The sequence below is a fragment of the Quercus suber genome, unplaced genomic scaffold, assembly GCF_002906115.3.
Source record: "Quercus suber isolate HL8 unplaced genomic scaffold, Cork oak 2.0 scaffold_695, whole genome shotgun sequence".
Lineage (NCBI taxonomy): Eukaryota > Viridiplantae > Streptophyta > Magnoliopsida > Fagales > Fagaceae > Quercus > Quercus suber.
The window spans coordinates 32,320-104,408 of record NW_027070136.1 but is presented as its reverse complement, the minus strand read 5'-3'; the positions used below and the strand labels follow the sequence as shown (position 1 = coordinate 104,408).

The 72,089-nt window shown below is 35.8% G+C and overlaps 4 protein-coding genes and 3 long non-coding RNA genes across 16 annotated transcripts; 2 read left to right on the top strand and 5 right to left on the bottom strand.

Annotated features, from left to right (window-relative positions):
* Positions 1-32,299: 32,299 nt before the first annotated feature.
* On the bottom strand, positions 32,300-36,729 carry LOC112019870 (uncharacterized). Of its 9 annotated transcripts, none has more exons than XR_010626087.1 (4): positions 36,603-36,729; positions 36,317-36,427; positions 35,811-35,935; positions 32,300-32,809 (listed from the first exon to the last, which is right to left on the bottom strand). It is a non-coding gene; the product is annotated as an uncharacterized LOC112019870 (long non-coding RNA). The 9 variants fall into 9 exon arrangements; XR_002883717.2 differs by having other exon boundaries at positions 36,325-36,427; XR_010626089.1 differs by having other exon boundaries at positions 36,317-36,464; positions 36,564-36,728.
* A 3,340-nt stretch (positions 36,730-40,069) lies between these two features.
* LOC112019864 (putative ribonuclease H protein At1g65750) lies at positions 40,070-42,232 on the top strand. The gene has a single exon (XM_065766253.1). It carries the CDS (start codon positions 40,070-40,072, stop codon positions 42,230-42,232), a length of 2,163 nt encoding a protein of 720 aa, XP_065622325.1.
* Positions 42,233-42,988: 756 nt separating this feature from the next.
* LOC136064480 (uncharacterized) lies at positions 42,989-43,483 on the bottom strand. Its single transcript, XM_065766255.1, has one exon. It carries the CDS (start codon positions 43,370-43,372, stop codon positions 43,106-43,108), a length of 267 nt encoding a protein of 88 aa, XP_065622327.1. The 5' UTR covers positions 43,373-43,483; the 3' UTR covers positions 42,989-43,105.
* Positions 43,484-51,234: 7,751 nt separating this feature from the next.
* Positions 51,235-52,143, top strand: LOC136064479 (uncharacterized). Of its 2 annotated transcripts, none has more exons than XR_010626093.1 (3): positions 51,235-51,400; positions 51,536-51,646; positions 52,026-52,143. It is a non-coding gene; the product is annotated as an uncharacterized LOC136064479 (long non-coding RNA). The 2 variants fall into 2 exon arrangements; XR_010626094.1 differs by having other exon boundaries at positions 51,536-51,638; positions 52,026-52,131.
* A 1,543-nt stretch (positions 52,144-53,686) lies between these two features.
* On the bottom strand, positions 53,687-56,809 carry LOC136064477 (pleiotropic drug resistance protein 1-like). Its single transcript, XM_065766252.1, has 10 exons — positions 56,214-56,809; positions 55,981-56,101; positions 55,795-55,883; positions 55,620-55,704; positions 55,348-55,507; positions 55,160-55,236; positions 54,559-54,612; positions 54,376-54,466; positions 54,066-54,291; positions 53,687-53,948 (listed from the first exon to the last, which is right to left on the bottom strand). Exons 1-10 carry the CDS (start codon positions 56,537-56,539, stop codon positions 53,687-53,689), a joined length of 1,491 nt encoding a protein of 496 aa, XP_065622324.1. The 5' UTR covers positions 56,540-56,809.
* A 904-nt stretch (positions 56,810-57,713) lies between these two features.
* LOC136064478 (uncharacterized) lies at positions 57,714-58,427 on the bottom strand. Its single transcript, XR_010626092.1, has 2 exons — positions 58,262-58,427; positions 57,714-58,146 (listed from the first exon to the last, which is right to left on the bottom strand). It is a non-coding gene; the product is annotated as an uncharacterized LOC136064478 (long non-coding RNA).
* Positions 58,428-58,449: 22 nt separating this feature from the next.
* Positions 58,450-60,215, bottom strand: LOC136064476 (pleiotropic drug resistance protein 1-like; the record flags this gene model as incomplete). Its single annotated transcript, XM_065766251.1, has 7 exons — positions 58,450-58,542; positions 58,635-58,688; positions 59,236-59,312; positions 59,424-59,583; positions 59,696-59,780; positions 59,871-59,959; positions 60,057-60,215. Coding segments are annotated over 7 exons (717 nt in total), but the record flags the coding sequence as incomplete, so codon positions are not given.
* Positions 60,216-72,089: the final 11,874 nt, after the last annotated feature.

Genomic DNA, 72,089 nt, shown 5'->3' with positions numbered 1-72,089 from the left:
ATGTTTAATAAGAGAAAAGTAAATTTATTTTGGAAATGAGGTGAGTTGTTGAATAAAGTGAGAATATTAATGTATTCTAAATAATGTTATGGATGGGTGGGGGCCGCTCAAACCATGGTTCGTCCAAGGACATCATTATTGGATTCTTAAGTGCTATATTAAGTCTATTCAAGATCACGTAAACTTGTGGGTTCCAGTTAGCTCAACTGGTAAAGTCTCTGATGGTTGTATAAGAGATCTGGGGTTCAATCCCCGCCTACACCAAAAACTGATTGGTGTCTTGGTCTGATGATAAAGAGCAATCATCAGGAGCGGACGCCATAGGTTGAAAATCTCTCCAAAAAAAAGAAAAAAAAAGATCACATAAACTTTGAATTTTTTTAAAAAAATTATGATAAAAGAATTTCAATTAATGTAATCCATTTCATAATGATTGTTCTTTATAATCACAATTTTATAAACCTAAAGTTTGATGGGTATAGTATAAATAGAAAAAATATTTAATATTTCGAGATCAATTCTTCCACCTCTTACATGAATGGAATCCACCCTTCATGTAAGAGGGTATATCGTTCCAAGAGAATTGAATAATTACTTATTTATATAAACAAATTTATTTACTCCAAAACTTAGTTGAATAAAATCATAATTGTTTTTTTGAAAACTAAGAGATTCTAAAAAAAAAAAATGTATATTCTTATTTACTAGCTTATATGACCTTTGAATTTCGTTAGTTTATTTTTGTTATTAACTTATTTATTTAATGTTATTTCTTGCCTCAACTTTAAACCAATAAGCTTAGCAGAAAATGCCAAATTTATTGTTTAATTTTCGTTTGTTATTCCAACTTTCTAGAACACGAGGAATGGGGCGGGATTGACCAAATTATGAAGGGTAGAAATACAAATTTATTATTTAAAATTTTCTAGAACATTGTTTTTGCTAACTTTGTTATTCCTGCTAATTTCTATAACATATAAAGATGCATGAGGCTGCACCTTATATTGGGGTAGACAATTCCACAACTTGTAGTTGGTCTATGGCTAACAGGGAGGTGACCGTTTCCTGGTTGTCTATATACAAGACTGTTGGGACTTTTGTTCTCTTAATAATATCTATTTTTGAGAACTAAATTATTGACTTTGACGTAAATAGTGAAAGTCAATTTGAGTTGCTTTTCAACTCAAAACAGTGCTCTGCTCCTGAAAAGTAATGGGAGTTACCATATTCCAGCATTGCATCTCTGCTGCATAGCTCAGTAGTTTTGCTTTTCTTTTTCTTTTTTTATTTTTTATGGAAGAAGAAGGTAATGAACTAAGCAGTGATATCATCACATAAGAAATAGAAAGTACCCAGTTGATTAATTTGCCAATTTTGACTTAAGGCTTAGGCTAAGGAAATGTAGTATTTAAAAATAATAAAGATGAGACCCTTATTATTTATTTTTTTTAATTTTTAAATCATAGTATCAATTAAAATTTAATTAATGGGTCATTAAGTAATATTTATTTATTAAAAGAATAAATGGTTTCCGTATTTTTTTACGATTCTCAGCTGGGCTGCTTCTAGATGAAAAGAATAGTTGAATTTTATGGTCAAGGTTCAACATCCTTGACAAGCAAACAGGAGGGGGAAAATACCAAAGAGAATGTTGGATTTTTTCTTTTTCTGAATAAGAAAGTTGAGATTTGTAATTTGGAAAATGAATAAATGATAGATACTAATTTTTCTCCGTATCCAACGCCGTCCAGTCCAAAATTAATATCTACCAAATTAAAAGAAAGTCGTTGGTATATTCACAAAATTGAGTTGGCTCACTGTTTCGTGGTAATGGGCGTGGGGCACATATAGGAAAAATCAAGAAGTCGTGATTCATGATAGTAAAAGCCCTTTTGTTTCAATTATCAATGGATAAGTCAAAAGAGACAAGCTGATCTTTTTTTATTTTTTTTGAGAATCAAAAAAGGCAAGCTGATCTAATTGCCTCTACTAAGGGCGTACAGGCGCGCATATTTGTAGGTAATATCTAAACCTGAAAATTTTGGGTAATATTGAAACCCAATACGATTATCTTCTATGCATGAAAAATCGGGAATTACTTGAAATATTTTGATGGGATAGGGTTGGATGTTCATTATTCAAAGAAGCCATCCCTACTTGTGGCAAACTCATGTGTCATAATTGAACAGTTCCTGCAATTTATGATTTTTTTTTTTTTTTGGTTGAGAAAATTGCAATTTACAACTTGAAAAATGCTAGAGTAACATATTATTTTACAATATTTTTAACAAATTATTGACATGGTGAGTGGTCCCTTAAAGAAACAAACTGGAAAGTAAGGGAAAAAGTTTTCCTGAAAAGCTAAAGTAAAAAAATAAAAATGATAAAAAATATAGAGAAGTGTTATATTTAAAATATTTTTATAACAAATTATATGTGTAAGATGTAATTGGTTTTAATTTGAGCCGACCACTAAAATTAGTTTTTTTTTTTTTTTTAACCAATAACAACTTATAACAACTTGTCATCTAAGATTTGTTAAGAAAATATTATGGACATAAATATCCCTTATTTTTTTACCTATTACATTATTCATGGCATTTGTCTTTCTTGTTCATATCTCATAAATGACTTGTCCCATAAATGAACAGTGAAATGCCATTTAAATTATATTGTCTTTTAGATAAACTAGATATTCTTTCCTCTTGGCCTAAAACATTGTGCGTAATTACCCTTTAAAATCATTGTATGGGTAATGGGTCACCTAAACCATTTCCTTTTCTCTCTTCTGTAGGCAATAAAGCCGGTATAATGCTTCATATTGTTTAATCTTTCTGTGTTGTTGGATTTATGACTTGATGTTGAGTTGCTGAGGCATAATGTCATTATCCAACGATTTACATCAATTGTTATTGTGATGGTTTTTTTTCATGGTTGGAAAGCTTCAAATGTTTGGACTCATCCTTTTCTCTCTTCTATCAGCAATAAAGCTGGTATAATGCTTCATATTGTTTAATCTTTCTGTGTGGTTGGATTTATGACTTGATTTTGGAGTAATATTGTATAATAAAAGTTGATAAAAGCATATTAATTCATTCTATATTATTGATTTTTATTATGTGATGTAATAAAAAGCTTTATTACAAAATCTCTATTTGTTTTTTTTTTTTTTCTTCAATGCTTTGTTATTGCGGAATGGTGATGCTTGTTATCATCATTAGTTTCTCCATCTTCAACGTTTGAAGTTTAGTCCGTCCACATTTGTTCAATTTTTGAGCTTTTAACATTTTTTTTTTTCCTTTTGTTGCATCATTTATGTTAATCACTAATGAATTGGCACCAGGAGATTCTTGATTGAATCTTACAAAGTTTGGACTTTGTCGCTAAGATTTTTTGTATGTATTTGCATTTATATTAAATTTCAATGATGTGACAGTTTTTTGTAAATTTTTTTTATTTTTTATTTTTGTTATTTTTGGAATAGTGCAGCAAAAAGAATTAATATAGCATATTGGATTGTGTATATATATTTTTTCTTCCATACCTTTTTGTCATTTGTAGGTGCATAAAAGATCCTAGTAACTATGTAATTGTCAAAACCATCCTTTAGAATGAATTCATTCAAATGAAGTAGGAAAATCTTTTTTTTTTTCCTAATTTTTCTTTTTCAAATCACGTGGGATTCCTTCTCCAATATCAATAGTTTTACAATAATTTAAATAAGTTGTACCTCAATTTATTTTTCAGCAAGATTTCTTGTAGATTTATTTAGGATTTTCTCAGCATCTCGATCAAATATTACAAAATTTGTTTTGTCAATTGCGTCAAAAACTTCAATTTGAATCCTGTATCTGAAGTAGTTTACAATTGTGTGCGTATATATATATATATATATATAGTAGTTAGAGTGAAATAAATATATTATAAAAATTTGGAGAGTATGTAGTTAATATGAGTGCCTCTAACTTTGGGATAAAAAGATTTGTTTTTGTTTCACATTTTACACACCAAAATGATTCTGCTTGTGGTTTGACATTCCTCTCACAAAGTACACAAAAAATGTAATACCAACCCATTATTGTACCAATGTTACTTATTATTGCATTACCCTAGCAGTTCAGATCTTGCAATAAACTTTGAAATTAATGTGTATTATTTTTTTAATATAAATAATATGACGTATTATTATTATTTTTTTTTTATGTAAATGATGAGTATAATTTGAAATGATTAACAAACCTATTTCATAGGATCTTATTCAATGCATTTTATCTTTACTGATAAAGCCGAAACTTGACCTCGTCAATATGCTCCTCGTCAATACCAATGGACAATCTCTGGTACCTACTGTTAAAAAAAGAAAGGTAAAGGAGGTTTTCACTGGCATGACGCTAGCTGAGAATGCTCCGATGCTAAAGTCAGCTTATCAATTCTTGAAAGAAGTTTCTAACAATTCTCTCTAATTTTTCATGTGTCTTTACCTAAGTTCCATTTCTCTTTTTATAGTTTGCTTTGGGACGGTGCAGTTATGTCTGTTAATGCTACTTTGGGCGTTTTTCTCCTGAGAGGAATGTGGCATTAATTGACAATGATGATTCCATTTAAGGTGTAACAGGTGACGTTGAGCCATTACTGCTCCTGTAACTGGTCTGGCGCAGTCATTGCTTGTTAGCTGTCCTGGTTGCATTTATTTGCACCTTCAATGAGTGATAGCCCGACTCGCCTCAAAGGACAACGTATGACGCTGGGATTTTACATTTACTCTCGTCCCTAACTTGGGTGTGGATAAGATCGTCTTTTACCTAGACAATCTTATCTTGATACTCGTCACTTGCCCCTCATTCCTAGGTCATCAAGAAGTTGGACGATCTCAGAAATATAACTGGTCGTGACATTTTATATCTCCTCGATTCTTGAAACCCGACTCTTGTTTTAAATGTGAAATGACTACTTTTCCGGAAGCGAACACGTGTCGTTCTTCAATTCGTGGTACGCGTGAAATTTCCTTGATTCTAGCACACCTTAATTCTTAGTTTTCCTTTTAGATAGAAAAATTGTTCCTCTCGCTCCGCCTTATTTGGTCTGAACTTTAACGCGCCTAAGATATCTTCATTCTTCATATTTTCCTGGTAAGGGTTCTTTTCTCTATGCTTTGATGGTTGGTTTTGATTTCTTTAGTCAAGAGTGCCCCTCGGTCTCATTTTTCTTTGCTCGGTTGGGACTTTTCTTAGAATATTCCTCAGGTCGACATCTTCAAGTAGGCTTGTTTGTTCCCCGTTCCTCTACCTTTAGGCCTGTTTTACTTTTTCTTTATCCTTTAATCCACCAATCTCTGATAAAACACCATTCGAAGATGGCCGCCATCTAGTAGGGTAGATGATGTTCGGTCTAGCAAATTGGAGACTAGGTTGTCTTCCAATGCAAACTCTTTGAGTAGAGTAGTGGACATTGCTGCTTCAAAATTGCTCTCATCTTCTTCTTCACACCCCTTGCATGCTCTTTCCGAATCTTGTTCCTTGAAAGAGAGTCATCTAAAGGGTTTTAGGAAGAGGTTTCAATTTCCCAAAGGGACCTTCGTTAGACTACCTCGCCTAGGTGAGAAAGCTTGCAACTTTGCTCATGGAGAGGTGTGTTTTTACTAGGCTAACTTTCTGTGTGGCCTTCGCTTCCCTGTTCACTTGTTTATTTTGCATCTCCTAAGTGAACTTCATATCGCTCCTGGTCAGCTCATCCCTAATGCTTGGAGGACGATAATAAGTTGCATGTCCATTTAGCTGTTTGCTTGTGACGGAGAGATGATCACTTTAAATGAGTTTCTTTTTTTGTACTGTTTGAAGGCTTCCACCCGCTATGGGTATTTTGAACTCCTACCCTAGGATAGGAAATCTAGGACTGTTAGGGGTTTTCCCTTGTCTTTTCGTGATTGGAAATCATGATATTTTTTCATTTCTGGAACAAGTTGGGAAACCTTGTCTGACGATTTCTGGGGGAAGTCCCAAGATTATTACGAAAATGGGAAGTTCCGGCGCTTGGTGCGTATTTCCATTATCCTTTTTTGTCTTTCTTCCATATCTTGATTACTTGTCTAATGAAGTTCTTCCTTTGATTCTTCACAGCTCTTAATCGTCCTGACTTGGAAGATAAATACCACCACAGGGTTCATGCTACCCTTGCCTATGCTTGTGAAATAAAGGATTTCGACGACCTCGTCGATCCTTGTCACTTGTATGATTGTTGCTTAGGCCTCGAACCTTCAAAGTACGTTTTAGAGAAAATTCGTCGAGAAGAGAAAAGTAAGATTGTCTATCCCTTACTTCGTCTTTCTTAATTCCATCTATTGTCTAATTGGGAATTACCTTTCCCTTTTTTTTTTTCTTTTTTTTTCTTTTTTTTTTTAATAAAGATGACCACTAGATACAGCAAAGACAAATATGCCCACATTAAAGACTTGAAAAATGAACCTCTAGCCAACTTGACTTCTGATTTGAAGAAAAGGAAGCTAAGTGACGAGAAAGTTGATGCCGCTGCTCATCCACTTGTTCATGTCCCGCCTCCTTCTCCAACCCCGTCTTTGGAAGTGACTGTTGTTACCCCTCTACTTACTTGTGCAAAAGGTAAAAGCAATGTTGGGATGAGTGTATGGGACGACCCTGCTACAACTTTGGGTCGTGCACATAATGTGATTACTAACGACGAACTGAAGGGTTTGTCGTCCATTCCCTCCCATGAGCTCGCCAGTTGACATATCCATAAGTTGGTGTAGGTATGTAATTCTGTCCTTCCAGCATCTCTTTTTGGATTTGCATATGTGTGGGTGTGCATCATTTCTTCCCTTATCTACTTGTTTCAATTAGGTCCTTGGGGAGTCATTATGTATCACTACTGATTATTTAAGCATGGAAGGGAAGGTCGTAGTGGCTACGTCGAAAGTAAAATCCATTGAGGTTGAATGCCCCCAGTTGAAGAAAGATCTAATTGCTGTCATGAACGAGAGGAATGATGCAAACCAAAAAATAAAGGAGCTTACTGAGGCCTTACGCGTAGAAAAGGCTCTGGTCGTTCAAAAGGACGAGGAGACTCAGGCTACTCTTCTAAAGACTGACGAAGAGAGAGACAAGATCATCCAGAAGTTTAAGCAGTCAGAGGAATTTTCAGACCTTCAGTTCATGCAATACTTTAAAGGGTTCAAGCTTCTATGCCAGTGGACCATGAAGCACCACAGCTTGGTCGTAGATTTTTTTGGTTTAGATTTTGAGAAGATTGATATCGAGATTCTTGAAGACGAAGCAAGGGAGTTGGAAGAGATTGAGTCCGATGCCATGGAGAAAGACCCCGCTGCGAACAAGGCTGCTGACAGAAAAGAAGTTGACGAATCTACTGCCTCTCCTTCATGATTCCTCTCTCTCTTTTTTCTTCTTCTTTTTTTTTTTTTAATAATTTTTTTAACAAACAATGGTTGCCTCCTTGTTTTGAGGCTTTTATCTTGAACAACTTGTTGCTTTTCTCATGCTATGACTTTGTTGCTTATCTTTGCGAATTTAATTTTTTCATTTAGCTTATGAGTTGTGCTTGGCTGAATCTTTTGACCTCATGATTTGACATTTTTTAAAGCATTGTCCCTCATGTTGATGGAGTCCTATGTGAGTTGGGGTTGAAACATTCACCCAACTTATCGTTTTTGCCACTTAACTTGGATTCTGACCACGTCATTTATATTGACAAGGTTTTCATCTTCATGATTTAAACTTGACGTTTTTATCACGTAAATTGAAGTTTTAATCTCGTCATTTATATTGACGAATCTTTTATCCTTGTGATTTAAACTTATCGTTTTTATCATGTAAATTGGACTATAACCTTGTCATTTATATTGATGAAGCTTTTATCCTTGTGATTTAAACTTATAGTTTTTATCACGTAGATTGGACTTTAACTTCATCATATATATTGATGAATCTTTTATCCTTGTGATTTAAACTTATAATTTTTATCACGTAAATTGAACTTTAACCTTGCCATTTATATTGACTAAGCTTTTATCCTTGTGATTTAAACTTAGCATTTTTATCACGTAAATTGGACTTTTAACTTTGTCATTTGCATTGACGAAGCCTATATCCTCGTTTGTGATTTAAACTTAGCATTTTTGTCACATAAATTGGACTTCTAACCTCGTCATTTATATTGACGAAGCCTTTATCCTTGTTTGTGATTTAAACTTAACATTTTTATAACTTGATCATGATTTAGACTCATCAAGGTTTCTATCATGACCTTTGCGCTTTGGGCTTTTCTTTTCAAATAAAGTAGAATTTTTCCTTGGAGTGTCTGTCATGAAAAGAAATAGCTTCTGCTGACACTTCGTTTGTTTTATTCATCCTTGTTTATAAAGGGGGGTTACAAGGGTAATACTTCATGGAAACAAAAAAGGCGCTGAAAATAAAGTATTGAAAAAACGGATAAATGCATAAAAACAATGAAATTGGTGTCTCACTTATCTGTGAATGAATAAATGAGATGTTCCAAACCCTGGAACTTATTAGGGCTAAGAATCTGCTCCCTTATTGTTAATAATTTTTAAATTGCTCTACATTCCATGGATGAGGCAAAGGTTTCCCATTTGTGTCCTCTAAATAGTAGCTTCCTCTCCTTGAATAACAAATGACCTTGTATGGGACTTCCCAATTGGGGCCCAGTTTCCACAGAACCATATCTCCAAGATTAAAGCACTTCAACTTGACCCTCTGGTGATAGTACTTCATCATCCTCTCCTGATACAAGGCCATTCTCTGGGCTATGTTGTCTCTAACCTCGGGTAAATAATCCAGAGCTAGCTTGAGGCCCTCGTTATCACTTTGCTTGTCATAACGTGCCCTTCGAAGGCTTGACACTCCAACTTCCACAAGAACTATTGCCTTGGTTCCAAACACCATCTTAAAGGGCGTCTCTCCTGAGAGCTCGTCAGGCCATGTCCGCCCCCTCAAGTCGGATTTTGATTAATTTGAGCAAAGTCCAATTTATGACTTCTGTTTGGCCATTGGCCTGTGGATGACCAAGTGAAGGATAGTGGTTCCTTATTTCCAATTCCTTGCAGAAATCCCTAAACTTTTGGCTGTCAAACTATCATCCGTTGTTGGAGATGATGACTCGTGGAATTCCAAATCGAAAAACAAGATTTTTCCACACAAACTATTGTATCTTGGCCTCTGTTATAACTGCCAAAGGCTTTGCTTCCACCCACTTCGTGAAATAATTAATAGCAATGACTAGGAATTTTACCCACGTGGAGAATGGCCATGGTGAGATGATATTAGTCAAGTGCTCCGTTGGGACATGCTACACTTTTCCAATTGTTTGCACTTATTGCACCTCTGGACGACCTAAGCTGCATCTTTCTACATAGTTGGCCAGAAATATCTTGCACGAACAACTTCTCCAACGAGTGATTGTGGTCTAGAGTGATTTCTGCATACCCTTTCGTGGGTTTCCTTTAGCACATACTTATCATCTTCTGGATCGAGGCACTTCTAGTAAGGTTATGAGAATCCCTTCTTGTAAAGCTCATCATTCAAGATTGTAAATCTGGATGACTTTTGACTCTCCTGGCTTCCGCAGGATCTATAGGGAGGTTACCATCCTTGATGTATGTGATTATTGGATCTATCCAGCTTTCTCCTGACTGGACGTAACTCACGCCAAACCCCTCAATGCTTGGGAGGTATTACACCTCCATGTACAATCCAGGTCATCACTTATTGGTCTCCAATGATGCTAGCTTAGCAACCTCGTCTGCTTTGGAATTTTCCTCCTGGGGTACCAAAGTAATCTTGACATTATCAAAGTTAGAAATTAACTGATTGGTCAATGCTAAGTACCTCTTCATCCTATCCTCTTTGGCCTCGTATTCATTGTTCATCTGTCCTGTCACGAACTTTGAATCAAATTTCAGTTTCAAGTTTCTCATACCCAGGGCTTTTACAACCCTCAAGCTTGTCAAGACTGTTTCATACTATGCTTCATTATTTGTTGTTGGGAACTGAAACTTGACCCCATATCCGAGGACGTCTTTCTTAGGGGATAAGAGAATCACTCTTACTCGGGCTATGCCTAATGCTAATGACCTATTTGTATGCACCATCCAGTAATCTACTTCTAGATCTAGATTAGCCATAGTGAATTCGGCGACAAAATCCGCCAACGCCTAGGCCTTGATCACCATTCTGGGCCAATAATCAACGTTGAATTGACTTAATTCCACTGGCCACTGGACCATTCTTCCTGCTGCGTCTGGTCTACCCATCGCCTTTCGCAATGGTTGGTTCGTCATGACTAATATCATGTGTGCCTGAAAGTAGGGATGAAGCTTCCTTGATGTGATGACTAGTGCAAAGGCTAACTTTTCTATTCTTGGGTATCGTGCTTTTGCGCCCTAGAAAGCCTGACTTGTGTAATAAACTAGCTTTTGGACCCTAAGCTCTTCACAGATCAATGCCAAGCTCATAGCTGTTTGGGAAACAGCTAAATATAGGAATAAATCCTCTCTTACAATAGAGGGACACAAGAGGGGTGGTCTGGACAGGTAGTCCTTGAGGGCCTGGAAGGATTCTTTGCATTCCTCTGTCCATTGGTAAGCCTGCTTCAATGTTTTGAAAAATGGGAGGCATTTATCAGTGGCTTTTAAGATGAACCTGTTTAAAGCTGCAACTCGTGCCGTCAGCCTCTGTACTTCCTTCACATTTCTTAGGGAAGTCATGTCTAGTATAGCTTTTACTTTCTCCAGATTAGCCTCTATACCTCGTTGTGAAACCATAAATCCCAAGAACTTGCCTGATGAGACCCTGAATACACATTTCGTCAGGTTCAACTTCATCTAGTACTCACTCAATGTATTAAAAGTCTCTTTGAGGTTGTCCAGGTGTAATTCTGCTTTCCTGTTCTTCATAAGCATGTCATCCACATAGACTTCCATGTTCCATCCAATCTGCTTGCTAAACATCTGATTCATCAGCCTCTGATAAGTCGCCCTTGCATTCTTTAGGCCAAATGGCATAACCATGTAGCAATATAACCCCTGGCTAGTAACAAAGGCCATTTTCTCTTGGTCTTCCTCATTCATATGGATTTGGTTGTGGCATGAAAATGCATCCATGAAGGTCAACAGCTTATGGCCTACTGTTAAGTCCATTAGCTGGTCAATCCTGGGAAGTGGAAAGCTATCCTTTAGGCAGGCACGATTGAGGTCTGTAAAGTCAACACACATGCGCCATTTCCCATTGGACTTCTTCACCATGATGACATTGGCTAGCCATTCAGGGCAGTATACTTCCCTGATGAACCTAGCTGTCAAAAGCTTCTCCACCTCTTCCATAATAGCTATGTTCCTCTCAGGAGCAAAAACTCGTCGCTTCTATTGGACGGGCTTCCTAGTAGGATCAACATTCAACTTGTGCTCTATCACTTTGTTGCCTATGCCTGGCATGTCTTCGTAAGTCCAGGCGAAAATATCTAGATTTTGCTTCAGGAACTCCATAATCTTGCTCTTTAGGTCTGAGTCAAGTCCTACTTCCACCTTTGTTACTTTGGTAGCGTTTCCTTCTACTAGGCTCACATCTTCCAGCTCTTGAGTAGGTTTCCTTGGTTCTTCTTCCACCACCTAAGCATGGTTCTCTCTTGAAGCTAATACTGCTTGGTAATAGTCTCTAGCCAAAAGTTGATCCCCGCATATTTGCCTTATCTTGTATGGGGTTGGAAACTTCACTTTTAGGCAATAAGTCGAGGTTACAGCCTTGAGTTGATTCAACGTAGGTCGTTCTAGGATGACATCATAGGACGATGGACAATCAACAATCAGGAAATTGACCTGGTTTGTTACTTGGGCTGAAAACAATTCCTCTTAGATAAATTTTATCTCCACTGAAACTAACCAGTGGGGAATTGAAAGGTCTAAGCTTCCTTGGATCCAACCTCAACTATTGGTAGGCTGTCATGTACATTATGTTTGCAGAGCTCCTGTTATCAACCAATACTCTCCTTGTTTTGAAACCTTCAATCTTCAACATAATGACGAGTGGATCATCGTGAGGTTGCTTAATCCCATCTGCATCTCATTCAAAAAATGTTATACTGTCTGTCTCTGATCGTCGACACTTTGGAGACGGATGTTTGATATGAACACTGTTGATTTTCCTATACTAAGTCTTCTTCAAAGACTTGTACGACCCTCCTAACACAGGTCCTACTGTTATTGTTTGGATTTCTCCCAAGTCTTGTTTTGGATGATCTCGTCCGTCATCCATGACATGATCATGGGGTTTGTCATCAGCCCTTGTTCGGGAATGGTGGTCCCTCTTGATGAACTTTTGGAGTCTTCCACATTGAATCAGTTCTTATATCTGTCCCTTCAGATCACGGCATTCATTAGTATAATGGTCGTGATCCTTATGAAAACGGCAATACTTCTTCGAGTCACGCTTCCTAGAGGACGTGCTTAACGGCATGGGCCATTTTAGCCCCAGTTCATCCTTAATATGCATCAGGATTTTGTCTGTAGGCATCACTAATGGGGTGAAGTTCATCTTCTTCTTCAGAGTGTCAGAACTGCTCTTGCTTGTCTTAGTCTCTGACTATAAATCCTTACGATCCTTCTCTCACCATGAGAGTCTCCTAGTTCTTCCTTCTTCTGTTTTCTTGTTAGCTCCTTCGTAGTAAGGGCATCCTCTCCATTCATATACTTTTGGGCTTTGAACAAGAGGTCCGTTATAGAGGTTGGCAGTGTCTTTCCCAATGAAAAGATAAGATCTGGGTTATTAAACCCTCCTTGGAAGGTCGTCATTATCACTTGGTTGTTGACTTCATCAATCTCTAACACAGCCTTGTTGAAACGTTTTATATAATTCCTTAGGCTTTCCCCTTCCTACTGCCTTACGGTTAACAAGTAAGAGGTTGGCCTCTTGTGACATTGTCCTCCAATGAAATGGTGAACAAACAAGTTGCTGAGCTATTCAAAATTTACTATGGAAGATGCTGGCAACCTTCTGAGGGTGGTAGGGAAAGATCTGCAAATAACTTTGTCCGGGGTCTATTAGAGGTTCATGATAGTCTTGAAGGCCCCTATATGGTCAAGAAGGTCCTTCATGCCATCATAGAACTCCAGTTGTAGCAAACGAAACTTTGGAGACAAAGGGCACTCCAAAACACTGGCTGTGAAAGGTGAATCTGTTCATTTATGCATGCAATCAAGGTTCATTGCATTCTTTACTTCGTCAAGTTCCCTTCTTAAGCTCTTCATCATGTGATCATTGTCATGCATGGACTACCCTATGTATTCAGTTGCATCTTTTCCCTTACTGTTTTTAGGGCTACTAGCCTCCTTGTCATGTCTGCTATGACTACGTCGATGATGCGAGGTGTTGCTACCTTCAAGATGGGCTCGACGTTTCAACTTTTCATTCTGCTTCATTAGCTTTTATACGTTCGCTGTTAGAGCTTGAATCTGTTGAACCATCACCACAGGATCTGGGGGTGGTGCCCATGCAAAGTCCATCAAGTGAAAGGAGCTTCATCAGTAGAAGCACGATGGTCGGAGAAAAGATCAACTCGTCGTTCCTATAGACGGTGCAGTTATGTCTGTTAATGCTACTCTGAGCGTTTTTCTCCTGAGAGGAATGCGGCATTAATTGACAATGATGATTCCATTTAAGGTGTAATGGGTGACCGTTGAGCCATTACTGATCTTTTAACTAGTCCGGCGTAGTCATTGCTTGTTAGCTGTCCTGATTGCATTTATTTGCGCCTTCAATGAGTGATGGCCCAGCTCGCCTCAATGAACGATGTATGACGCTGAGATTTTACACTTACTCTCATCCCCGACTTGAGTGTGGATAAGGTCGTCTTTTACCTAGACGATCTTATCTTGATACTCGTCATTTACTATTGTCTTCATATTATTTAAAAATAAATCCTCTTATGAAAATTGTTTTGCATGTATTTTTGGAATTTCTTGTATAGGATCATGTTTTTTACCATTCCTATCATTGAATTTTTTTAAAGAAAATATTAAGTTAATGGCATTTTGTGAGACAGTATATGCTATTTATTAGACTTTCTGTTATTATAAATTTTAGAAATATACACTTGTCAATTATTTGAACAACCTCAATGATCTCAAGATTTATATATATATATATATATTTGTTGCACTGGTTGATGATAGGGAATTTGTCTGCATAAATTGCATAGAACATTATTGATAGACAAAAGTATATTGAATTGAAATTGGGGGAAAATGGAGATATGATTTCACGAGAATGAGATTTTCTGGAAGTATCATCTATACGTAGAGAAAGAAGAAGAAAGTTTGTAAGAGGGTAAGAGTTTTTGCTTTAATTTTCAAATGGGAATGGTCAAACTTTGTTCATAACATATAAAGTAATAACTGGGATTGAGTTTTTCATAAGGTTTGGTTTACTTTTAAAAGGTAATCCATTTTGTAGTAAATAGCTTTTGGTCTAATTTGTCTAATTGTCAAGAACAACTCATATTTGGTATAATAGTAAAAAGAAATTGTTATGATCTATTGAGCAACAGTAAAAAATACCTAATAAAAAAAAGGTAAAAAATGTTAAATTTATATGATAGTAAAAATAAGTTACCATGATCTATTGGGTAAAAGTAAAAAAAAAAAAACTAAATGAAAAGAGGTAAAAAAGGGCAAATGCAATATTAGAGTGCCACGTGGCAGAACCTTATGCACTCTCACACGAGGTCTCTGCTTTTATATATACTAATCGCTAACTTGTGCGATGCACGGAAAGCTATTAATAACTTCCATAATATGAAAAAAAAAAAAAAAAATCAATATCATGGTATAAATTATATACCAAACCAATAAAATCTATCACTTACAAAGTAATAAAATCTATCACATACAATGAGATATCATGATAATCAAGAGCTTGAGACCATATTTAGAAAATATATAATTGATATAAGTACACTCCAATACAATTGATTATACAAATATAGTTAATTCCAACTCATTCAATTAAGTATCTTTCATAAATTACATTAATCATTCTTGATGTCCAAGATGTATCTAAATTCTAACATTGCCAGTAAACAAAGATGCTAGACCTCAATGGGATTGAAAAGGCAACATAATGCCAATTTACACAATTTCTAAATTCATTATTTCCACTATTGAGAGAGAGAGAGAGAGAGAGAGAGAGAGAGAGAGAGAGAGAGAGAGAGTGCATCTCTTAAGAAGAATCTACCCTGTACATTTTTTGATATGCAATTGACAAATAACAAAATCGAAGTACCACATTTGGGAGATTAAAGGTAAAGTAAAATGAGAAAATGAACCTACCTAAAGTTTTTTGCTCTCCCTCTTGATGTTGACTTTTCCAACATCTTCCAAAATCAAAATTATGTACTCCTCAAAGCCTTGTAAGGCATAAAAATTAACATTTGACCAAATTTACTTGTATTCACTTAAAATTGTGAAAGATGCTAAAAATTTGGTTGATATCAACCTTTTAACCAAAAATCAACATTTTAATGATCGCACATCAATCAGTAATTTTGCCATTGTTACCTGCAACATATATCTATTTATTTGTGACAAATATGGTGCAATTTTGGCCATCAAATTTTACTCAAAAGCCAAGATTAGACAATCTTCATCCTGCATTACTCTAAGAAATCTATAGAATTGCCCTAAAATAAAAAAGAACATGCCACAGCCATGGATAGGAGGCAAAAAAAAAAAAAAAAAAAAGTACATGTTCACAAAGATTTCAAAGTAAAATAAAAAAGAACATGCCACAGCCATGGATAGGAGGCAAAAAAAAAAAAAAAAAAAAGTACATGTTCACAAAGATTTCAAAGTAAAAAATATACATTATGTAAACAGAACTTTTTCCACTACTTCTACACCTTCTAAAACACCAAAATAACCAAACCTCCTAAAATGAAGTCATTTAATGCAATCTTTTTAAAATTAAATCATTAAAATAACAGCAAATGACTAACAACAAGATCCTTTTGAAACCAATTCTAAATAGTTCAAGGCTTCCAAAATTTGAGACTTTCAAGTTTCTTCTAGATTAGATAACTCTAACTTGGGCTGATTATGCTCTTTTGGTAGTATTGCCTAGCAGATCTACTATTCCAACATTTCAATGGTTCCAAATCAACCCTTCAATATTCTATCATCAACATGGAATTCAGCCAATAGCTTCAAAAAGAATTTGATTTGCAAAGTAGGCCACTTACCATTATTTGGGTCTCTTTCAAAGACATAAATCAGTTAAGAGCATTTATAAATATAATAAGTCTAGAGGATAATTCAGTGATATAACAATAAGGGAAGTGGCAGCATAAATAAAATCTAAATGCATCTTATAGGGAGTAACAATTAGCATAGGGGAAGTGGAATTTGGATCAAACATATCTTTGTAGCTCTCCATGCCATTTTAAATCACAAATCATATCATTGAAAAAAATTATAACACTACAAGAAGAAACTATACAATGTATAAAAAGAATTGAAATGGAACAGAATTGACATTGTACAAAATTGCAACAGAAATTGCTATGATAAGCCTAAAGACTGAGCTAACCTTCATTTTTTTTATAAGTAAGTTACACATACATTGGCTGGATCTTGAACCCAATACCTCACCATCCACTTAGCCCTTACAAGGAGATGATGTGTGATTTGCTAAAGCTCACTGGTGCACTGAGAACTAACAAACATGCAGGTTTAGAACACAAAGAGCCTCCACAAAGCTGATCAAGCTTGCTCTCCAGAATTCTTCACAGGTTTGATACCTAATAAATTAAATCAAAACCAACCAACCAAAATATAGAAAACTAAATCCAATGACATGCAAAATTAAAAATATTTTTGTAAGCATTCATATATTTTGATGAAGATTAAGTCTTTCAAACATGGAAGACTCATAGCTTGTCTACAATTATATGGATAAAAACAAATAGAACCCAAAATATATTTAAAACCTTATTCAGAAGCTTTGAATTAAAAAAACACAAATTAGTAAACCAAAGTGCTAAACTGGAACCAAAAACCACAGTTTCACTCCTACTAACAAATAAATAAAAAGAATAGGATAGGGAGGAAATCCTAAATTAAATTAAAAACATCACTAACCTTTCCTCAAAACACCAAGAGACAAAGCCTAGGTAGAATTTGATCTTCTATAGTGTTCCTCTAGGAAAAACAAAAAAGAACAAAGAGGAAACATATTAGCGATTGAAATCTATAATTGCAACAAACCCTAATTAGGAACCCCAAAATCCCAAAACTAATAAAAACCCCAAATCAATCCTTTAGCCTCAAAGTCATCTTGATTTCGTCCTAATTCAAGAAGAAACTATGGAAACAAAAACCACAAATTAATTATAAGCAAATAGATTAGGACAACAACAACAAAAAAGGAAGAAGATAAGGAAGATTGAAGGTTCAAGGTGATCTTACCAAGGAGTTCTTGAGAAATTGAACCGGGAGATTTTAGGGCAACACTCACTTTTAGGTATCGAATTAGAGAGAATGTCTTTACACATATTGTGGCCTGGCCTGGGTGTGCAAACTGTAACGGTGAGAGTCAGTGGTTGTTAGTTCTTGAAGAGGTTTAGGGTTTTATCGGGTTTGATTGAAGAACAAATCAGAGGATGCAAAAAGGGTAGAGAAGAGAGATGAGGGAGAGAAATAGAGAACAAAGAGGAATGGTGTTCAGAGTTGGGTTTTGGGGAAGGAGAACAAAATTTTTGGGTATCGGGTTTGATTTTGCCGTGGAAAATAGAAATATATTTTTTTAGCTGAATAAGGCTGATGATTTTAAAATAATGATGATGTGGACTGGAAAATAGAAATAGTTTTTTAATTTTTTTTAAAATAATGATGACATGGAAAATTATGAGAGCTTCAAAGGCTTCGGTTATATATATATATATATATATATACTAGCTTTTACCCATGCAAATGCATGAGAATTTCATAAGTACATGTATTTTTGGGTTCTTAGAAAAAAAATACATCTATTTTCAACAAAATAGAAATAAAAATAATGTAAATTTTTGTACATAGAAATAATTAGAATCCGAGAAAGCAAATATATTCAAATAATTTTAGGTAAATATTTGGAGAAACATTTTGTTTCAAAAGTCGTACTTAAATAAATTTAATTAAATAAGTATGTAGCTAATGCAATTGAATTTATAAATTAACATTATCAATAATTTTCAAATCTATCAACGGCAAAAGTTCCTTGATGGATCAAGATTTTGGCTAGAATCTATCAGCCAGACAGAAAGTTTCTCAATGGATCGAGATGCTATCAAGAAGCTATCGAGACAAAGTCCAGAAAGCTTGATGGATCGAATATGCGATAATATCTGTAGAGAAAAGAAGTCCAAGGGGCTCGATAGACAGGAATCTGTCGAGGATCTGTCGAGAAGCTATTGAGCTTGAAAAAAGAAGGTTTTACAAGAAAGGAAAAAACACATTGAGATGAATGCAACAAGCAAGCTACTCAAACATAGATCCAATCAACATGTTAAGCTCTTAAAAACATCTCTCAACATAAATGCAAAGCATTCAAAGATCCAAAACACATACATACACACACTAAACAAGTTTAACCAATTTTATATTTCAAAAACAAGTTAAGACAGTTTAGTGAGCATATATTAACACATGTATTTCTTATGATGGCCAAATCACATTGTACCTGTACATGTATCAAAACTAGTAAAGAATTTGCGTGTTGTATGTGAAACATAGCAAGAGTGCATAAGTGACTCATATTATGACAATTTGAGATATGAGAAAATCAAATACACTCACACACAATCATAACTGCTTGATGGGGACTATCACCTTCGAGGTACATCCTATAACTCCCACATCTCTTAAAAACACGCTTTCAACCATATTTAAAAGCATTTTCATTCTTTTTGCTTTTATATTCTTTGCATATTTGTTTTTGAGCATATCATGCATGAGCATATAAGGGAGAGAAAAGAAATACGCAATTATGTTAAGCCACAAACATCACAATTTTGCTATGCCGAAGCACATAGATGTTATACATGATTGGTGGGCTTTAGTGGTGAGATGGTTATTTATGCCTTTCTCTTAGGATTTTTTTAGTCCTTCTCGTCAAAAAGAGTGACATGAGTGTTAAGTATAAAAGATTACTTAATCGTACTCATCACAAACATGATCCACAAAGCTCACTTGCTTAGTTGCTATGCCAAAGTACACAGATGTTATACAAGATTGGCAGGTTTTAGTGGTGAGATGGTTATTTATGCCTTTCTCTTAGAATTTTTTTAGTCCTTCTCGTCAAAAAGAGTGATATGAGTGTTAAGTATAAAAGATTACTTAATCATACTCATTACAAACATAAGCCACAAATCTCACTTGCTTAGTTGCTATGCCAAAGTACACAGATGTTATACATGATTGGCAGGCTTTAGTGGTGAGATGGTTATTTATGTCTTTCTCTTAGGATTTTTTTAGTCCTTCTCGTCAAAAAGAGTGATATGAGTGTTAAGTATAAAAGATTACTTAATCCTACTCATCACAAACATGAGCCACAAAGCTCACTTGCTTAGCTATGTATTAAGATGCTCATCTAAGCTACAAAAGATACAAAGTTTAGAAAATTTTGTTTCAGTGGCCATCCAAGGTACACAAGTACCAATATACACATAACACACACTGTTTTCGTATTTTTCTGATTTTGTCAAAAAAAATTTAATGAAAAAAAAATAAAGCAAAACTGAAAACAAGCAAATAAAAACATGTTAAACAAAGCAAAACATAAAACTAGACTAACTCCAAAACAAGAAAGCAATACACACAAGTAATGCAAAAACCATAAGGGGAGAGAGAGAAAAAAATAACTGAGTCACTTTGAGCTTTTTTCCTTCCACACCTTGGAAGAACCTTTTCTTTGAGTGAACCTTTGATCCGGTGGTGAGGGAGAAGAATTGAAACTATTCAAGTTCGAAAGGAACATGAGGGCCTTAAGAAGATCTCCAAGAGGAGCAAAAGAGGATGGAAACTGGTTATGGTTTCCGAACGAGATCATACTGTTGCTTTGTTGAGTGACTAATCACTTGTAGCAATTTGGAGAAGTATGCCCTGAAGCTCCAAAGTGATGACAGAGATGCGGCTTCTTCGGTTGAGACTGTTTGTTATTAACCTTCTCAGTCCTAGGGTTTCTAGTCTCTTTCTTTTCAAGGTTAGGGGGTGCACTTAAAATAGATTTGCCCTTATCTACGTTCTCACTAGCTATATCAATTTTACATTCATTGTTCTCAGAATTAACATTATTAGCAGGTGAGACAATCATAGTAGTACTTGAAGAGGCAATATTAGGAAAAGAGAAATCATACCCTAAACCGGTTCTATCAGAAGCAGATTTCTGAAAGTTTAGTATCTCATCAAGCTTTGCACTGGAAGTCCTCTCAAATTGAGCTCTAACCTGTAACAGTTCTGCTTCAAGCTTCTTTGTCTTTTCAGCAAGGAAGTTGTTCTCGAACTGCAAAGCTCCAATGGTTTAATTTGCTTCATTAACCTTTGTAGAAAGCTCCTCTTTATCTAGCTCCACATCACTTACCTTCTTGGTGGCCAGCCTATAAAGTTTCTCATGCTTCTCGGAAACCTTGTACAACTTAGCATAGGCTGTATGGATGTCATCTTGTTCATCAATTTTCCCAAAATTATAGTCCACCAAGTCCTCTTCATCATCTACTATTTCTGAAACCCTATTAGTAGGATCAACTGTGGCAGTGAAGGCATTCAAAATTCCTTTGTCATCACTATCATTTGACTCATCCTCAGGCTCGGTGTCACTCAAGGTAGCAACAAGGGCCTTGCTTTTTCCAATAGTCTTAAGATATGTTGGACATTCTTGTTTCATATGTCTAAAACCTTGACATCCAAAACACTTTGGTCTGGAGGGAATAGTGTACTGACTGCCTTCCTTGGCATCATTCTTTCCTCTATCTTGGCTTTTGAATTGAGAAGAGCTAGATTGCTTTCGGTCCCGGTCGAATCCTTTTGCATTGGCATTCTTCATAAACTTCTTGAATTGCCTGGTGATGTAGGATTTTATCTTGGAATCTTTATCAACAAAGGACTCATCGGTCTCATTGCTTTTGGCCTTCAGTGCCATGCTCTTACTTTTGCTCGATTTCCCGATTCTAGTCAAACCCAATTCATAGGTCTGCAAGTTGCTAGCTAGTTCTATCAAAGGGATTTTGTTAATGTCCTTTGATTCTTCAATAGCAGTGATATTGTCATGGAATCTCTCTGGTAGAGATTTGAGCACCTTTCTTACAACCTTGGGTTCGGGAATAGTTTCCCCAATTTTAAAGGTAGAGTTAACTATGTCTTTTAGCTTGGCATAGAACTTGTCAAACAACTCATCCTTCTCCATCTTAATCGCTTCAAAGCTCGTGGTAAGCCTTTGAAGCTTTAAATCCTTCACAGCCTTAGTCCTTTCATAGGTTGTTTAGAGGATAATCCTTGCTTCCTTAGCAGTTTCGGTAGAGAATATCTTCTTGAACTCCTCACTGGTGACCGCACTAAATAAAGCATTCAATGCTCTGCTGTTGAAGTTTGCCGCTTTGATCTTGAAATCATCCCAATCAGCCGGTGCTTCCTTTGGCTTAGTCTAGCAAATCTCTACAGCTTGCCACACCTTCTCATCTAAAGACTGTGAGAAAACTCTCATGCATACTTTCCAGTATGCATAGTTAGTGCCATCAAATAAAGGATGTATAATAAGAGACTATCCTCTATCCACGACAAATATGGGTCAATGGATCATACAACAAATATTAGTCCTAATCAGAGTGTGCCCACTCTAATACCACTTGATAGACCAAGAATGTATTGACCCCTTTGGTAACTTAATCAGTTAATTTAGCCAAGTAAAATTAATTAGATTCAATAATATGCAATAAGCGTGGTAGCACATGATAGAAATTTAGACCCCTTAAAACACAATTAGATTAACCCAGTTAATTAGCCAAGTGATTACTTAGTCAAAATTAAACAAATCTAAGTTAACACAAATATATCATATCATGCAAAGCAGTGGAAATATAAAGAACACAATGATATGATGACCCAAGAAACCACACGGTAAAAACCTAGGGAGGATTTGACCTAGCTATCCTCAAGGTAAACATGAATCCACTATACGAAAGAATCAAAGTTCATACAAAAGGACTTACAAGCTCCCCGCTTGACTTCTAATGCTACCCACTAGTAGAACTTACTGACACGACCACATGCAAGCTCCAAATCCACGGACTCCTTCTTTCGTGGATTCTCCAATCAAGATGCAAGCACCCCCGCTTGTTTTTCTTTAAACTCCAATAGTAGCAACCTTGTTGATCATCAAGATGTAGATAATATCTCTACCTTGAAAACCCTAAGTTTATGTGAAAGAAAGCTCCTCTAAATCTCACAAGATATTCACATAAACCGCAAATATGAGCAACAAAGGCTTAGAGAGGTTTGGGTACAAAACCCTATATACAAAAGAGGCACTCTCTTCTCCTCTCTAAAAGCTCACAAAAACGTGGCTTAGGGTTTCCTTTATATAGTGGGAGAAGTAGATCTGAAACCCTAATCCTTAATGGGCTTGGGCTGAGTTGGAAATTCTGCAGAAAAAACATTCTGCCCGAGATTCGATCGATCGAGTCTAATTTTCGATCAATCGAGCCAGGCCGAAAGTCACTAATACTTCTACAGCCACTCGATTCCAACTTTACATAAAACGCCCACACTTTAAGCAAGTCTAAACAAGACTAACAACCTGTTTTGATCATGGTTTGCCAACAATACACATTAGAGTTTTAAATTCATAAATTCCTAAGTCTTTAGAACCTAACAAACTCCCCCCTTTGGCAATCCGTGACAAAACACAAATTAAAGTTCAAAGTTTACAAGTAAAAGCCCTTTACAAAAATACTGCTCATAACATAAATTCAATCCTAACTACTATCCATCAGTTGCAAGTGTAGACAGCAGCTCAATTGAATCAACCTGTATATTTCCTAAAACACTAAACAAAACGCATAAACGTATGTGCGGAAAATACAAGTAAACAAAAATAAATTCTTGATTTCACATAACACAAAATAAAGACATATACCAATGAAGAACTCATAATTATAAATCAATAAGAAGTGAAACAAGAAACATAGAAATCAAAATAAATTCTAACTCTCCCCCTAAGTTAGATACATCAAAAAGTTTTTATATTCTCCCCCTAAACAAAACAAACAAGTCATCTATGTCTCCCCCTTTTTGTCACGTATTGACAAAGACTACCTAATCAGAAGGTAAACAAAAAATATACGCAACAGAGTAAGAGAAAATAGAGACAACTCCCCTTAAGAAGAGCAACAACTCCCCCTAAGAACCACAAAAGTTAAAAAAATTTCTCCCCCTATAAAAATAGGAAAAACAAAACAAGTTTTGGGAAAAACAGTTTTGGGGAAAAATAAAAGGGGGTAGGGATAAATAAAAAGACACAAACCAAGTTTTTAAAAAAAACTAAGTTGAGGATACACATGAAGAAAAAAATATTCTCTCTTTCAATAAAATGCAAACATGGCACTATGTGACCCATAAACAGTTGCATGAGTAGAGAAAAATATTTGCACATTGATTATCCATCATATCTCTTAAGAAAAATATTTTCTACAATTCACACATAAGAAATAGCATATACTAGAATGTACAAAACTCAAAAATTAATCAATCAATTTTTAAATCAAGTTGAGTACCCAATTTAGCAAAGTGTATGTATGCTATGTGTGAAAAAAATGAGAGATATGATTGCAAAACTGCAAGATGGATAGAAAAACAATGCAATGTATGTGAATCCTAAACACAAATGATGCATGAAAAAATTTTTGGTCAAAAACATAGAAACTGAAAATTTTTTAGTTTCGATCGATCGAGAATTGATCGAACATCAATCGAGTCAGGCAGACTCAAACCTAAAATTTTAATCGCAATTTCGATTGATCGAAAAACAGGTTCGATTGATTGAAAGTCTGAAAAAATCAGATTTTTGAAAAACAGAGCATTTTAATGCAGAAACTCCTCAAAGCATATTGTTTTATAAAAAATGCATGAGTATGAGACGAAAAGTTTTTGAAAAACACTTGAATTTAACCCAGATCTTCCAAAGTCAAGATTTTCAATCAATTTGTCCTCAAAGCACAAATATTAAACACATTTTGCATTAAAATCAAGGAACTTTTAATCTTGGATGGCCACAATAAGATCACACACAATAAAATGTACCAAGTTTAGTAAAGAGTAACTTGTGTAGTGTGTGCAACTAGCAAAAGTTTGAGATACATGTGAGGTGATATGTGAATAGCAATCAATCACAAAGTCTACAAAATCCATCACATAAAATTCAAAAAAGACTATCACCTAAAGAGTTACATCATATAACTCCCACATCTCCTAGAACATAAGCTTGCAATCATGTAAGTTTCTTGAATTTGCCTCATAATATACATACCAGTTTTAATTATGTGATTTGGCATCAAGCCTAATGGTACACACCAATTTTAAGCATTTAGCAATTAAACCGAGGCTACACCTTATGTTCCTTTTGTGCATGTGCTACACTTTCTCGAGCACAAAATCTTAAGATATCCACTAAGGTGGTCATGATTGGCTAGTAAACAGTGGTGAGATGGTTATTTATGCCTTTCTCAAAAGGATCAAGTCCGACAGTCAAATAATATGTGACTTCAAGATTAAGACAAAATGATAAACACCATAAACATCTTTCCCACACAACATGCACTACAAAACTTCAACTAGTAAAGTGCAATAAATAAGCCCATCAAAGCTAAAAAAGGTATATAAACTTGTTATGTAAAGATAATATGGCCAATCCTTGATTATAAATCCAAGATGTGAAATACAAAACACAAAAATCTTTTTGGTTTTAAAAATTATATGACCAAAAACAAAAAAGCACATATTATGCTAAATGAACAATACAAATGCAATGCATGACAATACTTAACTAAGCCATAGAGGGTACACAAATAAGAAATATCAATTTCTTAATTAACCCTTGAGTACATGTACAAACTAGTACATACTCACACAAAATCAAAACTAGCTTAACACAAACTATTCAAGTTTCTCCACAATGCCAAGCATGTTCTAAATCAAGAGAGAGATATTATAACTCATGTAATCCTTAAGAAAAATAAAACAAGACACAAAATAAAATATTTTTGCCTTTTTGAAAATTTTCAGTGTTTTTGGATTTTTCTTTAAAACAAAACAATCAAAGAAAATAAAACAACCAAAAACTAAAACAAAACATGTCCACAATTAATTGAAAGAATTAAATCAAGGACAGGTTAGCAACACTCACCTTGGAGAATCTTTTCTCACCCATTTAGCACGAGTATTCAACTTTGTAGGTGAAAATCCAGGTAAAGCAGAGTGTATTTGAAGAATTACACCAATCTTCTGAGAAAGACTGAAATCCTGCAAATTCCTTTCACAAGCCAGTAAGGTTAAACTTTTCAAAAGCATATGAAACAATTATTTTGGACTTATGGTAGAAGAAATATCATCACATATCCTAGATTGAAACACAGAATACTTAAATTTCAATTTATAACAATTAGGGCGAATGTGACCACGAACACCACAAAAGTGACAAACAGAAACAAATTTAGGAACATCAGTATTCCTAACAGCAAACCTATTCTCAGATTTTGGTTTTTGCCTCAACCAAGAACAATTTGGTCTAATATGACCAACAACACCACAAAGGTGACAAGTAGGCACAAAAACAGATTTATTATGCTCTCTAACAGTAGGTTTAGACTTAGGTGTAGAAACTTCAGCGTCTACATCAAAACTTTTACCTTTGTCTAACCTAGCAAAATAAGCATTTTCTTTATTATTCCTCTTAAAAGGAGAGATATAAACTTTCTCAGTTTTAGGCTTAAGAGAAACAGAAACACTTCTGTTATCAACAGCATGTTTAGTACTAGTCAAATTTTTAAGTTTAGTTTGAGACTCAACTAACACTTGTTCCAAGCTTTTCATCTTCTCATCTTGAGAGGAAATTTGATTTCTCAAAAATTCATTCTTTTTATTAAACTCATCTAATCTCACAATCAAATTCTCTTTTTCAAGATTAGCCAATTTTAACTCTTACTTGAATTTCTTAGAAATTTTCAAAGATTTAGATAATTCCTTACAAAGAGTTTCAAAAGTATCAAAAAAATCAACAGAAACAATAGTGTCTTTTTTATTCAAAGCATCACAGGCATCAATAAAATCAGCAGAAACATGATCAGAAAGACACTTCAAACTATCCATGACAATAGGGGTCAAGGATCAGTTCAGAGATCAAAAGATCAATAACAGAAGAGTTATCCGCTCTGATACCACTTGATAGAAATTTAGACCCCTTAAAACACAATTAGATTAACCTAGTTAATTAGCCAAGAGATTACTTAGTCAAAATTATACAAATCTAGGTTAACACAAATATATCATATCATGCAAAGCAGCGAAAATATAAAGAACACAATGATATGATGACCCAGGAAACCACACAGTAAAAACTTGGGGAGGATTTGACCTAGCTATCCTCAAGGTAAACCTAAATCTACTATATGAAAGAATCGAAGTTCATACAAAAGGACTTACAAGCTCCCCGCTTGACTTCCTAATGCTACCCACCAGTAGAACTTACTGACATGACCACGTGCAAGCTTCGAATTCACGGACTCTTTCTTTCTTGGATTCTCCAATCAAGATACAAGCACCCCCGCTTGTTTTTCTTTAAGCTCCAATAGCAGAAACCTTGTTGATCATCAAGATGTAAATAATATCTCTACCTTGAAAACCCTAAGTTTATGTGAAGGAAAGCTCCTCTAGATCTCACAAGAGATTCACATAAACCGCAAATATGAGCAACAAAGGCTTAGGGAGGTTTGGGTACAAAACCCTAGATACAAAAGAGGCACTCTCTTCTCTCTCTCTAAAAGCTCTCAAAAACGTGGCTTAGGGTTTCTTTTATATAATGGGAGAAGTAGATCTGAAACCCTAATCCTTAATGGGCTTGGGCTGAGTTGTAAATTTTGCAGAAAAAACATTCTGCCTGAGATTTGATCGATCGAGTCTAATTTTCGATCGATCAAGCCAGGCCGAAAGTCGCTAATACTTCTGTAGCCACTCGATTCCAACTTTACATAAAACGCCCATACTTTGAGGAAGTCTAAACAAGACTAACAACCTGTTTTGATCATGATTTGCCAACAATACACATTAGAGTTCTAAATACATAAATTCCTAAATTTTTAGAACCTAACAGCACAAACAAATCACCAACTAAGTTAAATGCAGCGAAAAATAAATTTGACATGGGTGATTTGTTTATGAATGGGGAAAGCCATTGAAGTAAAACCCCACCGGGTGAATTCAAGGTCACCACTCCTGAGAATCCACTACTATCAAAACAAGTAGTTACAAGTGAAAGGAATCCCAGTACCTAATACCAACCTACAGTTGAACTCTTACCCAATATCCAATTGGACTTACAAAGTAGTGACAATCTCTCTTTTCAATGCACAGCTCCTAGTACGTAACTAACCAATTGATGCACGGATATAAGTACAAGACTAACACACCAACTTGAAGAAGATATTGGTTGCAAATTTCTTCATTTCATCCAATGATGAAGATCAAGAAGCTCCTTGGTTACAAAACCCTTGGCGCAAAGACGCAGCAGCTTCTATAGGAATATGATGAATTAAGGCTAATTTTGTCTCCAGTCACAATTTGCATGCACAAACAATTTGCATTGAGTTGCATCACTTTGCATCACCTTTGACGGCCCTTAAAATAATCTTTATATATGTCTAGGGTTGTGAGAAAAGAAACCCTAACAAATACACATGGATATGTGTGAAACCAAATCTAGAAATCTGAACTTCGTAATTCTTGATAGATACAGCTTCTATTGAGCTGCTATCAAGCATCAGCATTAAACCTCAATGGATATGGATCTGTTGAGCTTTAAATAAAAGCACTTCTTTACTTGTTTCTTGGATAAATTTGCATGACTTCAATATTAAACTTGAACTCTTATTCCTTGAAGTACTAAACTCATCCTAGATCTACCTAATTACAAGTAAAGTGCGTTTTGTCAAAGGATTACCCAATTTACATAACCTATGTCTCTAATAATATCCATATATGTCCTAACACTATGCCTTCTTCAGGATTCAGATTTGGTAACGATTGTTTAGTCTCAGCGGATTCTGATTTAGTAGCGATCGTTTAATCCTATGCCTTTTTCGAGATTCAAATTTGGCAACGATCATTTAGTCTTATCAGGATTCAGATTCGACAGCGACCATTTAATTGTATGCGTTCTTCAAGATTTAGATTCGGCAGTGACCGTTTAGTCTCATCAGGATTCAAATTCAGCAGCAACTGTTTTATCTTATGCCTTCTTCGAGATTCAGATTCGGTAGTGGCCATTTAATCCTATGCCTTCTTCAAGATTTAGATTTGACAATGACCATTTAGTCTCATCGGGATTCAAATTTGGCAGCGACTATTTAATCCTATGCCTTCTTCAAGATTTAGATTCGATAGCGACTGTTTAGTCTCACTGGGATTCAGATTCGACAGTGACTATTTAATCCTATGCCTTCTTCAAGATTCAGATTCGGCAGTGATAGATTAGTCGCATCGAGATTTGAATTCGGCAGCAACTATTTAGTCTCGTCAAGATTCAGATTTGACAGCGATCATTTAATCCTATGCCTTCTTCGAGATTCAGATTCGGTAGTGACCGATTACTCTCATCAGGATTTAGATTCAGCAACGACTATTTGGTCTCATCAGGATTCAGATTTAGCAATGATCATTTAATCCTATGAGTTCTTTGAGATTCAAATTCGGCAACGACCGTTTAATCCTATGTATTCCAAAACTACTCTTACCCAAAATTGCATTGTTCTCACGTTTTCATTCTCCTGAAATTTTCCATTTTATCATGCATAGTTTCTCATGTCTACGTAGCTTTTCTCATTTATATTTTATTGAAAAAGGGTGATGCATGGGTGAAAATGCATTTTTCTAAAACATGGATGTATGAACGCGAATACTTATATGCGTATGTAAATTTACATTGTGCATGTATTTATGTACGTAAGTATATATGCGCATACATTATTGAAAACATATTTGCACTTTTGAAAAAGGGTATTTTGACATATGCATGTATTTTTTGAAAGAGAAAGGGGGGAGGGGCATGGCCTTCCTTTTTTTTTTTTTTTTAAATGGGATGCAAAAATTTTGAAAAATAGGATGAATATGATGGTTTTTGAAAAATGCTTATTATTTGTATATGGAAGAATGTATGCATTTTTGGAGAAAAGGTTTTTTTTAGTAAAAAAATTATTTGTGCTTTTAAGAAAACAAGTGCACATACATTCGTATATACATATGTATATCAATATAGAAGACAGACAGAAGGAAGATGATAGTAAGAAGGAAGATAAGCACTCACGGACAAGACAGAAAGAAGAAAGAAAGGAAGGAATCAGCAAAGCCCTATAATTGAAAGAAGAATAGAATAAAGACAAGAAAGGAAGAAGAATAAAGAGAATCTACAGCAAAGAAGATGAAAGAAAAAGCTACATAGAACAAAATGTCCCTATCATGAAAAGTGAATAGTATCCTTCACCGATTTATTAACCAGGGTTAACTTTCCAATTAGAGTTATTTGTCAAGACAGGCAATGGTTCACTACTTCTATAAATAAACAGACTCTTGAAGAAGGAAGGCAGGCTCAAGTTTAGGCTCAAATTTCAGGCTTAAGTTTTAGGCAAGAGTTTAGGTTGAGAGCTTAGGCAATAACGGAACTTTCTCTCTTTCCCTTCTGTAACCAAGAAAGCTTCTCATTTTGTAATCTTTCCTCTACAGAAATCTTGTATCTCCCTCTCCCATTTTAGACTTGTATCTCCCACTATAGATTTGTAACCTTTCCTCTCTCCTTACAGAATCTTATAACTTCCATTACAGACTGTGTATCATGAGTTGTTAATCTTGTACCTATAAAGAAGGATGGTGTTCATCCAGTCGTTTCAATAAAGATTTCAAGACAGATTTCCATCAAGTAAGAATTTATTGTTTAAATTGTCTTCTGAATCTATGCTTGCATTTTATATTGAGATATCTATATTTGCTATATTCTTATAATAGTTCTTTAACTATTGTTCTCCATCACCGTATCTATAGCTTGCCATAGTCATATAATTTCTACTTGTTCATTACTATTCACTATATTGTCTTTATTGTGTTTTGTTTCTACATCATCATTACTATTATTCCATCCTACGTATCTATCATCGTATTTCCTCCTATTAGCTATTTAGTCCTTTAGCTCAATTACTTTTGCACTTCTCCTGACCTTCATCCTACTCCCTTTACCATTAGTTCCATTGTTTTTATATGATTTTATATATTGTCATATATATATATATATATTTACTTCTGTATGTCATAATTCCTATTATGTTCTATAGCTATTATTACTACGTGCTTTCCATCCTGGGTGGTATTGGTATCAGAGCCATGTCTAGTGAATGTATTGGTCCAACTAGCCCGATTTAGTGTAAAGCCCATCTAAGAGCAATCTATTTTCACATTCCTTCTATTTAATTTCAACACCGTGTTCAAATTTACAAGTCTAACTTAGCCCAAATGAAGGATACCCATGGGAAGAAGCATTCTATTGCCAAAGACCAAGTGAAGGATACCCATGAGAAGGTAGTTGCTACTGATGCTGGACTCCAGGTCTTATATTCCATGGTATGTGAGTTGGAAAGAAACTAGAGGATTTCAAATGAGGACTAAGTCTGTACATAGAAGAGCTGGAGAAGAATAAGGATGAGAGAGAGAGAGAGAGAGAGAGAGAGGTTGAGTTGACTAATGCTTATTCTTCGAATGTGGATAAGTCATAGCTTAGGGTGGAAAATTGTAATATTCTTTTTATTTTACATAAACTAGTGTTTAACCCGCGCAATGCACGGGATCATTTTATGATTTAGGGTCAGCTTTAGAACACTCACCATAAAAATCCTTTGATAGGTTTGGCTTTTGTCTTTCATATAAGACATGCAATATAATTTCCTATATTTATGTTGTTGTCATTAAAAAACTTGACTTTGCATGTCATCAATACATATTGCAATATAAAAGAAATTTTTTAAAGAAGCGTAAAGGTTGTTATAATTTTTTTAAGTTGTATAAGTACAATTGATACCTTTGTCTCTAAGTTCTATTCCAAGTCTTCTATTTCACTGAAATGTTACTTTTAAAAATTTTCACAATAGCTTAAGTGACTATTACAATGAATGACCCTCTATATGTTTTGTAGAAATCATAATTTGTCTTATTTGCCTTTATGCTTTTATAAAAACATGTGGAAAGAAAAAGGTATTTAGAATGGATGAGGCTCTAGAAACTGAATTTCATTTATTGTATATATACCAGCTTAACAATTATAATTATCTAAAATCCAGAAAAGCTTGTTGTGTTTAAACAAATAAACCGTAAAAACACTTTTGAACTTTGTTTAACACCAAACACAATTTCAACTATTTAATTCAATATTCCCATTCATATTAGAGTGGAATAATGAAGTTACAAAATAGAGCATATATGCTTGGACAATGAAAATAAAACTGAACATTATCTTGATGAAGGAATTAAAGAGAAAAACACAACCATAAAATTCCATATCCAATCATTTTGACAGGAAGCCAACTTATTTAGAACTACCACCTAAAAATTAAAGAATTAAGATACCTACTTTCGCATTATAGGATATCTTAAGAATTTCAATATCGTTAAGTCCTAAATTTGCTCACAATTGTAAAATGATGTAAAAAATATTTTACATGGTAGTGACAGGCATTGTGGAGGAACAAAACCTATCGTAAACAAAGATGACCCACAATCGAAACATGTGTGATCATAGCTAGAAAAAATAAGCACCAAAATAATTCTCATCATAGTAAACTTTCTTTATAATGTTGATTTTCAATTGGAAATCTTATAAATTATATGTTAGCAATACTATTAACCACTCTTCAATTGGCATATCTAATCCACATATAAGGAAAAATGTACCATAGAGAAAACATTGAAATTAGAGACTGTATAAAATTGGACAAACAATAGTTAACATTGCTATAACAATTCAATAGGGTTCAGTCAGTGTTCATGCTCTGCTTCATTTAAACATCTACAATAATAATAATCTCTAAGAAAATGCATCAATTAATCTTTTTTTAACTACAATAAAACAAATATGTACAATCTGCAAATCTCAACAATAATAGAGGATTTAAAAGTTCTCTTTGACCAAATAGAATAACATCCCAAAACAATAACTAAATATATCCTTATACGTCACTCTTGTAGATGACATCCATCCCATATAGCATCTTCCCAAACGACTATCTTATAGGAGTCTATTTTCTCTGATTTGACTCAGCGGTTTGCTTTCATACGGTGAGAGTCATTAGTTCAAATCCAATAATATGTAAAACCGGCTGAAACCCCTGTTTTTGCTAGCATGACAGCAAGTACAGACTGGCAGCAAGGAGTCAACTAAATGACCAAATCATTGGTAAGTCCTTTGTGTACTACGGATCCCTAAGCAAAGAATACCCACTACACCACAACCATACACACCCCATAAAATTTAGTTCAGAATTCAAAAAGTTACATGTTAGAGATTATAGTATAGTTCTGAAAAGCGATAAAAACAGAGTCCTCTGTTATCTCTGAGTAGCATTTTTGGCTTCTGAACTTCATTTACATTTACATATATTAATTTATATGTTTTATCCACGTATTTTATTTTTTGGCATCAACCAAGTGGGGCCTCAGTTTCTGAACTGAACCCAGATCATAAACTACACTACAAATCATATCAAAAACAAAATAAAAACTCTACCCTTTTACAATCAAACATCCCTCTTCACCCATGTATCAATAGATCAAGGAAATCTCAATCAAAGCATAGAGGCATTAATGTACTTATTCTACTGATAAAATAAATTTATGTACACAAAATTCCAAAAGCTTACAAACACAATAAAATCAGAATGGCCTATTCACTATTAGATGAATGGTAAGTGAGAGTTAAGAACTCTTGCACTTATATACACAATATTCTGTAAATAACTTCTTTAAAATACTAATGAATGAAATCATGAAACTCCATTAACTCATTCTATAACCCACTGGTAGATACTTTTTAAGTAGAAAATTAATAAGACATATAGATCATGATAGCATATTTCAATATCATAACTACAAAATCAAACGGTACCAAAATATTTTGACCAAAGAATCCAAAGAAATAAAAAAAAGCAATACAAATTCTGTTAGGTTCAAACAGTAATGTAATAATTGGTAAGAAGTAAATCACAGCCACAACAGCTAAGCCAAACAGTTCATCATTTTTCTCTTTTACGCTAAGATTTTCTCAAAATTAGTATTCTTCTTACTACTAAATCTGAGATCTCTTAACTAAATCTGAGATCTCTTACTAAATCTGAAATCTTTTATATAATCCATTCAAACATTGTATTACTTCTATGCTTATCTAGCCCTTTAAAACTGGGTGAAATGCAAAGTATGTAAAGATTTACATAAATAAAAAATAAAAACAGAAAAAAGAAGCCTTACATAACCAGTCTCGCATTCCTGTAGCAAAATTTAAACATTCTTATAGTATCATGTATCTTTAGATGATACTGTATCGCCTATGCATTCTTTCTTTTCCTTTTTTTATTCTCTCTCTTACTCAATCTCTCATCTCAAACACACATAATCCTTTTTTATTCTTTTTCTGTCGCTCAAACACGCATGACTTGTGTGAGGTGTAAAAAATATATATTATTTTAATATGGTGTATTGTAAAATAAAGAATGTGATGTAAGGACTCTTGTAAGAGTAGTAATGTAAAATAAATCAAATGGACTTTTGGTGAGACAATGCATTTTTTTTTTCAATAGGCAGTTGGGTATGCTCTTAACAGAGTATGAACTAAGACAATATATAGCAATTATCAATACCATTAAGACTTGGCATGTGCATTGAATTGTAAAAGTTAAAAAAGAAACGGAGAAAGTACCTTGTATATGATAATTTCTATCACATATTTGAAATATTTGTACCAGATTTAGCAAGCATGGTACAGCTGAATATAATAGCCTCTATAAAAGTATAATAAAAGCCAAAAAAGTAATAGCAAGGAGAATCCTTTTTAAAATTTAAACTAATAAAAGCAACTATAACAATCAAATCATGTTCTTGTGTTTTTTATTTTCAGAACATATGAGGTGGTCTATTTCATTAGCAAAGCATAGTGTCCTTAACTTTAGTATGCAATAGGAAATGCAAATAATACGTAATATTGTTCAAAGAGCTAAGTTGAAATAATGCCTTTGAGTGGAATCTTGTAAAATGTGTGGATTCCTCTAAGAAACTCATCGAGCCCATGCTACTTAAGACAATAGAAACTAAATTAATGAAATTAAAGATTAATTGTCCTCAAGTCTAAAAAGTAAATTATAGTCTATTAACATAAGAGGGCGCGAACTTCTAGGAAAGTTGACACTCCTAAAATTTAATTTATATGAGCTGGTCATTTTTTAAATTCATACCAAAACTTGTAGTTGGCCAAATGCAAACCAATTTGTGTGGTTTGCAAAAATATTTTGACAATATTTGTATAATCTATGAAGAGCAATAATTTCATACAATCTCTTGTGCAAAGAGGACAATCCATATAATTGCAGCCATTATTTCTGATTGCTCAAAAAAAAAAAATCATAGCAATTTTAAATTGGAGCAGAGAAAGATGAAAGAAATACCGCAAATGAAGCCTAAGAAAACATTGAAAATATGGGTTGAATTGTAAAAAGTAATGCAGAAGTTCAGTGAAAATTTAAATCTGAAAAATAAAGGTTTGGACCACAACGAATCAAACCTTAATTCTGCATTTGTTAGTGGTTCATGTACAGCCCAGAATTCAGATAGCTAAAAAATCTATCCTTGTAACAATAACAATAAATAAATAAATAAAAAGTTATTCCGTACTTGAGTTGGACTAAATAAACTAATTAACTTAAAATTTAAGGAAACATATATTTTAAAGAACATTGTGAAGAACAAATAAAAAATAAAAAATCAAGAGCATATCTGAAACCTTAAACATGATTTATTTTAAAGAATTTAACATTCCAAAAATTACATACCCAAACCTGAGCCTAAATCAAAATCAATTCAATTGAAATCCCCAACTCTAAATCATATTTAAATGATAATATTTTAAAACAAATCAAAAAACCTTACCGGTAAAGGTTTCGACATGGTGACAGAATGGTAGGAAAAATAGTAAACCTGTTTGCTTAATCAGCCATATGATAAAGCCACATTATTTCTTTTGCTTGTTTGTGTTGAAAGAATGGGTTTAAGGTTTGGTTGAGGGGAAAAACCATTATTGATACCATAAATAACTGAAATGCCTAAATCAAAGCAAAGCAAATACCATAACTGCCAAACATAAATCTTTTTTATCGCAAGATTTTGGTTTTTTCTTTTAAAAATTTATAATAAAAAAAAATGAAGAAAAACAATAAAGCAAAAAAAGAAAACTCACCCTGTAACAGTGTACCGCCAGTTGAGGGATGCAATTTTTTTGGTGGTTAGAGTCCGGCAGTGGTGCTGGCTTGAGATGTCTCTCCATCTCCCCTACGCCTATGCTTTTTTGTAGTCCACGCCAAACTGTAGGAAAACCAATGACAGAACTGACTGTTTTGTTTTTGTAAGAACCAGAAATGATAATTCGAGACGAAAGCATCAAAGAAAGAGAATAAAGCCGGCTATTTTTCAAAAGGGGTCAAAGAAGAATCCTAGACGTCAACAGGGGAAACTCAACGGTGAGAAGTTTCAGAAAACAAAAAACAAGTAGAGAGTTTTCGCATGTTTATAAATTTGACAAAAAAACGTTTTGACAGAGAATCCAAAAACCCAAAACAAAAACGAATCAAATCTAACCTATCCAACAAAAAAACTCAATCAAAAGTAACATTTCATACCCAAATCTAAAAAATGGGGAAAAAAAAAACAAAACAATGTACGGTGCCCAATCGATACAGTGTTTACCATTCTACCTCTTTCTCTGTTTCTTCCTCTGTGTCCCAGGCCTCATCCTCTCTCTATTTCATCGCCTCTCTCTTTCTTGGCCTCTCTCTGTTTCATCGCCTCTCTCTATTTCTGACCCAAAATGCCAATCTATTAATCAAAACAAAATCTGACCCAAAATACCAATCTAAATCATAATTAACACCCAACTGATTCTCCAAATAAAAACCAAAAACCCTAAATTTTTAAATTTAAAACAGAACTTTACTTAGCGATTCCGATAGTTGGGTAGTGAATGGAGGCTTACGGTGATGGCAGAAGATCTGGGTGGCGCCCTTCTCTCTATCTCCGCCTCTCTATTTCTCTCTCTCTTTTCTCTCGATCTGTCTCTCTTTTCTCCGTAGCAATCTTTCTGTTTGTTTTTTTTTTTTTTTTTTAAGCGCTTAGTTTCCTTTTATACAAGGAGGGCTTCAAACAGTATTTTAACGTAGTGAAACATTATAGTTTATTGCTTTTAAACGGTGTGTTAGAGTTACCAAACAATGCACCGTGCGCTTTTTTAAAAGAACAATTATCTTATTTGTCTGTCCATATACGGTCCGGGCAAGTAATTCCGAGCAGAGACAGGAGGAGGAAAGAGGATCTTTTGGAAGGGAAGATAGTGAGACCAGTGGGCGCGAATCTCGAACTGTGGACGAGCCAGGAGAGGAGGCGCGTGAGGAATTTGGACCGTGGATGTTGGTCACTAGAAGAAAGGTAGGACCCAATGTTAGTAAGTCACGTTTCCTTGCAAGCATGACAGGCCGCGGGGCTGACACTAGTGCTTTTGGAAGTAGGGAAGGTCAGGTGCCTCGAGCCAATCACCAACCTTACAAAAATGACATTAAGTCCCATCGCGGAGCCTTTGAAGGGAACGGGAAAAAGGGAAGACAAGTCTTGTCTAATTGTGCTTTGGAAAAGAGTGGAGTTTACTCCCAAGACACGGCAAATTTTGGCGCTGAGCCTACTCATGCCAGCCCCTCATGTCAGTCGCTAGATCACGCTTTCTCTTTCGTTACATGGGCTGGGTCTCATCCTAGCTCAGCTGGCATCAAGGGCAGTGTTTGCTGCCCATCTAAAGGTGTTAAGTCGGGGAGTGCTTCTGATGTGCGGAAATCTAGTAGGAAGGGTAAAAGTTTGGCTAGTCCTCATGGAAGAAGGAAGCAAACACCAGTGGGCAATTTTTCGGCAGGGGAAAGTAATGGCATTATCAGAGGGGATGATGATACAAATAAAAGCCAGCCCAACGATGGTGTGGGGGTGGTTCGATCAATCCGAGATGGAAGCGTGGAGCCACATTTTTCCTTTGACACCGGTAAGCCAAAGGTTAGGGACGCTCCCGCTAAGCGACCCAGCATGGATGGAGTGGACAAAGCCTTGGTGGGTCTTCCCCTCGAACAGGCCAACAGAAGCAGAGGCCAAGATTCTTGGGTGGAGAGCGCTATCACCTCTGTCTCTGGAGCTAAGTTTGAAAGTCTCAAACAGCTTAGACGAAGCCGTGGAAAGGAAAACAATGAACGCCGGGTTTGCTGCGGTGGGTTGCAAAGGGAATATGAGGAACATATTACTTCTGCAAGTGGCTGCCCCACTCCCACCACTCAACCTTCTGATAAGCTCAAGGGAATACCAATTGGGGATACTAGAGCATGCAATAATCTTGGGGGAAGGGGAGGAGTTTCCAGGAAAGTCCTGAGGGAGATGGGATGGAAGGCGTTGAGCAAGATGGGAGCCCAAAGTCCCAGTGAGTCTGCTCCCTACCCCTTTCAATCTGATCCAATGAAGGTACTTTTGTGGAACTGTCGAGGGGCTTTAAACCCTCGTTTTCAACGGGTTCTTTCTGTTTTGGTTAATGCTCATTCTCCTGTGTTGGTTATTGTCACGGAGACTCGAGTTGGGGGGGAGCGGGCAAAACAAATTACTGATAGATTCCCTTTTGATTGGGCAATTCATGCGGACACTGTGGGGTACTCTGGAGGTATCTGGCTTTTGTGGAACTCTGATTCTATGGAGGTCATTCAACTTGCAAAGACAGAACAGGAAATTCATGTCGTGGTTAAGGTACGTGCCTCGAACCTTTCCTGGATGCTTTCTTCAATTTATGCTAGTCCTAGATTTGAGGAAAGAAAATTACTGTGGGGGAATTTAGCTAATGTTGCATCTCTCCACAACTTACCCTGGCTCATGCTAGGGGATTATAATGAACTTTTATCTTGTCATGACAAAAATGGGGGAAATCCTCTCAATCCGAGGCGTGTTCAGCTGTTCAAAGAGTGTCTGGATGCATGTGGTATGATTGATTTAGGTTTCCATGGTCCTAAATACACCTGGGTTAATAAGCGTGATTTTGGGCATTTTATCCAAGAAAGATTGGATAGGGGGTTTGCAAACACTGCTTGGAACGACCTGTACCCTGAGGCAGCAATCCATCACTTGGCTCGCACCCACTCTGATCATTGTCCACTGTTGTTGAAGTATGATAACGCTCCTATGATCAGACTGACCAGGCCATTTAGATTCCAACCTATGTGGATGTCTCACCCACTTTTCCCGAAGGTAGTCAGTGATGCATGGGAAGATGATAGGATTCTAAAATACAATATAAAGAGGTTCACAGATGATGCTAGAATTTGGAATAAGGATGTCTTTGGCAACCTTTTCCACAGGAAGAACAGGGTGGAAGCTAGGTTGAGGGGTATTCAAACGAGTATTGCTATTAGACCAAGTGAGCACCTCTTGGAGATTGAATGCCAGTTGAGGAAGGAGTATTTTGATGTTTTACAGTAGGAGGAAGAGTTCTGGTCCATCAAATCTAGGTATAACTGGCTTATACAAGGCGATAGAAATACAAAATTCTTCCACACCTCGGCTTTGATAAGGAGGAAAAGGAATAGAATTGTGCGTTTAAAAGATAGCCATGATGTTTGGTATCACAATGAAGATGAGGTTGCTGCCCTTATTAGGACTGGGTTTCAGGATCTCTTTAAATCCAATGCTGTCAGTGCTCCTAGAGGGACCTGGGATATTCCTTCATGGAGTAGCCGGTTGTCTTCAGAGGTGAGTGATCAGGTGTCGAGAGAAATTTCGATACAAGAAGTTAAGGAGGGTCTTTGGAGTTTGAAACCTTTTAAGGCACCTGGACCTGACGGATTGCATGCTGGTTTCTTCCAAGCTTATTGGAATATTGTGGGGTGCTCTGTCTTTGATGAAGTGAAGGAGATTTTCAGCAACGGAACCATGCCCGATGACTTAAATGAAACTCTCATTACCCTCATCCCGAAATGTCCTGGGGCCGATAGTTTGGGTTCCTTTAGACCCATTAGTTTGTGCAACACTATCTATAAGGTTGTCACAAAAATGATTGTAAAGAGACTGCGGCCTCATCTGCCAAATCTCATCTCCCCTCTCCAAACTGCATTTGTCCCGGGTAGAATGGGGGTTGATAATATGATTATAGCTCAAGAACTCATTCACACCATGAGTTTAAAGAAAGGTCAGGTAGGGTTCATGGCAATTAAACTAGACTTGGAAAAAGCCTATGATAGGCTGGAATGGCATTTTATTCGTGATATGTTGAAGCTCTAGAACTTTCCCCCACATCTAATCAAACTTATTATGAGCTGTGTCTCGACTTCATCAATTTCAATGCTATTCAATGGGGGGAAGCTTGAGCCTTTCTTGCCCTCAAGAGGAATTAGACAGGGGGATCCTTTATCACCCTACTTGTTTATTTTGTGCATGGAGCTGCTTGGGTATCTTATTTTGGAGAAATGTAGTGCCAAGCTATGGGACCCTATTAAAGCTTCGAGGAATGGCCCGGAATTCTCTCATCTATTCTTCGCAGACGACTTGCTTCTTTTTGCTAAAGCTGACATGAAGAACTGCTGTAATATTAGGGAAGCCTTGGACACCTTTTGTGAGCTATCTGGGCAGAAGGTCAGCCTCCAAAAATCGAAGGTTTATTTCTCTCCGAATGTCAGTCCTGAGCATCGAAGTGAGATGTGTGAGGTGCTTGGTATAAGGTCTACCCCCAACCTTGGTAAGTATCTTGGATTCCCCCTTAAGCATCAAGGTGCTTCTGCACAAGACTTTAATTTTGTCATTGAGAGAGTTCAAGCCAAGCTGCAGGGTTGGAAGGCTAGCATGCTTTCCATGGCTGGTAGAGTCATCCTGTCTCAAGCTGTTATCTCGGCCATCCCCTCCTATGTGATGCAAGGGTGCATTCTGCCTTCCAGAGTTTTGAATAGCTTGGACAAAATCAATAGAAATTTTGTGTGGGGTTCAAATGATTCGGTTAAGAAAATGCATATGGTAAATTGGAAGAAAGTCACAAAACCTAAAGCTTTAGGTGGCTTGGGCCTTCAGGAGGCGAAGGGAAGGAATCTGACGCTAGCTGCTAAGTTGTCTTGGAGAATGCAACACTGTAGAGATGTTGGTTGGGCTGAAGTTTTGCGTAAGAAGTATCAGTCTCCGGGGGCACGCAGGAAAGGGACTCATTCTCGGGTATGGACTGCCATTAAGAAAGGCGAGGCCATTTGTGAGTTGGGCTCTAAGTGGATTTTAGGTAGTAATAGCATGCTGAGCTGCTGGCAGGATAAGTGGCTCAATGCAGGATGTTTGAGATCTATGATTGAAGGCCCCTTCTCTAGAGCGGAGGAGAATCTCTTGGTTAAAGATATTATTTTGGATGGGTGTTGGGATTTAAGGGGTCTGTCCTTTGATCTGCCTTGGGATATCAAGCATGCAATCCTTGCCACTCCCCTTCGTAGATTCTTAGATAGAGAAGATCAGAGAAGTTGGATTTCCAATCTCAATGGTCGTTTTGACCCAAAAAATGCCTATCTGTTGGCTGTTGGTGATGAAGACTCCCCTGAATTCTTAGGGAAATGGATATGGAAGGTGAGAACCCTTCCAAAAATTCAAGTGTTTTTATGGAAGTGTCTCCATCAGAGTCTCCCCGTGAAGAGTGTTCTTTGTGATAGAGGTATTACTGGACTTGGTGGGTGTGATGCTTGCTCTGAAGATAGTGAGAGCATTTTGCATGTGTTAAGGGATTGTCCCATAGCTCAAAATTTCTGGAGACTAGCGGGGTGCCCCCCTGAGCTTAGGACTTCTTTCTCTTTAGAGCTGAACCGATGGCTTCATCTAGATGCCATTAGCTCTAGTTGTGCAGTGGATAAGAATTATGACTGGTCCAAATTTTTTCTCCTCGGTTTATGGAATCTCTGGATCCAACGGAATCATAAAGCTTTCAAAAACCGTGCCTGTAACCCAAATCTGGTGAAGCAGGTTGAAATGCAAGTGCAAGAATTCATCTATTGTGTTGACAGTCAGCCCGAAGAGAAAAATATGGGGCTGAAGGAGATAAGATGGACTAAACCTGCTGATGGGTGGTATAAGCTTAACACTGATGGGTCAATCAATAGTGCAAATGGGCTCGCTGGGTGTGGTGGGCTTATTAGAGATAAGGATGGTCAGTGGGTTGCTGGTTTTGCAAAAAAGATTGATGTAAGTTCTAGTCTTGCAGCTGAGTTATGGGGCTTGCGAGAGGGGTTGGCTTTGTGTGTTGATGTTCATGCCCAAGCGGTTGAAGTGGAGCTTGATGCAGCAGCAGCAATCTCCCTTATTTCTTGTAACAGCAGGTCTAATGGAGATTTTTCTGGACTTGTTGATGATTGTAGGGACCTCCTGCTGCAGTTGCCTCAGGCTAAGGTGGTTCATTGCTATAGAGAGGCGAACTTCTGCGCTGATGCTCTTGCTAAGCTGGGAGCTTCTTCCTCTGATGGTGGTTCCCGTTTTGCTGCTTCACTTGTTGTTGTAAACCCCTTTTTGCTTTTTGATTCGCTAGGTTTGTATCGTAATAGGCTATGTCCTAATGTTTGTGAAACTGTCCCAGGTTGATTTTTAATGAAATCCTTTGTTTACCAAAAAAAAAAATTTATTATTAAAACTCACTATTATGTAATAGGACATCATAAATTTATTATTAAAACTCACTATCATGCGATAGGATAGTGTAAGAACTATACTCTCAGACTATTCTGCATTGTTATGTAGGAACAAGTAGGGGATCAAGAAGTTGCCTCAGTCAAGTAATTGGGTGTCCCTCTTTTTTCTTTTTCTTTTTTTTTTTTGTCGAACAATAGATCCAAAGATTTTATTTTATTTTATTTTATTATTCGTTAGAAAGAAGCTGGAAGCAAAAACAAGTGCAAATGCAAGAATTTTTCTTGGATGGATCGAGCAAATTTGATCAAATCAGTGGCCATATGTCCACCCTAATTTAAACATACGAAGGGGCTATGTGAAGATTCGAGGCCAGTAAAGGCTTCATCATGAGCTTGGAAAGCCTTAAAAGGGGTGAAGTCATTGCTTGCAAAAGGGACCAGTAGAATGGTAGGAAATGGGGATAGCATTTTGGCGTGGGACGATCCTTGAACTCCTAGTACTCCCTTCTTACAGTCTTTGTCCTCAGCCAGTGTTCAGTGATGGAATATATCCCCTATATGATTGTGTCTCAGCTGATTAACCAAAGCAAAACATGTCGAGATATGTTTAAGCTTAATTAAATTCGTAAATAATATACGTATAAAGAATTTATAGGAAGATATTATAAGAGAAAATAAGTAAAAATCACATAAAACGAAGATGGAGAGGTAAGCTCATATAATACAAATTTGACCATTAATTTGCTTTAATAAGATAGACAATAATAGCAAGTAAAGGTAGGAATCATCTCACGGAAAATTGGTATTACATTCTTGAATTAACATACTAAAATCTAATAGTATTGGGACCCCAGCAGCTCAAGTCCATGACTTTTCTTATGGAATCCTCCTTGGACCGCTTTATGGTATTAGAAATAGCAGAAGAAGACTGAGCAGAGAGTTTCTTGGCCTGATAATAGGACCTGATATTGTTCTTGGCATGTTGTTGCATTGACCTTATAACAAAATTCCACCTGCACACCCCTTGGTCTTTCAGGGTCTCCACAGCAGCTATACTCGTTGCCACAATCCAAGCTTTGCAAGCTGAATTCATATTGGTTTTCGAGTCTTTTAAGAATTTGGTGGAGAAAAGAGATGTGCGTATGAGAAATTGAGGTTTTGGTTTTGATTTTGATTGTTGGGGCAGAATAGAAGGGGGTTCTTTCTTATATACTAGGGAAGTAGAAGTGGTCATAATTCATAAAGTAGAAAACCACAGGCCATCAGTGGTTTATGGAAAGTGGCCCCTGTATTTGTAGCAAAACGCCAAAACTATGGGCTAGCTTGAAATGGCAGGGCACACTATTTTTTTTTTTTTTTTAAGAAAGAAATGGCAGGNCTCTCTCTCTCTCTCTCTCTCTCTCAATTTGTTTTTCATTTTTTGTTTGATTTTTTTTATATTTTATTTTCATTGCATCAATCCTTTAGGTTGATGAATTTTTGTGTTAATTAGAATTCTATTTTGGGTTCATGCAATTTAGTTTTGTATTTTAAGATGTTATCTTTTATATTCTATTTGATTAAATATTATCCTACTGCATTATACATATAGTACTATATAATAATATAATGTTATTATATTACATAGAATAACTTGGATAATTTGATGTTTATTGCTATATAGTTTATTTTTACTCTTTTTTTCTTTTATCTTATTTTATTCAACATTTGAATCCAGTTACATCCTCCATACTATTAAATTATGCAACACAAATCAAGAAAATGGCTAGACACAAACCTGCCTTCCTTTACCATACATTAGGGGAATCAATATATTTGTGTGATAAAGGGTCATATAATTTAGATAGCACCCTTTGAATGTGTCTAGGCCCATATATTATGTATCATCTTTAAAGGATGCCAACAATATTGATCTTATGGGAAAAGTTACATAAAATATTGAGAAAAAAAATGTTTATATTACAATCTACTAAAAATGCTTTTTCTATATTTCATATCACTGACGTGTTTTACACTACCACATGTGTTAACTTAAGTCTTAATATTCTTAAGTTGTTTCAGCAAGAAAAAAAAAAAGTTTGTCATAAAAGAGGAGTTCATGTAAAGTTTTTTGCAATATGAAATATATGTTTTGTAAAGCTAACAAATTTGATGATTTGCAAGGCAATTGTGTATACTTTTAGTCTTCAAAAACACACATCTACAAGTGGTTAAACGTTCATCTTAGTAGTTTTAATTTTTCATATAATTTTACCTGTACACATTCATATATTTTAATTTAGATTTTTCTTTCAAAAAAAAAACTTTAATTTAGATATTTATAAGTAAACAATGAAATAATGATTCATGAATAATAATATATATATATATATATACTATACATATTTATCTTATGCAGTTGTAACTTTACATATAATTTTGTATTTATATATTCATCTACTTTAATTTAGATGTTTATTACTTAATAATGAAATCTATAAGCAAGGTAATTAAAACAATCATATTTTTACAATTCAAAAAGTCACAATTTCTTTTTTCAAAAAAAGGCCTTTTACATTTCCTTGGAATTATTTTTAATTTTTTTTTAAACCTTTGACATACCACAAACCTAACCACTTCATACATTAAAAAAAATTTAGGCTCATTATTACTTCCGTTAATATATTGTGGATATCTTAATTGATTGAGACCAAACTAGAGAAATGTCTTTCATATTTCCTTGAAAATTCAGAAGGAAAAAAAAAAGAAAAAAAAAAAGAGACTTTTTAACATACCACCAACGTAACTACATTTATAACTATTTAAGCCATCCATGATATCTATTTCTTATTGATAATCATAAAATTTACAACTAGCAAAGGAACATAAAAAAAAATAAAAAATAAATGAAGGAAGAAAAAAAAGAAATGAAATCGAACGTTAATTAATAATTGTTATTTGGAAAATAAAAGGTGGTAAAGAGGAGTAAAAAATAAAATAGAAATGACTATACAGAGGACATTGAAAACTTTATAGTGACAATAAAATCAACAATTAAATATAATAATAAAAATTTTAACTTAAAACTAATCAAATTCTAACTAGGTATTATATATATATATATATATAAAATCATAATCTTCATACACCATGACTTAAAAAAATATTATTGAATGGTTCTACCTCTTATTTAATGTCTATGTTATGCAAATCATCAACCAATAAATATATGATAATGGTAAAAAATGTTATAGATAAAATTATGAAAAATATGATAAAACTATGTTGAAAAAAAAAAAAAAAAACTACTTTATAAAGTCTAGGGACTAAAATAGTATTTTATTTAAAAAAACTATCACACGCAACACGCAGATTTGCGACTAGTATATATAATAGACGAAGCTGAGAAAAGTAAGTTCCTCCAATTAAGGACGTGTTGACAAATAAGATAATTTTTTTTTTTTTGGTAAACAAAGGATTTCATTAAAAATCAACCTGGGACAGTTTCACAAACATTAGGAAATAGCCTATTACGATACAAACCCAGCGAATCAAAAAGCAAAAAGGGGTTTACAACAAGGTGAAGCAGCAAAACGCGAACCACCATCAGAGGAAGAAGCTCCCAGCTTAGCAAGAGCATCAGCGCAGAAGTTCGCCTCTCTATAGCAATGAACCACCTTAGCCTGAGGCAACTGCAGCAGGAGGTCCCTACAATCATCAACAAGTCCAGAAAAATCTCCATTAGACCTGCTGTTACAAGAAATAAGGGAGATTGCTGCTGCTGCATCAAGCTCCACTTCAACCGCTTGGGCATGAACATCAACACACAAAGCCAACCCCTCTCGCAAGCCCCATAACTCAGCTGCAAGACTAGAACTTACATCAATCTTTTTTGCAAAACCAGCAACCCACTGACCATCCTTATCTCTAATAAGCCCACCACCCCAGCGAGCCCATTTGCACTATTGATTGACCCATCAGTGTTAAGCTTATACCACCCATCAGCAGGTTTAGTCCATCTTATCTCCTTCAGCCCCATATTTTTCTCTTCGGGCTGACTGTCAACACAATAGATGAATTCTTGCACTTGCATTTCAACCTGCTTCACCAGATTTGGGTTACAGGCACGGTTTTGAAAGCTTTATGATTCCGTTGGATCCAGAGATTCCATAAACCGAGGAGAAAAAATTTGACCAGTCATAATTCTTATCCACTGCACAACTAGAGCTAATGGCATCTAGATGAAGCCATCGGTTCAGCTCTAAAGAGAAAGAAGTCCTAAGCTCAGGGGGCACCCCGCTAGTCTCCAGAAATTTTGAGCTATGGGACAATCCCTTAACACATGCAAAATGCTCTCACTATCTTCAGAGCAAGCATCACACCCACCAAGTCCAGTAATACCTCTATCACAAAGAACACTCTTCACGGGGAGACTCTGATGGAGACACTTCCATAAAAACACTTGAATTTTTGGAAGGGTTCTCACTTCCATATCCATTTCCCTAAGAATTCAGGGGAGTCTTCATCACCAACAGCCAACAGATAGGCATTTTTTGGGTCAAAACGACCATTGAGATTGGAAATCCAACTTCTCTGATCTTCTCTATCTAAGAATCTACGAAGGGAGTGGCAAGGATTGCATGCTTGATATCCCAAGGCAGATCAAAGGACAGACCCCTTAAATCCCAACACCCATCCAAAATAATATCTTTAACCAAGAGATTCTCCTCCCCTCTAGAGAAGGGCCTTAAATCATAGATCTCAAACATCCTGCATTGAGCCACTTATCCTGCCAGCAGCTCAGCATGCTATTACTACCTAAAATCCACTTAGAGCCCAACTCACAAATGGCCTCGCCTTTCTTAATGGCAGTCCATACCCGAGAATGAGTCCCTTTCCTGCGTGCCCCCGGAGACTGATACTTCTTGCGCAAAACTTCAGCCCAACCAGCATCTCTACAGTGTTGCATTCTCCAAGACAACTTAGCAGCTAGCGTCAGATTCCTTCCCTTCGCCTCCTGAAGGCCCAAGCCACCTAAAGCTTTAGGTTTTGTGACTTTCTTCCAATTTACCATATGCATTTTCTTAACCGAATCATTTGAACCCCACACAAAATTTCTATTGATTTTGTCCAAGCTATTCAAAACTCTGGAAGGCAGAATGCACCCTTGCATCACATAGGAGGGGATGGCCGAGATAACAGCTTGAGACAGGATGACTCTACCAGCCATGGAAAGCATGCTAGCCTTCCAACCCTGCAGCTTGGCTTGAACTTTCTCAATGACAAAATTAAAGTCTTGTGCAGAAGCACCTTGATGCTTAAGGGGGAATCCAAGATACTTACCAAGGTTGGGGGTAGACCTTATACCAAGCACCTCACACATCTCACTTCGATGCTCAGGACTGACATTCGGAGAGAAATAAACCTTCGATTTTTGGAGGCTGACCTTCTGCCCAGATAGCTCACAAAAGGTGTCCAAGGCTTCCCTAATATTGCAGCAGTTCTTCATGTCAGCTTTAGCAAAAAGAAGCAAGTCGTCTGCGAAGAATAGATGAGAGAATTCCGGGCCATTCCTCGAAGCTTTAATAGGGTCCCATAGCTTGGCACTACATTTCTCCAAAATAAGATACCCAAGCAGCTCCATGCACAAAATAAACAAGTAGGGTGATAAAGGATCCCCTGTCTAATTCCTCTTGAGGGCAAGAAAGGCTCAAGCTTCCCCCCATTGAATAGCATTGAAATTGATGAAGTCGAGACACAGCTCATAATAAGTTTGATTAGATGTGGGGGAAAGTTCTAGAGCTTCAACATATCACGAATAAAATGCCATTCCAGCCTATCATAGGCTTTTTCCAAGTCTAGTTTAATTGCCATGAACCCTACCTGACCTTTCTTTAAACTCATGGTGTGAATGAGTTCTTGAGCTATAATCATATTATCAACCCCCATTCTACCCGGACAAATGCAGTTTGGAGAGGGGAGATGAGATTTGGCAGATGAGGCCGCAGTCTCTTTACAATCATTTTTGTGACAACCTTATAGATAGTGTTGCACAAACTAATGGGTCTAAAGGAACCCAAACTATCGGCCCCAGGACATTTCGGGATGAGGGTAATGAGAGTTTCATTTAAGTCATCGGGCATGGTTCCGTTGCTGAAAATCTCCTTCACTTCATCAAAGACAGAGCACCCCACAATATTCCAATAAGCTTGGAAGAAACCAGCATGCAATCCGTCAGGTCCAGGTGCCTTAAAAGGTTTCAAACTCCAAAGACCCTCCTTAACTTCTTGTATCGAAATTTCTCTCGACACCTGATCACTCACCTCTGAAGACAACCGGCTACTCCATGAAGGAATATCCCAGGTCCCTCTAGGAGCACTGACAGCATTGGATTTAAAGAGATCCTGAAACCCAGTCCTAATAAGGGCAGCAACCTCATCTTCATTGTGATACCAAACATCATGGCTATCTTTTAAACGCACAATTCTATTCCTTTTCCTCCTTATCAAAGCCGAGGTGTGGAAGAATTTTGTATTTCTATCGCCTTGTATAAGCCAGTTATACCTAGATTTGATGGACCAGAACTCTTCCTCCTACTGTAAAAACATCAAAAATACTCCTTCCTCAACTGGCATTCAATCTCCAAGAGGTGCTCACTTGGTCTAATAGCAATACTCGTTTTGAATACCCCTCAACCTAGCTTCCACCCTGTTCTTCCTGTGGAAAAGGTTGCCAAAGACATCCTTATTCCAAATTCTAGCATCATCTGTGAACCTCTTATATTGTATTTTAGAATCCTATCATCTTCCCATGCATCACTGACTACCTTCGGGAAAAGTGGGTGAGACATCCACATAGGTTGGAATCTAAATGGCCTGGTCAGTTTGATCATAGGAGCGTTATCACACTTCAACAACAGTGGACAATGATCAGAGTGGGTGCGAGCCAAGTGATGGATTGCTGCCTCAGGGTACAGGTCGTTCCAAGCAGTGTTTGCAAACCCCCTATCCAATCTTTCTTGGATAAAATGCCCAAAATCACGCTTATTAACCCAGGTGTATTTAGGACCATGGAAACCTAAATCAATCATACCACATGCATCCAGACACTCTTTGAACAGCTGAACACGCCTCGGATTGAGAGGATTTCCCCCATTTTTGTCATGACAAGATAAAAGTTCATTATAATCCCCTAGCATGAGCCAGGGTAAGTTGTGGAGAGATGCAACATTAGCTAAATTCCCCCACAGTAATTTTCTTTCCTCAAATCTAGGACTAGCATAAATTGAAGAAAGCATCCAGGAAAGGTTCGAGGCACGTACCTTAACCACGACATGAATTTCCTGTTCTGTCTTTGCAAGTTGAATGACCTCCATAGAATCAGAGTTCCACAAAAGCCAGATACCTCCAGAGTACCCCACAGTGTCCGCATGAATTGCCCATCAAAAGGGAATCTATCAGTAATTTGTTTTGCCCGCTCCCCCCCAACTCGAGTCTCCGTGACAATAACCAACACAGGAGAATGAGCATTAACCAAAACAGAAAGAACCCGTTGAAAACGAGGGTTTAAAGCCCCTCGACAGTTCCACAAAAGTACCTTCATTGGATCAGATTGAAAGGGGTAGGGAGCAGACTCACTGGGACTTTGGGCTCCCATCTTGCTCAACGCCTTCCATCCCATCTCCCTCAGGACTTTCCTGGAAACTCCTCCCCTCCCCAAGATTATTGCATGCTCTAGTATCCCCAATTGGTATTCCCTTGAGCTTATCAGAGGTTGAGTGGTGGGAGTGGGCAGCCACTTGCAGAAGTAATATGTTCCTCATATTCCCTTTGCAACCCACCGCAGCAAACCCGGCGTTCATTGTTTTCCTTTCCACGGCTTCGTCTAAGCTGTTTGAGACTTTCAAACTTAGCTCCAGAGACAGAGGTGATAGCGCTCTCCACCCAAGAATCTTGGCCTCTGCTTCTGTTGGCCTGTTCGAGGGGAAGACCCACCAAGGCTTTGTCCACTCCATCCATGCTGGGTCGCTTAGCGGGAGCGTCCCTAACCTTTGGCTTACCGGTGTCAAAGGAAAAATGTGGCTCCACGCTTCCATCTCGGATTGATCGAACCACCCCCACACCATCGTTGGGCTGGCTTTTATTTGTATCATCATCCCCTCTGATAATGCCATTACTTTCCCCTGCCGAAAAATTGCCCACTGGTGTTTGCTTCCTTCTTCCATGAGGACTAGCCAAACTTTTACCCTTCCTACTAGATTTCCGCACATCAGAAGCACTCCCCGACTTAACACCTTTAGATGGGCAGCAAACACTGCCCTTGATGCCAGCTGAGCTAGGATGAGACCCAGCCCATGTAACGAAAGAGAAAGCGTGATCTAGCGACTGACATGAGGGGCTGGCATGAGTAGGCTCAGCGCCAAAATTGCCGTGTCTTGGGAGTAAACTCCACTCTTTTCCAAAGCACAATTAGACAAGACTTGTCTTCCCTTTTTCCCGTTCCCTTCAAAGGCTCCGCGATGGGACTTAATGTCATTTTTGTAAGGTTGGTGATTGGCTCGAGGCACCTGACCTTCCCTACTTCCAAAAGCACTAGTGTCAGCCCCGCGGCCTGTCATGCTTGCAAGGAAACGTGACTTACTAACATTGGGTCCTACCTTTCTTCTAGTGACCAACATCCACGGTCCAAATTCCTCACGCGCCTCCTCTCCTGGCTCGTCCACAGTTCGAGATTCGCGCCCACTGGTCTCACTATCTTCCCTTCCAAAAGATCCTCTTTCCTCCTCTGTCTCTGCTCGGAATTACTTGCCCGGACCGTATATGGACAGACAAATAAGATAATTGTTCTTTTAAAAAGCGCACGGTGCATTGTTTGGTAACTCTAACACACCGTTTAAAAGCAATAAACTATAATGTTTCACTACGTTAAAATACTGTTTGAAGCCCTCCTTGTATAAAAGGAAACTAAGCGCTTAAAAAAAAAAAAAAAAAACAAACAGAAAGATTGCTACGGAGAAAAGAGAGACAGATCGAGAGAAAAGAGAGAGAGAAATAGAGAGGCGGAGATAGAGAGAAGGGCGCCACCCAGATCTTCTGCCATCACCGTAAGCCTCCATTCACTACCCAACTATCGGAATCGCTAAGTAAAGTTCTGTTTTAAATTTAAAAATTTAGGGTTTTTGGTTTTTATTTGGAGAATCAGTTGGGTGTTAATTATGATTTAGATTGGTATTTGGGTCAGATTTTGTTTTGATTAATAGATTGGCATTTTGGGTCAGAAATAGAGAGAGGCGATGAAACAGAGAGAGGCCAAGAAAGAGAGAGGCGATGAAATAGAGAGAGGATGAGGCCTGGGACACAGAGGAAGAAACAGAGAAAGAGGTAGAATGGTAAACACTGTATCGATTGGGCACCGTACATTGTTTTGTTTTTTTTTTCCCCATTTTTTAGATTTGGTATGAAATGTTACTTTTGATTGAGTTTTTTGTTGGATAGGTTAGATTTGATTCGTTTTTGTTTTGGGTTTTTGGATTCTCTGTCAAAACGTTTTTTTGTCAAATTTATAAACATGCGAAAACTCTCTACTTGTTTTTTGTTTTCTGAAACTTCTCACCGTTGAGTTTCCCCTGTTGACGTCTAGGATTCTTCTTTGACCCCTTTTGAAAAATAGCCGGCTTTATTCTCTTTCTTTGATGCTTTCGTCTCGAATTATCATTTCTGGTTCTTACAAAAACAAAACAGTCAGTTCTGTCATTGGTTTTCCTACAGTTTGGCGTGGACTACAAAAAAGCATAGGCGTAGGGGAGATGGAGAGACATCTCAAGCCAGCACCACTGCCGGACTCTAACCACCAAAAAATTGCATCCCTCAACTGGCGGTACACTGTTACAGGGTGAGTTTTCTTTTTTTGCTTTATTTGTTTTCTTCATTTTTTTTATTATAAATTTTTAAAAGAAAAACCAAAATCTTGCGATAAAAAGATTTATGTTTGGCAGTTATGGTATTTGCTTTGCTTTGATTTAGGCATTTCAGTTATTTATGGTATCAATAATGGTTTTCCCTCAACCAAACCTTAAACCCATTCTTTCAACACAACACAGCAAAAGAAATAATGTGGCTTTATCATATGGCTGATTAAGCAAACAGGTTTACTATTTTCCTACATTCTGTCACCATGTCGAAACCTTTACCGGTAAGTTTTTTGATTTGTTTTAAAATATTATCATTTAAATATGATTTAGAGTTGGGGATTTCAATTGAATTGATTTTGATTTAGGCTCAGGTTTGGGTATGTAATTTTTGGAATGTTAAATTCTTTAAAATAAATCATGTTTAAGGTTTCAGATATGCTCTTGATTTTTTATTTTATTTTGTTCTTCACAATGTTCTTTAAAATATATGTTTCCTTAAATTTTAAGTTAATTAGTTTATTTAGTCCAACTCAAGTACGGAATAACTTTTTATTTATTTATTTATTGTTATTGTTACAAGGATAGATTTTTTAGCTATCTGAATTCTGGGCTGTACATGAACCACTAACAAATGCAGAATTAAGGTTTGATTCGTTGTGGTCCAAACCTTTATTTTTCAGATTTAAATTTTCACTGAACTTCTGCATTACTTTTTACAATTCAACCCATATTTTCAATGTTTTCTTAGGCTTCATTTGCGGTATTTCTTTCATCTTTCTCTGCTCCAATTTAAAATTGCTATGATTTTTTTTTTTAAGAGAGAGAGAGAGAGAGAGAGAGAGAGAGAGAGGTAACCTTTTTTGTGTAGAAAACTATGCATAGAATGAAAAGAGAAATGTCAAATTTATAGTAAGATGTTGAGAATAAGAAGAGTCAAAATAAAGGAAAACAAAAAGGTAGAGAAAGAATGATATTAAGGAAGAAAGTAGTGGGGAGATGAAGAGGTAAAAGGGGGAGAGAGTTTTGGAAAATTAATAATAAAAATAATGGTTCAAAGATATTTAAATTTTTCAATAATGGAGTTTTTAAGTCATCTTAAATGAGAAAATGTTTAAGAAATATATATAACAAAAATTGAAAATAAAAAATGATGACGTGGCTGATGATGTGGCTCAATGTGAGCATAGCAACATTAAACACTATGCTTCAGCTTTTAGTAATATATAAATAGATATATAGATAATCAAAAGCTTTGAAAAAAATAATAATAATAACTGAAACCGTAACTTGAAGTCAAATTAGAAATCGAGACTTCAAATCACTAATTGTTTTTTGGGCTATGTAGATTGATTTAAAGCAATTCCTGTGCAATAAGTATTATCAATAAAAAAAAAAATTGTAATAATAACAATCAAGTGCTTCAAGGTACATTTTGTTGGTGTAAGAGACAAAAAATCTTAGACTTGTTGGATAGAATTAACCCTAAAACGTACTACACAAAATAATCAAAACAACTTTCTATCGCCTTTGGAAATTGAACACCTTGATGGAAACTGCAAAGATGAATGCAAAGAGTACTGCAATCCCAGCAACTACAACTGCAACAACACCTAGAAAATCATGCTTGTATCCAAAATAGCTTTTAACAAACTCCTTCACTGATTCATTATTGCCGTCAGTCATCAATTCCTCTATATCTCCAAATTGTGAAACAACCAATCCATACAAAGTCCAAGCTATTGGACATGCCCAGTAGTACCATCTCCACCATACAGGAATCCTCTGTTGATTTCCAAGTAGATAAATGAAAGGAATAGGAAAAAAGAAAAAGAGTTAGTAATTGTAAGATATATTTGTACGCATGTAAACCTGCACATCAAAAGTGGAAAATACTTACAGTTCGGGGACCCTGGTACACAATGTAGCCATCAGAGAGTAGAATAATGTCATCAAAAAGGTATATGTCTCTGGTGCTGGCTGCAGTAGAGAGATGACTGCTGTTCCATCAAGAATGTGAACATATTGCTTGAGTGAATTCACTATTTGGAAAGTTGTCGAACTGTCCAATCCAGTTGATATTTCATCCATAAACAATGCCTTTGCTGGTCCAACCAACATCTCCCCTATAATTTGAGTCAATATAGATTAGCATACATCCAATTTCATATCAACTAAAATGAATTCTATTTGCTATTGATTCGATATACCTGTTGTAACACGCTTCCTTTGTCCACCAGAAATACCCCTTATCATTTCATCTCCAACCATGGTATCAGCACACACATCTAAACCCAAAACCTGTATATTTGAGGCAAATTAAAGAAACTAAAGTATATTATGTTTACTGTGTCTTAATAGTCATAAGCCTATGCCAAAACCGGCAATGTTACCTTTAATGTATAATCTGTCACCACTGTTGCCTCTTGGCCTTCAGTTGTGGCAGCCTGATATATCAGAAGCCAATAAACAAAAGAAAACCACCATCACTCACTTGAATAAGTTATGTTACGAATAAAATTAAAGATGCTACTCAATCCAAAATTGAACATAAATAAACAACCATAATCTATATATACATATAAAACCGAAGCCGTAGGAGCTCCCATAATTTTCCATGTCATCATTATTTTTAAAACATTAGCATTATAAATCAAAAATTCTTCATTGTTTCCACGTCACAATTTTCCACCACAAATTCATTGTTTTTTCTGTTTTTTTTAAGTAATAACTTAAATTCTTCATTCATTATTGGATTTTTTTTTTCATAATTAATAGTTTCCCCGTGCATCGCACGGGTTAGCGACTAGTATAAATTATGACAAAGATTAGAGTTGCGATCATTATTATTATTTTTGGAATCTCAATTATTAAATGAGGTTCAGATACAGTTTCCTCATAAGGGAAAAAGTAATATTATAAATCTTTCGATCTAAGTGAAATACTAGAGATCAGCTAAAGATATAAATTATTGGTCAATAGCTTCTGCCACACCTTCATGTAGATATCAATATCTGGATCTGGCTTGATATTTGCTTCTATTTCTCTTCTGGACAATTCTGCTAGCATATCTGCAGATTTCCAAAACAACAGTCATTCTTCCTAACATTACATAATACTCATGACAGTTCATCTAGAAATTTATATTGACGGAAATCTATAAAATAACTAAATCAACTGACCATAGCGTGACCCAACCCCTTGGCACCTTGCAGAGAAGCCCAGGGTTTCTCTTACAGTCATTTCTCCAATATGGAGATCATATTGACTGATATAGGCAGCTGTTCTTTGAGGTACAAACTCATTCATGCCATGGCCATTGTAAGTCACCCTCCCGGACAACTGAAGAATTTCATTTTTTTTTTTTTTAATCAGAGATGATACTAAAGATTTAAATAGATTAAAGAATTGCGAATTCAAGAACGAGTTGAAGCTGAAGTCAAATTATTTTCACCTTTAGATCGGGGTCAAGCTTTCCGGCCAAAGCCAACAAGAGTGTTGTCTTACCAGAACTGGGCGGACCCAATAGCAATGTCATTCTGCAAAATACATATGCAGAAAATGAAAACGGATTCGCAGAAACTAATTTAAGAGTCCAATGCATATTATAGCTGAGGTTGATTTCTCACCTTCTAGGCTTGACGATTCCACTAACATCTTTTAGGATAGACAAGTGTGTCTTTTTACTTGGAAGAATATGGAGAGAATTTAAAAAACCCTGTGCACAATGAAAAGTAAATTCATTAACAACTTAACAGAAACACTTCAAAAGCAAAATTGTGTTACTGCCTAGTACATATTTTGCTGCTGGTTACCTCTACAATATTGACACCGAAGTTAAAGAATGTAGGCAAAGCTCTGCCACCCACATGTGCTTCTGCCTCAACATTTAGGTGCTCAAATCGTACTTCAATAGTTGGAAGATCAATTCCAACTCTAAGAAAATTCCAAGAAACCAGAGAAATTAAAATCCATTACAGTACAAACCAAACTATATATATATATATATATATGAAAATTCTGAAGCATAAATTGGCAGAACTCTTACCTATCTATCCGTTTCCTGACCTTCATCAAGAACTTCTCATTGTCCTCTTCAGCTACTTTCACCAACCTCTCAAGCAATTGCTTCCTTTGTTCAAATCCAAGACTTTCTATATTGATTTCATTAGCCTCACCTTTTGAGGTAGTTAATATACCTTTTCTTAGACGATCAAACGTCGGAAGCTTTTCAAGGGCCGCCCATTTGAGAGCTTCTTCATCGTCTTCTTCATGTGAAGACCTGTTGAAAACTTCCACAGAGTTGTTCCTCCATAGGGAAGAACTATTCACCCTCAAACTACTACTAGCCTTGTAAATGTCACCCCCGTCCATTACAACCAACAGCTAAAACCCACCAAGTCCCCCCAGAAATATATATATTTCTTCAGAATTCAATTCAATGCGTGTAAATGTTCAAACTTTATGTCTAGAACCAAAGACTGGTCCTGCTGCAATAACTGCAAAAGCCCACCAAAACCCAGAAAGAGTTTTTGTTTTCTCAATATAGAAGTGAATTAAACAAAAAACAGATGATCAAACTCTCTATGCTTTTTTTCTCTGTATGTTGGTTTGGAACTTGTCCCAACAATGAATATGAAGCAACATTATTGGTGACATATATATAGAGTGAGGACATGGAAGTGTGTAAGTTTCTTAGAGGCGGCTTTTGTTGAAGTGCATTCACATCACAATGTCCTATGATGCTTCGTACGTACGTGGCGCGGGAACTCCTATGTTGAAAGGTAAATATTCAATTAAAATGCCTCCCTTGGTCCATGGACTTGAAAAATAAGATGCCACTTATTTTGACAACGTTTTTCTTAAAACTTCAAATATATTCATTCTTGTGTACCAAACCAAAAATTTGTTAGCAATTTAATTATTAGTATTACACTAATTAACATACAAATCTTGGATATTGTTTTACTTTTTTTCCTTACAAAACCCAACTTATATGTTGAAAAGGTAGAAGTTCAATTTCAATGTCACTTTGGTCCTTCAACTTGAAAAAAAGATGCCAATTCTTTTTACATAATTTTTCGTCAACTCTAAATATATTGACTACTTGTTTCTAGAACATAAAGATGGATGAGACTGCACCATATATTGGGGTAGACAATTTCACAACTTATATATTGCTGACAGGCTGCACCATANTTTTTTTTTTTTTTTTTTTTTTTTAAGCGGTTAGTTTCCTTTTATACAAGGAGGGCTCCAAACAGTATTTTAACGTAGCGAAACATTATAGTTTATTGCTTTTAAACGGTGTGTTAGAGTTACCAAACAATGCACCGTGCGCTTTTTTAAAAGAACAATTATCTTATTTGTCAACACGTCCTTAATTGGAGGAACTCACTTTCTCTCAGCTTCGTCTATTATATATATATATATATATATAGATAATCAAAAGCTTTGAAAAAAATAATAATAATAACTGAAACCGTAACTCGAAGTCAAATTAGAAATCGAGACTTCAAATTACTAATTGTTTTTTGGGCTATGTAGATTGATTTAAAGAAATTCCTGTGCAATAAGTATTATCAATAAAAAAAATTGTAATAATAACAATCAAGTGCTTCAAGGTACATTTTGTTGGTGTAAGAGACAAAAAATCTTAGACTTGTTGGATAGAATTAACCCTAAAACGTACTACACAAAATAATCAAAACAACTTTCTATCGCCTTTGGAAATTGAACACCTTGATGGAAACTGCAAAGATGAATGCAAAGAGTACTGCAATCCCAGCAACTACAACTGCAACAACTCCTAGAAAATCATGCTTGTATCCAAAATAGCTTTTAACAAACTCCTTCACTGATTCATTATTGCCGTCAGTCATCAATTCCTCTATATCTCCAAATTGTGAAACAACCAATCCATACAAAGTCCAAGCTATTGGACATGCCCAGTAGTACCATCTCCACCATACAGGAATCCTCTGTTGATTTCCAAGTAGATAAATGAAAGGAATAGGAAAAAAGAGAAAGAGTTAGTAATTGTAAGATATATTTGTACGCATGTAAACCTGCACATCAAAAGTGGAAAATACTTACAGTTCGTGGGACTATGAATCCTGAAAATAGATTCCATATTGCATAAAATGCAGACGCTATTATGGAAGCAATATGGTGGTTTGGCGTCACAGCCACAGTCATCATGCCGTAGAAGGTAAAGTACAGCAATGTGAAGTACATGAAAAATAGGTACCAAAAGAATTTGGCAACATCCATTGATTCGATATACCTGTTGTAACACGCTTCCTTTGTCCACCAGAAATACCCCTTATCATTTCATCTCCAACCATGGTATCAGCACACACATCTAAACCCAAAACCTGTATATTTGAGGCAAATTAAAGAAACTAAAGTATATTATGTTTACTGTGTCTTAATAGTCATAAGCCTATGCCAAAACCGGCAATGTTACCTTTAATGTATAATCTGTCACCACTGTTGCCTCTTGGCCTTCAGTTGTGGCAGCCTGATATATCAGAAGCCAATAAACAAAAGAAAACCACCATCACTCACTTGAATAAGTTATGTTACGAATAAAATTAAAGATGCTACTCAATCCAAAATTGAACATAAATAAACAACCATAATCTATATATACATATAAAACCGAAGCCGTAGGAGCTCCCATAATTTTCCATGTCATCATTATTTTTAAAACATTAGCATTATAAATCAAAAATTCTTCATTGTTTCCACGTCACAATTTTCCACCACAAATTCATTGTTTTTTCTGTTTTTTTTAAGTAATAACTTAAATTCTTCATTCATTATTGGATTTTTTTTTTCATAATTAATAGTTTCCCCGTGCATCGCACGGGTTAGCGACTAGTATAAATTATGACAAAGATTAGAGTTGCGATCATTATTATTATTTTTGGAATCTCAATTATTAAATGAGGTTCAGATACAGTTTCCTCATAAGGGAAAAAGTAATATTATAAATCTTTCGATCTAAGTGAAATACTAGAGATCAGCTAAAGATATAAATTATTGGTCAATAGCTTCTGCCACACCTTCATGTAGATATCAATATCTGGATCTGGCTTGATATTTGCTTCTATTTCTCTTCTGGACAATTCTGCTAGCATATCTGCAGATTTCCAAAACAACAGTCATTCTTCCTAACATTACATAATACTCATGACAGTTCATCTAGAAATTTATATTGACGGAAATCTATAAAATAACTAAATCAACTGACCATAGCGTGACCCAACCCCTTGGCACCTTGCAGAGAAGCCCAGGGTTTCTCTTACAGTCATTTCTCCAATATGGAGATCATATTGACTGATATAGGCAGCTGTTCTTTGAGGTACAAACTCATTCATGCCATGGCCATTGTAAGTCACCCTCCCGGACAACTGAAGAATTTCATTTTTTTTTTTTTAAATCAGAGATGATACTAAAGATTTAAATAGATTAAAGAATTGCGAATTCAAGAACGAGTTGAAGCTGAAGTCAAATTATTTTCACCTTTAGATCGGGGTCAAGCTTTCCGGCCAAAGCCAACAAGAGTGTTGTCTTACCAGAACTGGGCGGACCCAATAGCAATGTCATTCTGCAAAATACATATGCAGAAAATGAAAACGGATTCGCAGAAACTAATTTAAGAGTCCAATGCATATTATAGCTGAGGTTGATTTCTCACCTTCTAGGCTTGACGATTCCACTAACATCTTTTAGGATAGACAAGTGTGTCTTTTTACTTGGAAGAATATGGAGAGAATTTAAAAAACCCTGTGCACAATGAAAAGTAAATTCATTAACAACTTAACAGAAACACTTCAAAAGCAAAATTGTGTTACTGCCTAGTACATATTTTGCTGCTGGTTACCTCTACAATATTGACACCGAAGTTAAAGAATGTAGGCAAAGCTCTGCCACCCACATGTGCTTCTGCCTCAACATTTAGGTGCTCAAATCGTACTTCAATAGTTGGAAGATCAATTCCAACTCTAAGAAAATTCCAAGAAACCAGAGAAATTAAAATCCATTACAGTACAAACCAAACTATATATATATATATATATATGAAAATTCTGANGGCTTTAGTTTCCTCTTTGAAAACACATTCTTGTGTTTTCTTGTGGTTTTCTTGTATATTTTCTGCACTTTATATTCATTTATATTTAGTTATTGCTATTTGAATATCCATGCAATGGAATTTGTTTAATCACTTATATTTGGAATTATTTGTTAGATTAAGTTAAAAATGGTTTAGCCTAAAAATTGGTAATTGGGGTCTAAATATACCTAGGGTGTTAGGTGTTTCACCTTCCATATTTTATTTTAATCAAAGTTTATTTTTTTGATACTTTGATAATTACAACAAGAAAGGAAGATTTGAACCCTAGTATCTATTGGAGACACTAGAAGGTGCCAATAAGTTAAGATACAAGAAGTTGTCATTCAGTTGAGATACAAGGCTCTTGACTATTTAAAGAATATACTAGTTTTTTTTTTTTTTGGGATAATTTGATAGTTGAGTGTGGAGGGATTTAATCATTTAAATTTTAAATCATATTGGACACATCAAGAAATACCAATCAATTGAGCACAAGACTTTGACAATTATAAACCTAATTTAATTCAATGCATTAGATGCCAACTAAAGTCAAGTCAAGTAATGTGACAGTCATAAACTATTTTACAATATTTTTACAAATTGTTGATATAGCAAATTCTTAGTGATTCTCATCTAAGCTCACTATTAACTTACTTTTTTATTTACCAATATCACTCACTACATTAGTAATATGTAAAAAATATTATAAAATAGTTTATAACTCTAACATTTTCCAATTTGTAAATTGCAGTCTTCTCAAAAAACAAATTAAATCATAAATTACAAGAACTATTCAATTAAGACGGCCCTAGTAGAGCCAATTAGATTAGCGTGCCTCTTTCCATTGATAATTGAAACAAAAGAGCTTTCACTATCATGAATCACGACTTGTTGGTTTTTGCTACATGTGCCCCATGAGTCCACGACCCATTACTACGGAAAAGTGATCCAACTCAATTTTGTGAAACTACCAACTGCTTTCTTTTAATTTGGCAGAAAAACTCTCAAAATTAATTTTTGGACTAGACTGCATTGGAATGGAGGAAAATTAGGATCTGTTATTTTCCGAATTCCAGACCTCAACTTTCTTATTCAGAAAAAAAAAAATAATAATAATAATAATAATAAATAAATAAAAGGAAAAAAAAAAATCCAACTTTCTCTTTGGTCATTTCCCCCTCATGTCTGTTTGACAAGAATGTGAACCTTGACCATGATATTCAACTATCCTTTTTATCTAGAAGCCTAGCTGAGAATTGCAAAAAAAATACGGAAACCATTTATTCTTTTAATAAATAAATATTACCTTATGACCCTTTAATTAAATTTTAATTGACCTTATGATTTATAAGAGTCGCATCTTTATTTATAACATATTAACGATGCTCAACCATACTTTTGTTCTAGAAGGTCCAGGTCCACAAAGAGAACACAATACGTAACTTTTTTCTAAAAGGTAGTACATCACTTGTTGGTGACCCAACGTGCATCACTATTGCAACCATGTTCGTGGAACACAAGTTAGACACTTGGATAGAATTATAGTAATCAACAATAAGTTTAGCTAAGAAAGATGTAATAAACAATAAGAGTCTCCTCTTTATTATTTTTAAATTCTACGTTTCCTTAGCCTAAGCCTGAAGTCAAAATTGGTAAATTAATCAACTGGGTACTCTCTATTTCGTATGTGATGATATCACTGCTTAGTTCATTACTTTCTTCTCCCATAAAAAAAATAATAAATAAATAAATAAAGAAAAATGCTGAGCAATGCAGAGATGTAATGCTGGAATATAGTAACTCCCATTATATGGTGCAGCCTGTCAGCAATATATAAGTTGTGAAATTGTCTACCCCAATATATGCTGCAGTCTCATCCATCTTTATGTTCTAGAAACAAGTAGTCAATATATTTAGAGTTGACGAAAAATTATGTAAAAAGAATTGGCATCTTTTTTTCAAGTTGAAGGACCAAAGTGACATTGAAATTGAACTTCTACCTTTTCAACATATAAGTTGGGTTTTGTAAGGAAAAAAATAAAACAATATCCAAGATTTGTATGTTAATTAGTGTAATACTAATAATTAAATTGCTAACAAATTTTTGGTTTGGTACACAAGAATGAATATATTTGAAGTTTTAAGAAAAACGTTGTCAAAATAAGTGGCATCTTATTTTTCAAGTCCATGGACCAAGGGAGGCATTTTAATTGAATATTTACCTTTCAACATAGGAGTTCCCGCGCCACGTACGTACGAAGCATCATAGGACATTGTGATGTGAATGCACTTCAACAAAAGCCGCCTCTAAGAAACTTACACACTTCCATGTCCTCACTCTATATATATGTCACCAATAATGTTGCTTCATATTCATTGTTGGGACAAGTTCCAAACCAACATACAGAGAAAAAAGCATAGAGAGTTTGATCATCTGTTTTTTGTTTAATTCAACTATCAAATTATCCCAAAAAAAAAAAAAACTAGTATATTCTTTAAATAGTCAAGAGCCTTGTATCTCAACTGAATGACAACTTCTTGTATCTTAACTTATTGGCACCTTCTAGTGTCTCCAATAGATACTAGGGTTCAAATCTTCCTTTCTTGTTGTAATTATCAAAGTATCAAAAAAATAAACTTTGATTAAAATAAAATATGGAAGGTGAAACACCTAACACCCTAGGTATATTTAGACCCCAATTACCAATTTTTAGGCTAAACCATTTTTAACTTAATCTAACAAATAATTCCAAATATAAGTGATTAAACAAATTCCATTGCATGGATATTCAAATAGCAATAACTAAATATAAATGAATATAAAGTGCAGAAAATATACAAGAAAACCACAAGAAAACACAAGAATGTGTTTTCAAAGAGGAAACTAAAGCCTACAATGAAAAACCTTTATTCGGCATCACTGTTGAATCTTCACTAGTGAATAGTTGCAATACAATATTGAATAAAAACCCTTCAATTCTAAACATCCCCTAGTATTAGAGCTCTATAACCTCCAACTACCAACTAACTTCTCGGAGTCATTTCTTCACCTATTATCAAAGTCCATGTGTTGACCAACCAATGGTAATGTAAGAGACTAACTCTCAAAAAAGAGTGTATCGGTACCTCTTTTTGGGGTTTTGTGGAGTCGCCACTTATTTTTAAGCTACAAAAATAAGAAACTATAAAATACAGAAAGCATGAATAATACTAAGTTTTTATTGATTTGAACTCTTACATTTGATCGGAAGAAATTGTATATGGCTTTGGTCCTAATTTACAATCTAGTAAAAGATTACAAAGCTTTGTTTCCTAATTACAATATAAAGACTATTCTACAAACCTAAGATCTAGATTCGAGGGCTAAGTTACAGGATGGGACACCCATCCTGCTCGAACAAAGTTCAGTCTTCTAGACTCTAAACAATCAAGTACCCATATGCAACAAATTAATGAGATGCAAAAAAATGCCATGTTAATTTTCCTAGATCTAGGGTTAAAATTTTATTCTAAAATCTTAGAGCCGCAACCTTATTTGATGCAAACAAAAAGTTTAATGAGGTTCACAATTAGAAAATTAAGATCTAATTTTTATGATGAAAGTTGTGAATTTTAAATAAAAAATATAGATCTAGTTTTATGATATAAAACAAAATGAGTATTTCAATAAAAATACAGATCGTTTCTCAAAAAAAAAAAAGTACAAATATGTTTTTTAGATTTGAAAAGGAAGAGGTTTTATAATAAAATTCAAATCTATTTTTTAGAGATGAAAAGAAGAGATTTTATAATAAAATTTAGATCTGTTTTTTTTAGATATGAAAAAGATGTATTTATGCATGAAATTTTAGATCTGTTTTTGAGAGATGTAAAAAAGATATATTTATGCAAAGTATTTCAGATTTGTTTTTCGATAGAAAATAAGAGAAGTGTTTATACAAAAGAATTTTAGATCTATTTTTGTAGAGATATGAAAATAAGAGAAGTGTTTATACAAAATAATTTCAGATCTATTTTTGTAGAGATATGAAAAGATGTTTTTATATATGAAATTTCTTGCAAGTCTACAATTTCAAATAATGATTTAACCTTAGATCTATACATGTGAATCAACAACAAACAAAATCCTAGGCCTATCATATGAACTAAAATTTGGAAAAGAAAGCATGCAATGAATAAACCATAGACATGATTACATAAAGAATGGCGTAAAGAAACACATGTTATACAAAACTTTAAACAATACTAAACTATAAATGCATGAATTAATCTTACAGAGGGGAATTGCTTTAGAAATCAGAGAGAATGAATCTCTCTAAGATCTAACGAACGGTCATTTAACTAAAAAGAAAATCCTGAAAAAAAAAAAAATAAAAAAAAAAAAAAAAAAACCTGACACGTTTTGGAATTTGTGCCAATCGGCACTGTTGAAGTGCTGATTGGCACTCCTGATAAACTCTTTCAATTTGCTCTTTCTTACGCATTTTGGACTCTTTTTAGAATTTTTCTGAGATTGGAATTGTATTTAGACTTGTCTTAGACTTATATTCCTAATAAAACTCATCCTAACATGATAACTAAACCCTTAAAATAATTATTTTAGAGATAATTACCCTAAAAACCTAATTATTAATCTAAGTTTAATATTATCAGCTTATTTCTTTTATTCCCATGCAACCACTCACATTTTAATAAATATTCTACCAATCACATAAATTCATTTAATTAATTTTATTAGTTAACCAATCGAAATTAATTTTAATTAATCACATGTAATAGGTTTCACCCAAATGAACGCATGTAGATCATTAAAATTTGATCTTGTGATAACTTTCAATCTAAACGTCCAATTTAGAGACCAAACATATCGTTGTGATCGTTAAAATCTTAAGATTATTTTCATGATATGTGATGAATGAGTTAATGCCTAAAATGCAACCATGATTTTTGGGGTACACAGAATGGTTATTTTATCATCTTCCAAGATTAAATTATGGGTGTGAAACTGAGTGTCTACAGGAATGTCACCAAGAAATCTTGGATTTGTGGTATTGCTGCTCCAATGGATCCACACACCAATCACTCAAGGTATATCACTTGAATGTAATGTAGAATGCTTGAGAAATCTCCTCTCAAGATATGAACATGGTGAGAGGGAAGGAGAAGGGAAAAGATATGGATTCTTACAAGGAATGACTAGGTTTTCACTCTCAAAGCTCTCTCACAATCCTCAATATGCTCTCCTAGGGTTTTCACATGTTGTTCTTCCAAATTGTAATAGGTTGGATTTGGTACAAGATTAGCTGGCTTAAGACAAGAATAAGGTATTGGAATTTCTTCTTGGAGCAAGTCGTGAGTAGATTGCGCATGCTAATAAAAAGAGCTCTCCTTTTTACAACACTTGTGTAACTCAAGGGAAACTCAAGTCATGGTTTGGTCGTGAGTTCCACTCTTCAGTAATTTTGACCAGGGCTTAAGTATACTACCCAAAATACATGTAATCCCAAAAATACATCAAAACATAAGTATAATTACAAGTAAATATGACACAGAATAAAACTAGCAAAAACTTGGACTTAGTAGAACGTATTAGAAGAAAATGTAATCCAAATCTGAATTTGTCAAAATTCACATTAGTCTTTACTATTGTTCAACCACTGATAGTGGCACAACTAGTTAATGAGCCTAATGCTAGTGAACTTCAACACTAAGGAGTCTAAGTCATCCATTTTTTATCCCCAATTATTCATAAACAACAGACGTTGGTGGTGAACTTAAACCATCGCTCTCATAGGTGAGACTTAGCCTCATTAATTGAAAAATGTGACAAAAACTTAGAAACAGTTCCAACTTTACTTTCCTTGATTTTCTTATATTAATTTTTTTTTTCTTTTTGATAAGTTCTGCTGTTATTTTTTGATTTGCTAGTAAAGAGTTATTATATATGATACTAAATTGTGATATCTAGTACTTTCTTAAACATTCTCAATGGTTGTTTTGTTTTGTTTTGGTGGAGAATGAAGGGGATGGATTGTGTATAAAACTGTGAGTGCATTTGACTACTAGATTCTTGCACTCCTTGAGATTTCAATGTGGCTAGCATTAGATAACAATAATTAAATAGAGTGTCACGTAGATTAAATGATACATTTTCATATTTGATGAGTCAAAAAATAACATGGGATCGTCATTCCATGTTAATGACAACCTAAACAAGCATTACACATTTATTGCGCGCATTGATGATGAAACGTAATGGATGGAGCAACAGTAACAAGTGAACTGTGCGCTTCAGAGCTCTCATTGATAACACACTAGCCGTTGAGCATAAATACAAATATTCATTATCCATTAAGACAGGAAACAACTATAAAAGAGAGGAACAACAGAATCAAAAGGTACACACAAATACTCATCCAAAAATCACTCCTAGTCATTTTCTCTCTAAACAATTTTTTTCCCTTTCTGACTTAAGCATTGGAGTGTTTTTAGCAAACACCACATCAGTGTATTACACTTCTTCCCCAGGCTTTCTTCCAAGTTTGCACCGGAGACATGACCAACCACAAGATCGTCTATTTGCTGAATGAGGTCCTTAACTTGGTGATTTTTCACACCATCAGTTTAGCACCATATGTGGGGAATGCTAATCATTCAAGACATCTTCCCTAAGTGACAAAAGAGAACCTCGTAGCATGAGATGGATGTCGAACAAACAGCATAGCAAATTCAAGCCTTGACAGCCAGCTTAGAAGAAGTAACTCGCCAGAATGAAGAGCTGAGGAGAGCCGTTGAATCCTAGAATGAGGAAAGACAGCGGACTATGGAGAATCAGAATGAAGAAGAACATCAGAGGATCGAAGGAAACCATAATGAGGAAGAATCAGATAGCCATGCCAATAGGAGGATGAGAGCGTTAGAAGAAAACTCGTCTAGAATAGAAATTTGATGATGGAAGCAAATCCTAGATAAATGGAAAAGGGATTATCTCCTTGATAGGATTGTTTTATATGTAGAACGGCTGAAAGTGAACCTACTAAGAATAAGTCAAATCTGTGATCAAGACTTTATGGTGCTGTTCTTTAAAGGAAAATTTCTAGTACTAAATGAATTAGGCAAGCAACTCATTGGTGGGGTTCGAACTCTGGATAATTTCTATGGTCTTGTTCAAGATGCTGAAATATTTTGTAATAGCATTCGGATACCTAATGAAGATTTATGGCATCAAAGGATGGGACATGAAAGCTACAAGCAACTGGCAATCGTGTCCAGGACAGAAGCTGTGATAGGTCTTCCCAAACTTGTTAAAGTTGATAACTTTGTGTGCGAATCATGTTAACTTAGGAAATAGTCAAGAGTGCATCATCATGCTGCATTGGCCATAGCCACAGCAAGACCACTTAAACTACTCCATATTGATCTCATAGGTCCAGCTAGAATTGAATATCTAGGGGGTAAGAGATATATCATGGTTGTGGTAGATGATTTTACTAGATTCATGAAAGCTCGAAAATGTGTTGAAAACACAAGAGCTGTTTAGACCCCCAAATCAAAGTTACGACTTAATTGATTTTACACTAACTTAATACTAAGTGCGAAAAAGTGTAAACACAAGCGTATAAGCAAGAAGACTACTCTAATCCATATTTAAAGCAATATAGCAGTAAAAATGAAATGACCAAGAGTAGGAAAAAGAAATGCAACCACAGATAATACCAAGATGTGTTATCGAAGAGGAAACCGAAGAACTCGGCGAAAAACCTCTCCGCTGCCCTCTAAGCGGAAATCGATCCACTAGACAATCAATTGTAATACATGGGTGAGCAAGAGACCCTCTAAGCCTAATCTAACCTCTGTACCTAAGCCCTCCAAGTTTCTACTCCAACAAGGCTTCTCGGAACCGTATCTTGTCTAACTCTCTGGATCTCGCAACAAGCTCCATGTTGCATCTGCCATCCTTGGCTTCTTCCAATACTTTCCAGCAGCACCAAAACTTCATTTGGCACTCCGAAAGGGTGTGGTAAGTGTTTGGGTTATCAACCTCTCAATGGTATGGAAATGGAGAGGTAGGAGTTAAGGAAATTCCCAAAACAAATGTGTAGAGGATTATGGGTATAACAATCTTTAACTCTCAAGGTGTTTGGCTAGGGTTTTCTCTCAGAAGTACTCCTTAACATTTGTGGGTAATGTGAGTATAAATAGTGTAGGCACAAAAAGTATGTACTAAACTGGACAAGCTGGCAGAACAAAATGTCTTGCGGGTGTCTCGCGGGAAGGCCTTACCCGCGAGATACTCGTGAGACACAACTGTCTCCATCTAGCCTGGCTCTTCGCATTCCAGCATATGTAAGGCACATGAGTTACTTCGCGAGATGCTAAGGGTCCGTTTGATTTGCGTAAAATAATTTCCGAAAAATAGCCTACTTTTCGGAAATGCTATTTTCGGGAAAGAAAAATATTTTCAAGTGTTTGGTTATATTATAAAAATTGTTGTAGAAAATATTTTCATGTGTTTGGTTCTATTTTGAAAATGCTATTTTCCGGAAAAATTTTCACATTTTCTCAGCTATTTTCTCAGCATCCAAACAAATTTTATTACAAAAAATTTCAAAATCACAAAATCATAGCAAACTCCGATGCGACTCGAAGATGATCGAAGACGATCGACGACGATCGTCGGTGCGACGTGCGAAGATGATCGACGGTGCGACTCGATGGGTTCTAGGTTCACCGGTGCGACTCGCCGGTGTGAAGGCGATGGGTTCTGGGTTCGTGGCGAGATCGACGATCGACAATGGGTTCTGGGTTCGTGGAAAGATTACGCAACAGAGATCGGGGTTCGCCATTCGTGGCGAGATCGCGCAGTGCTGGGTTCTTGGGTTCTTCCTCTCGACGTGGTCTCGAGGTTCGCCGGCAATGTCTCCGGCTTATCTGGTGCTGGGTTCTTCCTCTCAATTTCTCTGGCTCTCTCTCTTTTGTGCATTTTCTCTCTTTTGTGCATTTTTGTGTGAGACTCGAAAATGGTTTAAAGTGAAAATGAGAGCATAAAACCATTTCCGGGTCAAATGAGTAAATTTGGTCAAACTTAAGCATATTTTCGAGAAATTAAAATTTTCCTTGGCTTCCAAACACTGAGGTTAGGTGGTAAATGATTTCCTGAAATCATTTACCACCAAAACAAACTGACCCTAAGTCACGAGCTACCCGCGAAAACTCTTCTGTCTTCAATTGCTTGGGTCTTCACACTACTCTCTCTGTCACAAAACCCTTACAATGAAATCCCACAATAAATACAGGGTATAAAAGATTGAATAAAATTACAATCAAAAATTTGGCACAGAATATAAGCCAACAAAAACACATAGTTGTAAATAACAACTTTACAATCTCCTCTTTTGGCTATTTTGTGACAAAACCCCTAAAACTGACTCTAGACTTGAACGTGAGTTTGGGAATAGTGGCAAAACTCACTCACACATAATCTAGAAGCTATGAAGCACTTGCTTGTATATACCTGTTACCTGAAACACTTGCACACAAACAAAATTTTCATTAAGCTTATGACAAGTAGAACACAAGGTAAGTACATGAGCAAGTAAAGTGTGATCAAGTTTGTAAACAATGTAAAACAAGTAAGCATATCTTAATCAAACAAAAAAGGTCATTCAAAAAGGCTACAATGAACATTTAGCAAGTAAATGCTCATCCGGACACACAATGCAATTAAGAACAATCCCTAGGATCAATTGCATGTCCAACACTCAACCAATGCAAAATATACGAAGTATTTGCATCTAAGATACAAGATCCTACTCGAGCATAAGAGTGAGGCACTTAAGACATATCAGCAATACCTTAAAAGTACAAAAAAAAATATGTTACAAAGCATATAGATGAATCACAAATACTGAAAATAAACTGAAATTAAAAACAGAGTATCAAAGCTTTAAACAAAAGCAGTAACAGTAAAAACTGTAAACAAATACCAACAATTATAAAGGCAAAAAGCAATAACCAATAACTCAAAGATCAAAGTTTCTAATCTAAAACTATGATCCCCCTAATGTTATGCAAGCTCTCCTTTAGCTCCCCTTCAAAAATTTCTCCCCCTTTTTGACCATAATGGCCAAAGGGCTAGAATGCCTTGAACTCTGAGTCTGAACCATAATTGATGGATAACTCCGCTATCTAAGTAGATAAGGCTGTGATCTGTCCCCAAACATAAGCAAACTAGTTTGCTGTGTGCTGTACATGTGAATCCAGCAAAGTGTACATCTACTCAACTCTAACTAGAAGATGATCAAGTCTGTCCAGTCCTCGAGCTGGTGCAGAAGATGATGGCTGAGCTGAGGGCTGATCTGATGACTCTGGAGCAGTAGTAAAGCATTCTATCTCATCCTCTATGTCTCTTTCCTTCTACTCAACACATGATCGTGGTATGGTATGCACACCGGTCTTAGAGCCTTTGATGTGGGCTGTGCTCCTAGTCAATGTATGAGCACCAATGGGGTAGTCCCTCTGAACTACTGTGAGGCCACTCGAAAGTTTGAGCCTCTCCTTTGTAATAAGGCCCATAATTAAAGTGGGGAAGGGCATGATAGTCCTAAAGTTCTGCTTCATAATGCTCTTTTTCAACAAGCGGAAGATGTGTCCACAAATATCAATTTCCTTGTGGGTGAACAGATTGTACAAAACCTTGTCCTTGGGGCTAACAATGTAGTGAGATTGGTGACTGGGTACAAATTGTGAATCATCACATAGGCCAAAGTCCTTATCTCTGGTGAAAATGGTATTATGTTCATGGCATTTTTAGTCGGTGACCCATCAAGTATCCTCACCATCTCTGCAATAGAGTCCAATCTATCCTCATATTGGGTAATGATAGGCTGAGATGGAGGACGAACTTCAAGAAAGTCCTAAATGCTATCCTTGGTAATTACAAACTCTTTCCGTCTCCCCCAACAGTTTATGTGATCTTCTTTTGAGTAGCATTTGAGAAGAATTCTCTGATTATCTCTGAGTAAACCACCCCATTTAGGTTCAAGAGTTTGGTCCATGTCTTATGCTTGAACACATCCGATATAAAAGTGCCCTCAAGAGATTCCATTTAAACTACCCTTTCCATAATGATTGTTTTGTTCTTATAACAATCATTGTATTTCATATCTGCGTTTGTTGTCCTAAAGTTGTCAGAATCAGCGCGTGCACGTTTGGACGATGGTTTCTTGATAGCTGCATGCTTGGTAGGAGCCATCTGTAGAACAATAGAACTAGACAAGAACCAAGTGTAACACCACAAAATAGAAAATATGATTAAGTACATGTTAGATTAAACATGAGTGAAAACATCTCAAAACAGTGTATATCACACTCAAAATAGAGCAAACAGACATAGCCAGCATGCTAAAAGTGTTAAAGCATGTAAACATAATCACAGTGCATGAATAGAGTGAGTGTGTCTATGTGTGCATAGGCTGTGCATGTGCTGGTGCATGTGTGTGCATCTTGAGATGCATGAGGGGTGCCCAGAGAGGCCCTACAGAGTGCCTAGTGAATGCAATGCATGATACTGTAGCATAAATGGGACACAGTGTGTAAAACACACAAGCACAGACCAACAAGATAGACAAGGATAAACATGATAAAAACCAAACCTGAGGAAGTCACTTGAGTCCAAAATAAACACAGAAATGTCACTAAGACATTCTGTCAAGCACCTTGAATGCAATAGTTTAAGAACTATATGAGAAATGCATGATCATGGTGAAAAAGTGCCTAAATACAAGTTAAACTACCACAAAG

Bases quoted from the DNA above. Each gene is read 5' to 3' on its own strand.
- LOC112019864 (XM_065766253.1), top strand. From the start codon at position 40,070: ATGGAGCTGCTTGGGTATCTTATTTTGGAGAAATGTAGTGCCAAGCTA.
- LOC136064480 (XM_065766255.1), bottom strand. From the start codon at position 43,372: ATGAATTCAGCTTGCAAAGCTTGGATTGTGGCAACGAGTATAGCTGCT.
- LOC136064477 (XM_065766252.1), bottom strand. From the start codon at position 56,539: ATGGACGGGGGTGACATTTACAAGGCTAGTAGTAGTTTGAGGGTGAAT. The intron at 54,467-54,558 runs GTAACATTGCCG...TCAAATATACAG, and splicing joins TGACAGATTATACATTAAAG to GTTTTGGGTTTAGATGTGTG. The intron at 53,949-54,065 runs GTAAGTATTTTC...AAATCAACAGAG, and splicing joins TGTACCAGGGTCCCCGAACT to GATTCCTGTATGGTGGAGAT.